Genomic DNA, 62216 nt, shown 5'->3' with positions numbered 1-62216 from the left:
GTGTGTGTGGTGCTGTTTGCAGGAACTTGATGAGGCTTTGCTTAAGTGGAAATCCACTGATGTTCAAGCCCCAGGGAAGTGGGTGGGGGGATAGGACCTCTGGGGCCCTCTTCCTGATGGAGCCCTACCTGACTCCTCTCACTGCTAAAGCAAGAATCTGTTTAAACAAACATAGTGCAACAACAAAAGGAAAAAAAAAAGTGGAGAAGTTATTTCCTTTATCAGTTAATTTTTTAGATTTCATGTGTTAATTTTTGTTGGTGTCACATAGCTTACAGATGTGGACAGTTTTATTGGTGCCTTCACAGCTCATTGAAACAATACTTCATTTCATCAGAATCATCAAATGATTCTGTTAAAAGCAACCGCCCAGTGTACTTGCATGGCTTTAGTATGTGAAAGAGTGAACCAATAAAAATGTGAAAAGAATAGATTTGTTGATTTTACAGAGATATGCTAAAATACTTTGAACTAATTTGTTGGTCGTAAAGAGACCATCAGTCCTTGCATTATAAGCATATTTCAAAGATAGTGTTTAAGCTTAACTAGTATCACAAGTCCCTTCAGGGTTTTCATTCCGTTCCGCCAGTTTAAAGGAAAAAACATGCAACTGTAGTTTGATATCACTGTGTGTACCACAGTGAACATATACCAGAGGAAATGAATGGCCCTTCATGATCCCAGATCTTAATCCTACTGAACATCTATGAAAAGATCTGAACTGCAGGGTGGAGACAGCACCCCACCTGTTGGCAAATACAGACACCTTATTGTGAAGTTCAGTGATCGCTTGATGGCACTGATTGCTGCAAAAGATCCACAAAATAATTACAGGTACCATTTTTGTCAGTACTCTTGCATTTTGCAGCATTTTGGATTAATTGAAGGCTTTTCGGGGAGTTTTTAGGACTTCTGATAATAATGAATTACAGTAGTCCAGCCTGGAAGTAATAAATGCATGAACTAGTTTTTCAGCATCACTCCGAGACAGGATATTTCTAATTTTAGCGATGCTGCTCAAATGGAAGAAAGCAGTCCTACATATTTGTTTAATATGTGCATTGAAGGACATATCCTGGTCAAAAATCACTCCAAGGTTCCTCACAGGGTTACTGGAGGCCAAGGTAATGCCATCCAGAGTAAGAATCTGGTTAGATACCATATTTCTAAGATTTTCAGGGCCGAGTACAATAACCTCAGTTTTATCTGAATTAAGAAGCAGAAAGTTAGCGGCCATCCAGGTCTTTATGTCTTTAAGACATTCCTGCAGTTTAACTAATTGCTGTGTTATCTGGCTTCATAGATAGATAGAGCTGCGTGTCATCAGCATAGCAGTGAAAATGTATGCTATGTCTTCTGATGATACTGCCTAAGGGAAGCACATATAGTGTAAACAGAAATGGCCCTAGCACTGAACCCTGTGGAACTCCATAATTAACCTCAGTGTATGAAGAAGACTCTCCATTTACATGAACAAATTGTCTATTAGATAGATATGATACACACCACTGCAGTGCAGTACCTGTAATACCAACAGCATGCTCTAATCACTCCAACAGAATATTATGGCCAACAGTATCGAACGCTGCACTGAGGTCTAGCAGGACAAGCACAGGTGAGAGTGCTTTGATCCACCTATTTAACTGTGAAATTTGCCTCTACATTGTATCTTATTGCCCCCTCCTCATGCAACTCTAAAGTGCTCACCTGATTTTGTCTGAAGAGCCGTTTTGGTCAAAGTCCCTTGTCATGGGCTAGACACAGAAGAATACAGATGAGGTGAAGATAGAGTCCAGCTCTCTTCCAGACAACTTTAATTACAATTTGTTGAAATGTTAGAGAACAAATGCAGCCCCAGGCAGCACTTGCTGCTTATCATGTACAACTAAAGGAGAATAAATGCTCTTTATCTGCAGAGGGTCTTTTGATCTAAAGAACAAGGCTGCCATTAGTATTTTTTGTTGCTGTCTCAATAGCTAAAAATCTGTCTTTTAGGACCTTTAGGACCGTACTGCATCTGTGGCTCCCTGCTATGTGTCTAATTTTCCTCTATTCTGTAGGCATTTCTGTAGGGTTCATCAAGTTTAAGACATTAATACCACATATCATACAGTCTAATATTGCATCATTCTTAGCAGAACTGTGAAAGTATGGTGGAAGATCACAGGATTATATGAGCTAGAGTTAGACATTTTGCCATTTATATATTGTAACCCAGTGTTAAAAACGGGATTAAAAGCATAAATATTGATACTCTTTTGATTAAAAAACTCATTTCACAATGGGAATAAATATTGATTAAAGCAATTAAATATAATAAATACTGATTTTAAAAAAAAAAGCATGTAAACATTAGTTTAATTAATGTGTGGGTAAATGGTGTGGAGGCAGGACTTTGTCATTTAGAGTGTTTTTGGTAGATCCACTGGGCAACCAATCATTGACTGGTCTGACCCAACCCCAATCTGTGTGCGCTGCTCGGACATCTGTGTGTGCCTTCGTGTACCAGTTAGCTACGCCAGAGATACAGACGCAAAGAGAAAGAAGCTAACTGGATAGTAAAAGCCTTTTTGGTGAAAGTATTCGGAGAGTATTAGTGAATTCTGAAGGCCGTGAGCCCACGCGAGCACTGTGAAGCCCCGTATAGCATTTGCTGCTTCACATGGTCAGGTTTTTTCCTTTGCTTATTTCGATTGGATTGGTTTTGAGGACCGGAGAAGAATTGAGGATCCCTTTTCCAGTACTGGATGGCGAGCCCCAGCCCAAAGAGCCGGATGAACTGTAACCCGACTGGTTACAAACACACAGAGTGACTATTGACCATTGACTTATTTCATCTATATGCTGATGATTGCCAGCTCTATTTTCCTTTCAGTCATTCTGGTAGCTCCCCAATTAGACTCCTGCTTGATTGCCTTAGTGATGTTAAGTCATGAATGGCTCAAAACTTTTTAAATTTTAATGAACGTAAAACGGAAGCAATTGTGTTTGGCCCGAATCGTTCCTCTGATATCCCTGATGTTGACCTTGCTGTTCTGACCCCTCACCTGAAGAGCTCGATTACCAATCTTGGGTTAAAAATCGACTCTGCACTTACCTTTGATGGCCACGTGAATGGGGTGGTGAAATTGTCATTCTATCACCTCAGGCGTCTGTCGAAGGTTACACCTTTTCTTTCAAGGCGTGACTTGGAGACTGTTATCCACGCTTTTATAACCTCACGCTTGGATTATTGTAACTCCCTTTTAATAGGGGTTGGACTGGGCACTCTGACACGCCTGCAACTAGTACAGAATGCTGCTGCACGGTTTTTATCTGGTAAAAGGAAATCTGAGCACATTACTCCGGTCCTGGCCTCCCTGCACTGGCTTCCAATTGAATTTAGGATCCATTTTAAAGTTCTTTTATTGGTTTTTAAATCTTTAAATGGTCTGGCACCTGCATATATGTCTGATTTGCTGAAGCCCTATGTCCCCACTCGTTCGCTCCGGTCAGCTGAGCAGCTGTTGCTCTCAGTCCCCAAATCATGACTGAAACTGAGAGGAGACAGAGCGTTCTCTATTGTGGCTCCTAAGCTTTGGAATAATCTTCCTCTTCACATTAGGCAATCGACATCAGTGATGGTGTTTAAATCCAGATTGAAAACGCATTTTTATGTCACGGTCTGAAGAGGCAGACCGTGCGGTGGTGTGTGTGGTGGACCCAGGTGCGAACACAAGTGAGCAGACCGGAGCAAACTTAAACTGAAAGCGAGCCTTTATTGTGGCTGATGACAGGTCTCACAACAAAACAGAAACAGCGTGACTAAACTGAACCTAAACGAAACTGGGAAACAGATACTGATAAACTAAGGAGACTCAGAAAACCATGGCGATGATTGTACAGACTGGCTGCGAGAACATGGAGGGTGGGAACACAGACGACGCGACACCGAGCACAGCAAGACTGAGGACTAAATACACACATGAGGAGATCAGGGGAAGTGGAGACACATGAGAACACAGCTGACTAGAATGGAACATAATGACAATACAGGGGAGAGTAACACTAACTACAATGAACAAAGAACACCAGACTCTTCCAAAATAAAACAGGAAACACGCAGACAGACATGAAAATGAAACATGGCATGAACTTAACCTAACTGCATAGACATGAAACATGACACGTAGACACAGAACCAGGGAGACTGAGTAGAGGGGAAGATGGCAGAAATAACTACAAGAACTTGACAACATAAGAGACACAAACATAACACACATGAAGGGCAAGAGAGACTAAACACAAGGGTAATATAATTACAAATGAGCTGGAATAACTTAATGAACCTAAACAAACATCCAAATAAACTAAAACTCAAAACACTGGGTCGCATGACCCAGGACCATGACACCACCCCCCCTCCAAGGGCTGGCTCCAGACAGCCCCAAACCAAAAAACGGACCACCGAGCCCGGGCGGGGGACCAGGACGGAGGGCCCAGAACATGAAACAAAACAGCTGACAGGAAAACACTGGAGCACATGACAAAAGTCAAAACATAAGTCAGGGGGCCGGCCTGGAGGGCCGCAACACAACAGCCCACAGTTCATGAGTTCGGGAGGCCGGCCACGTGGAAGGAAGCGGCGTTGCGGTTCAGGAGGCCGGCCAGCTGACGGCTTGGCAGGCGCCGGCCGTGGACGTGGCTTGGTAGGACCAGACGGGGCCGGTCGTGGACGTGGCTTGGCGGGCCCCGACGAGGCAGGGGGCCAGACGGGCTGCTTGGACTCTCCAGCAGACGAGGCAGGTCCAGGCGAGGGTGAGGCAGGCGAGGGCGCAGGGGCCGCAGATGGTGGCGCTGCAGGCGACGGCGTGGGAGCCGCAGATGGTGGCGCTGCAGGCAACGAAGGCCGGACGGGCCCTCGGACCCTCCTGCGGACGTGGCAGGTGGCTGGACGGGCCCCTCCAGCTGACATGCTGAGTGGCTTGGCAGAAGCAGAGGCGGGACCAGACGAAGGCGAAGCTGGACCAGGCGACTGCGTAGACTCTGCAGGCGATGGAGCCGCAGGTGGTGGCCGGACGGGCTCCTCGGGCCCCCAGCTGACGTGGCAGGAGGCCGGACGGGCTCCTCGGGCCCCCAGCAGACGAGGCATGAAGCAGCGGGGATGCTGCGGGGTGCCGGGCTGGCACACCCGGGCATCCAGTAGCAGATGCAGGATGGGCTGCTAACTGGACAGGGAGCTGAGCTGCTAACTGGACAGGGAGCTGAGCTGCTAACTGGGGTAAAGGCTGAGGAAAAACAGGCTGTTGAGGCATAATCCCACACGGAGAGAGAGCAGGTGAAAAACAGTCTATAGAGCTTACTATTTTAGCACAGGAGTCCATGAAGTGAGCAGTGTTAATGACCACCAGTTCTGTGCTAGCCAGCTTTAGGTTCTCAGGGTCTGCATCAGTTTTAACTGGCTTAAAGGCAAATGGCCCAGTCTCTAGTCACAGGAGGAGTCGACCTAAGCTTGTTGGACCTGATCAATGGCAGTGTAAGGCTCAGAGGGGCTGGATTAGCTATACGAAACACAAGAATTGCCACCTCACCCACAAAAACAAGGCTTAGACCATTAGGGTGAGGCTCCTGGACAAACATTAAATACTCGGGTATGGACCTAACTAATGGCATGTTAGTAGCATGACTGTGATATGTTGGACAGACACATTTGCTGGAACCCGCACCCGTAGTGATCTGTGGCTTCAGAGTGATAGCTATATTGAGTTGAGAGACAGACACAGGTAAAACAGCACTTGAACCCTTAACTGCAGCAGGTGACACATCAGGCTGTGAATGAGTGGTAACACCGTTGTTCGAGGTCAAAACCTTATCTAGTGATGAGTTCACGGAAACAGGAGAAAACGGTGTCACATTAACCCTGATGTCAGCCTCCATCTCCTGATTGGAGGCAATAGTGCTGGGGCAAAACAGTTCAAAATCGCCCTGTTTGTTACCTTCAGGAAGACAGAATTCATGTTGTGGCATTACACAGTCCAGGTTACCATGATCTGCATTTATGTTTTCATCTTGGCGGATTAACGTGAGTTCATGATCAGGATTTTCAGTCTTCAGTTCATCGAATATAGGAACAGCAGGCAAAGCATGGTCACACATCTCACACTCAGTTCCTTCATATTTTATGTCATGACCTGCCTCCTCTGAAATAGCCTTACTTACTATGAAAGCACAGGGGCCTTCTTCGAGTAGCTCATTGGTGAGCAGAGTAGACTCAGGAAGGGAGGCGTTAGCCACGGATAACTCAGTCTGTGATGGAACCCCAGGCACACTACATGACACAGAAGAAAACACTTCTACCCCACTCACCACACAATTAACATTAAGGTCTGTGGAAGTCTTTTTCTAACTAAGTGTAGTGTCAGAGGTCCCTACAAGGTTACTAGGTTTGTCCATGATTATTTTTGAAACAAAATCTCTTGGCTGTGGCTCGGTTAGCGGTGCATTACTCAGCCTAAAGTTAGCACTGGCTGATTCTGAAACAGTCCATTTTCGCTACCAGAAACACACGAAACAGGGGACTCCCCGGTCGGCTTAGGGGCTGGACAGTCAAACTCCTGTTCGAGTGGAGGAGACAAGAACACAGGCTGAAACTCTCCAGTGCTGGGATTCACAGTCTGTGTAGGTCTTACTCCTTGTTCATAGAAGCCAGACGAACTGACCATACCATTCTCAGTACTAGAGTCAGCCATCTTCACGCTATGAGTCTCTTTTAACCTTGACTCTTGAATCTGAAGTTTTGAATCTAGTTCATCTTCTAAAGTTTCAACGGGGGCTGATGATAAGAGACTGCATTCACTCACCTCCGGTCGTTGCGCAGCGCGACGGCGACGCGCACGTCGTCTCTTCTTGATTGTCGTTTCCGACAAACCAGACAGCGGCGCCTCATGCGCGCCAGGTGGTGTCGCAGAGGCTGGGGAACTGGGTGATGACGGAGCAGTAGGTGAGAGTTCCTGGAAGCTCAGGGGACCCCGAGAGCCAGGCGAGTTCCGCGGAAAATCTCTTCATAGTTAGGAGCGAGCCACGGCTCCCACCGGTGCTCTTCCTCTAGTTGCGCGCATGCGGTGCGCTGCCGCTCCTCGAGGTCGAAATCCATGCCCTCCACAGCATCCTCGTGTTGCTCAGTGGAGGGCAAGACAGGCCGTAGCAATGCGCGACGGCGGCGTAAACGCCGCTTCCTCTTTGAAGCGGCCGTGGACAAAACTTGGTTCTCCGGTCCGAGGCGGGACGGCAGGCAAGAGCTCCTCCTCGGAGATGAGCCAGGGCTTCCAACGGAGCTCCTCCTAGCGATACGCCCGTAACACCTGCTGCCGCTCTTCCTCACCGAAGTCAATAGCCTCTGGCATCTCCGTGCGCCGCGTAGTGCAGTCAGGCGGTGGCGAAGAAGCGGAAGCCGACGAAGCGTGAACCGACGGTGTGTCGGCGGCGAGCCTCACTGTTCCGACTCTGCTTCTGGCTCGTGAGGCGGCGGGGTAACAATGCCACAGCATGGCTCTGGCGACGATTCACGCACACCGGGCAGCTGCTGCTGCGGGCGGAGTCGGAGAGTGGAGACGAGAAAGTCACTGATGAGGGGGTGCAGCGTCTCCCATAACCAGGGGAACACGGACACGCACACCCCTGCTTGGCGGGCTAACTCTTCCTGTTCCTCCTCTCTGGATCATTTGTGTCAGTGTGTCAGGATGGTTTATATTTGAGCTTTTACTTCACACAGAACAATTTTTCTTCATTTTTTAAGGATTACAAAAGTCTGTGAATCCCCAAATTGTTCAGTTTGTCTTTTTGCTCCCCATCAGGTCACTTTCACCATGTGACAAACACAACACCCCACTGTACACACTCGGGCCACCAGCAACTTTCTACATCCTCAATAAAAAGCTGACAGGTTGCAATGATGTTCTGAATAACTTATTAAGAAAACAACTAAATACACAGAAAATATTATGAAAACTGGTTTATTTTATATCTCCTAGTTTGAAATGAAGCAATAAAAACATGTATAAAACATCACAAACTGCAATATTGTACAAATGCTTATGTCCTGCTGATGCAATGGAGACATCTTCCAGTGACAGTCTTCATCCGTGTGTGTGTGAGGAGGTTCCTAAACCCACCGACACAGAAGTGCATGTTCACAACTCCCTCTGTGGAGGTGGGGTCAGGTCCCTCCTCACCCAGGTTGAGGAGGGTGGTGCTGTGGCCAATCAGGTATGAAGTGCTGAGAGTGGATCTTTGGTCCTCTGTGCAGCTCTGTCCACTCTCAGCTGCCCTGCAAAGCAATAACACAAGAAAGACATCATTTTAACACAAAACAGCATTTTCATTGTTGGTAGCTGCAGCATGTTGTTAAAATGCAATTTTAAACTCAACATATACACATGAAAAATATAAATAAACCTAAACCTACAGTGCTGCTGACAGAGGACGATGATTTATACCAACTATCGGAAAAATTTAGTCTTCAAGACAGTTTGTTGTCAATGTGAGGTGATAACTTACATAGTTGGAGCACAGCACCACTCTCCAGTTTTTCACTTGGTCATCCATCCTTCTCATTGGGTTGGTCGGGGTCAGGCTGTCTTCTGGCTGGGGTGTTAGCTCCATCTTGGACGTTGAGTGTCTGAAGTGCTGAATGCTGGAAGAGGACAAGTGTAAAGCACCTGAATTTAAAGACAAAAAGAAAAGTATGAATTCACAGATCACTGATTTGTTAAATTTACTTTTCTTCTTTTATGTGTTTTTACCTCACCTCTGATCCCTTAGCCACAGGCTATACCTAATGTAAAAGCAATAGACTACAGTCAGTTCACTATATCATTTTTAAACCTTTTCTACTTATTTGTGCTGACATTAAGTACAGACTTACCTTTGTCCTGCATGGTGAATTGGGGCTTGGGAAAAACATATATTAGTCATTTAAAAAGTTACCTGTGATATTAAGAAAAATGGAAGCAATAACAACTAAAAAACTACCTTTCAGTCACACGGGCAATGTCACATATAAAGAAAAAAACAATACATTTCACATGCGTTAGGTAATGTTCATTGCGAGTCAGATGTTCTTATATCTGTGTTACAAACATCACAAGACACGAAGGCTTAACTTAAACATTACAAAGTTAATTAAAAAGTAAAAGATATTTACAAACACTGCAAAACACAAAGGCCAACTTAAGTATTACAAAGTTTAAAAACACGTTCTAACACAATCTAATCAGAGTCACTGTCATCAAGTGAAAGGTTAAAAGGCCTCTCCCAGAAACGTCTGACTCCAAAAGAACCTGAGGATGTTGAAGGGGCATCGAACGTGTCACTTACCTTGGACCTCTTTGCACTTACCTCTTCAGTGCAGATGTCTTCTCTGCTTCTCTTTGCTGAGGAGGTGAGAGCTGAGGTTGAAGGAGAAGGAGAAGCTGTGGGATCAGCAGAGGAAGCAGCTGAGGGAGAAGATAAGAGAGCAGGTGAAGAAGAAGCAGCTGAGGGAGGAGGTGATGGAGCAGGAGAGGAAGCAGCTGAGGGAGTAGATAAGAGAGCAGGTGAAGAAGAAGCAGCTGAGGGAGGAGGTGATGGAGCAGGAGAGGAAGCAGCTGAGGGAGAAGATAAGAGAGCAGGTGAAGAAGAAGCAGCTGAGGGAGGAGGTGATGGAGCAGGAGAGGAAGCAGCTGAGGGAGTAGATAAGAGAGCAGGGGAAGAAGGAGCAGCTGAAGGAGGAGCAGCTGAAGGAGGAGCAGCTGAAGGAGGAGCAGCTGACCGTTGTCCAACTCGGACAACAACTCGGACAACAGATCGAGGGAAGAGCGGGTTGTTGGCGTGGCCGGAAGACGGCATAGCGAAAGGGGCATCACCTGAAGCAAAAGGATTAAGCCAATCCTGCCAATCGGGAGGGAGCTCCCGGATGAGAGAGGAATCATCTCTCTCATCCATGCTGTCATCACTCACCTCTTCATCGCCTACAGGTAGGTAGGGGGGTACTCACCTTCCTCTTCACTGTCATCAGGATCCTGTGCTTCATCAGAAGAGGGGGAGGGTGAGGGAGGTATATACTCACCGTACTCACCTTCACTGACACGCTGGGTATCAGCGTCCTGAGCTTCACCAGAAGACGTGGCGGTCTGGAGACTGTCATCCAGGATCCTGATGTCTTCAGGAAGGCCTTCTTCTGTGGGATGTTCAACCACGTAGTCAAGATGACAGTTTTTAAAATAACATTAGGAATGTAATAAACACCCAGTGCTAAAGCAACAGACCTACATCTGTTAGTTTGAGCAGATGATGAGAGAAAAGCATTTTAGGCTACATTTATGTCAGACTGAATGACACTTACTTCTTCATGCAAGAAAAACCCCCCAACTAAGTCAACAAAGTTCAAATGTTTAACTGAAGCATCCATTTTTAATAGAAGACCACCAAACCTCCACCAAGGCAGCTCACTCTGTGTACTTATAATTTAAGGTAACACTATTGTATTTTGTGTACATTCAATTTGTTTTATTGTTCTTTGTAAGCCTTTATGCAAACACTATGTTGGAATAGGTAATGGATAATAGGTATTGATTTGTAAATAGCCGGACATGAGTAACTTATTATATAAATATACTACAGTAAATTTATAACTAACAATGCAGCTCATTCTCTTATTTTATTTACAATTCCTTCATTAACGATGTCACACATTTTGAAACAAGATCAGAGGTTAAATATGTGGATGCAAACCATAATGTAACATTTAGACTACATGTACCAATTTCATGTCCTAAATATAAAAAAATATATATATATATATTTTAAATAAAAACACAACCTCCTTGGCAAGAGTAAAAATTGCACACACAAAGCTCTGCAGGTATGTCTGAAAATGATGGTCAAGTAAAAAACAAACAAACAAACAAACAAACAAACAGAAACTCTTAACTCAGAATCCACATTGTTAGAAATGTGCACAAGGACTGTATCTGCCATAAGGACAGATACATCTAATCTGTGGTAAACATGCTATCCCTGTGTAAATATCCCTGTGTACAATATATCTCTCTGCTATCTAATAAGATTAAAAGCATTACCGTAACAGAAAATAGGTCTTAATACCATTATTACTACTGTTTTCATATTCTTTTGATATTATTTTATTTGTATTATTTTTTTATCTTTGCGTTTTGCAGCAGAGAAAAAATGATAGTTTATGTCAATAAAGCCTTTGATCCGGAGAAGAAAGGATGTTAGGAGGGGACCGGTCACCGGGATCTGTGTGTTTACACCTGCGCGTTCTGACGCCATGACACCCTGAAGATGCCGTTACCACAGGCATTTTACAAATTTTAGTCCATTAAGCTATTTTTAACCATTTCATTTTAAAGAAAAGTGTCAAATTTGAAGCCTTCAAGTCAAAGTAACACCTTCATACAAATTCATACACCAGCCGTTAATAATTTCTACACCTCTCCCGGAAAATTTAAAGCATACAAACAATTTACGGGGAAAAATCTTGGAATACACATATTTGATCACGTTAAAACTTGATATTCAGACTGGAACTTGTTAAATTATTACAGTCATTTAGTGACTCTTAAAATAAGTGAAGAAATTTTAAAACGTACCTGCAGCGAAGTCCAGGGGACTGTCGAGGAGTCGGGGTCCACGGCGAGCCATCTTCAAACTTGAAAAACAAAAACAAGTACAAACGATCCAAAGATGAAGTACTTGTTGTCGCTTTCAAGTAAAATCCGCTTTCAGTAAAATGTTTTCCAAAACTTAGCTTTCCACAGGCTGAGGTTGGAGCAGGTCCAAACAAGTCCACGAGCAAGTGTAAAGGGGCGAATGGAACCTTGTGCAGCGTTTATATACCCTCGGCAGGCTATGGTTACGGTTGCCAACACGCGTGTGCACGTGCACGTGATAGAACTATATGAATGGAGCTCACCGCAATGTAATTTACAGTTAATTTATGGTCATTTACAGTCATAGCTGGACTGGCCATTGGGCATACAGGGCATTTGCCTGGTGGGCCGATGGTGATTTTTCGTTTTTGTGGGCCATGGTTTTTTTTTTCGTTGTTGTTGTTGTTGTTTTTGTAACGGTATATAAAAAAAAAAGAAAGGTGGTGGATTGGCCAGATGCTGGCAGATGTGTAAACATAACTCTGATGTTTGGTGGTGGCTATGGCGGAGCTTCCACAGAGGCCAGCCGGTGGATGAGGGAAAGGGAGGAAGGAGTAGGAGAGACCGGTGGTGGCCGCCGGGCCGGCCGCGTTTCTTATTGGGCTGAAAAGGAACGCGATCTGTCCCGTACTTCAGCTAGAATGAAAAAAAGACCCAAAGCTGGAGTTATTCTGTGTCTTTACGCTGTCAGCTGCCTCTTCTCCTCTCATTCTCTCCCCCTCCCTCTCCTGTTGCTACTTCAATCATGAAACTGATCAATGATCAGCTGATCGGCTTTTCACTCTTGTTTGTTTATCGCCCACTTTGCGCCAGAAAGGGGAAACCAGCGGTGGTCGTGCTAAACAACATCAGCACGTTTAAGCTTGATCAGCTGTTGCTAGAATTTATGTAATATTACTTTCTAGTATCAGCTGATGTTTGCTGGAGCCACAGCTGTAAAAGCTGCTGGTCATGATATGTGGTGAGAGGGAAACATGAAGATGAAACCAGGAGATGTCCTTACTGAATCATCAGAGCTGAACAGGTGATGGAGAAACAGGTTTACCTTTTAGGTGACATGGAGGAGTTGAAGGGAAGTTATGAACTGTTTCTGAGAGACAAATAACACCAGGATCCTTTTTTTACTTAGCTGAAAACTGGTAACTGTGCAGGGGCGGGTCTAGCAAAGTTTTGCCAGGGGGGCAGGTAGGGCATTAACAGGGAAAGGGGGGCACAAAGAAATACTTTTCTTTCTTATTCTTATTTAAAATGTCTCGCTTTTAACAAATAATTATCTGCATCTTACAAATGTTTTCATCTGATGTAAAATGTATAGAAATCTATTATTGTACCAGTACTGTGTGTAAAATGCCATCAAAAAGTCAATTAAGTTTTATTCTTTCTCACCTGTCTTTCTGTCTCCTTTCACTTTTTAAAGGTTGCCATGTTAGAAAAAATATTTTGCCCTGCTATGCTGTTTATTGATTTGGTAAATAAATAGTTTATGAAAATATCACTAAATCTGTCATTTATTATTTTTAATATTCAGTAATGATCATGTCTCACCTCTAGTCTTCTCTGTCTTAATTTCAGGTTTCCACCATCTGTTGTAGATGGATACATCTTCCTACTCAGAAGGCAGAATTTCCGAGTTTCGAGTACAATCGAAAGCACCACGACTGCAGTTTCCGTGTTGGACGTAAAAAGCGCACGTGACGCTGTGACGTAGGCTAGAGGCATGGTGGCAGTCGACGACGGTCCAGGCATGGGATTTCTCTTGTGGAAATATGCACATTATTTTTTCCTTTCTGTTGGTAGGCGGCACAGTGCACTTGTGGCAGGATAGTGCTAACATGTAAGCAAGCTAGAAGACTGGTATCCTTGCTGGGTATCCAGTTAGGGAAGCAACACATTAATAAGAGAATTCTGAGTAAAACCAAAGTTACTTTCCCTAGTCACTAGTTACTTTGAAAGTAACAAGTAACTTGAAGTAACTGAGTTACTTTTGATAGAAGTAACTAGTAATGTAAGTAAGTTACTCAACACTGTCTAGAACTGAAGAAGTTTCTCAGGTGAGACATGAAATGTCTTCAAGAAACTTAAAGAAGTCCAGTTGCTTTTCTTTCCAAGCTCCTTGGACTTCTAAAGACTTCAACTTTATTTATTTACTCCAGCCAGCCTGTTGAAAGCCCCCATTTTCTTTCCTAACGTCCTGTGGGTTTAGAAATATTTCCTGTGTGCAACATTTAGAATTTGGACAATTATATTTGTGCCTAATAACAAACGCAGACTCTGCCTTTCAGCTAATGTGCAGTACAGCTGATTCTTTTGAGGGTTTTTATTTATTTATTTATTAGTTTAATGTTTTGTATTGGAGTCCCCTTCAGTCACAATCTTGCTGTGAAACATTAGTGCATTGATGAAAATGCATTTTAAAATAAAATACATAATACATGACATTGTGTTACATTTGCCTTTGTTAAATACATGGTATTCTGCCATCTTCAGTGTGTTTTAAGGTATATATTTTATGTATATACAGTACATGCAGTATGAGAGGTCACAGAGGTTTAGTACCAGGCGTCACATAAAAAGTATCAAAAAAGTATCAAATATGTTATGATCCATGTTTATCATGTGTGATATTAGTTTACATTTGTGGCTCTTCTCATGTGTGGGTGTGTGAGGATCTCTCACCTCTCTCTAAGGTGTGGTTGTGTGTTTGATGCTGAAACAAATGAAGACTGCTGATTGGCTGAAGTAGGGTTCACATTAAATAAACTGCTGCTCATGTGTGTTTGTAGGTTCTCAGTCATCCAGGTCATGGTTGTCTAAAGAGCCTGGAAAGAAAGCGACTTCACTTCTTTTAGTTTCTTGATAATGTTTAACTTCTGATCCAAGAAGCTTCTTCACTTCATGAGCTTCCTTTGCTCATGTTCCACCTCTGCACAGTTTCATTTGATGACAATGCAGTGCAGTTCTCCCAAACATAAAACAGAGGGCGCTATGCACATTGACTGAAGTCAAGAAAAATACAAGTGGAGGAGAAAACAAACAGCAGCATCAAGAGAGAAAACTGAAGTGTTCAAAACGAGTTAATTTAGCCTCTTATTGTAATAATAAACAACATTTAAACATCATGTTGATGCTTCATGTTAAAAGTCTTTGAGCTAGGTGTGCTTTTACTGCTCAGTAAGAAAATATTAATGCAATTTCAAAGAAATTGTTTTATTTAGGATTTAATATCTATTTTGAAATGTCTCTGCACTACTTCAAAAGAAATTTGAAAGCACTGCCTCATAGTGAAAATGAATCATAATGAAATCCTCAAATCTATCTCAAGTAGTGAATGCCTGCTCTTTCTCATATTAATTTTCTTTTAATGTTCTCAGGGCTAAAAATAATAACAGCTCCACAAGTGATAAAAAGCAATTTATTTAAAAAAACACAATATGTTACAAAGCTTTGATGAGGTGTAAAACACTCTGTTTATTGTTCAGCAGTTATGACAGGATTAAACATTTGTTAAAACAATGTTTACACAGAGAAGCATTACAATGAAATAGTTTTGTGTAACAGCGACATCTGGTGGAGCAATAGTGTTTATGAGGATTGTCAATATGAAATGTTTACTTTTCATTTTGATCTTAGAAGTATAAAAATGAAGGACTGAAAATAAGATGGAAAGGAAATTACACGTATTAAGAGATATAAATATGTGATCATGTACTATACATTTTATTTCATTTGTATTTTTATGTGATTGGAGGAAGTAGGACCAAGTGAAAAATATGTGACTGAAAGTGGGGAAGCAGATATTAGTACAAGGTTTTTATTTCATGTTTTTGTAGTTTTGTTTTGTTTTGTCTTAGTTTGTGTGTTTGTTTTTCCTCTTGCAGAAAACACTGTTTTTAGTTTGTGTGATGAATGCTCGGTAGTCGACTTGTGTGATCTGAAGACATTGTGAAAATAAGACAAAGATCAAACTTTTCTTGCTTTTAAAGACGGATCAGAAGTTTTGTGAAGTGACTTTGAAACCTGGATTCAGTGTTTACAGTTGGGGGAAAAAAACTATGGAACATTTTTTTAAAAAGTGTGTCTTAGAAACTGTGAAAAATGTATTTTGATGGTTACCGTACTTATTTTAATACAATCTTATAAAACTGTCATTTTTCCTCTTCTCTTGTCGATTTCAGTGATATCTGTATGAGAAGAGCAGTGATATTTTGTCACTGGTGACGATACTCTTAAAAACAAACCCAAATATGATAAATTAATGGAAAAAAAAAAAAAAATACCTGACTCATAGTGAGGGGACTCACTGTGTTTACGGTATAAAGAGAAGAGTCAGTGCAAGTCAAAAAACGGATCAATCAACTAATCATTTTTTAAACTTTTGATTAGCTTAATTTACAAAAGCAAAAACATGTTTTTGTCGTGTGTTTTTTGGACAAAGCTCAGTATGTAAAGTGACTGACAACCAAAGCTGTCAGATAAATGTACTGAAGGTAAATGTACAATGTCTCTGAGAAGCAGTGGAGAAGAAGCAGAAAAAGTCGTGAAAAGAATCACGTCAAGTATAAATTCACCATAATTGTACTTAAATACCAAACTACAGTAACTGTGGTGAATCATCATCTAAAACAACATTTTCACCCCCAACAATCAGCTCAGATTTATGAAGTTTATCATGTTCAGGCCCTGCAGCTGATTGGTGGCATGTCTGATCAGAAAGCCTTTCTGCATCTTCACAGTGTGAGTCTGAGTTTCTGAACAACAGGATGAGCTGCTACACACCTGACACCACATTCAAACACACACAAGCTGCAAATCTAACATAATACTTTAGACAAAAGAAAAAAGCTTCACAATTTGCAGTTAACATGAAGATATTCTAGAGTAGAAACAACACGCAGCACACAAGTTTCATGTAGAGATGATTGTTTATTCTGAATGTTATTTTCATTTAGTTATTTTCAATTACTTCTTGGATTAATTTTCTGGTTTATCCAGTTGATGTAAGGACAGACATTCACAGTAACAGCTGGTCCTCTACAGGCACAAAAGGAAAAGAACAAAAGTCATTCACCTTTCAAACCTTTCAAAAACTAAAATTTTGAGAAGAATGATGTTTTGTCTTTTTTCTGGATGTTTCCACATGATTTTTAAACAGGGAACCTGGCATAGAGTATATCTACTATCAAATGAAAAAATACACTTTGTTTTTCATACGGTACAAAAAATATAAAACAGACAAAAAGCTAAATCAGATGTGAAATAATCAAACAAAAAAATGGTCTTACGTGTGTGGCCGGTGGCATTTACCTTATAACGTTAGTCCTGCAGCCTGAACGACGTCTCCTCTAGAAACAGAGAAAACCCCCCAAAATAATCATAAATTAATTTCACATTCATTCATGGATTGCAAACACAAAATAAACTAATATCATAACAATCATAGTCATGTACTCTGCAGGCTGGGTATTTCCAGTTCAGCTTAATTCAGCTCTGATGGCTCAGATATCACATTTTATTAGATCAGATAAATTAGATTAGAACTTTAATCTCTCGGGGGGGTTCCTTCGGGAAATTCAGTTTCCAGTAGCAGAACACTGACAGAAGTTGCATATTGCAGAGTTAGAATATAAAATAAAGGGGAATGACAGAATATAAATATAAGCATAAATATAGCATATATACACACACACACACACACACACACACACATATATATAAATACAGAATATATAGATGGGAATAAAAAGGACTAGCAACGAATATACTCATTGGTGGGATGGTAGATAGCCAGAAGTCTATTACATCACTGTTTGCCACACGTTTCATTGTCATCAACTCCTGAAATCAAAACATGGAGTCTTAACTCTTGATCCAGGCTCAGTTATGTTATTGTTGATATCAGTCAAGAAAACATGCAGGTGTAATGTCAGTAATGGGTTTGAAGCTTCACAAGTATGATGTCATCTTGTTGATGGACCACAGGCGCTGCTTCATTTTCCTCTACACTGCCCTGACCTGGATGTTAACCATCTTCTCCTGCTGCATTAACTTGTTTTACAGTTTTAAACCTTTTTAAGTCCCATTTCTTATTAAATTTGCTTAATAAATGTGGGTAATGGACTCCATGAACTCCCTTCATGATGACCTTATGTACACCCTCAGTACTTATTCATTAAAGTACATTTTTGTTATGTATATTTGTTAAAGTACATCTCTATAAAGACACATAAGTTCAATAACTGCATGATGTTTGTTAAGTAAAAATCGCGTTAAATTATCCTGATCACAATACTGACCAAAGTAATCACAGGTATGATTTTCACTATAATCACGCAGGAATCTTGTTGGCATATTTGATTCACAGGAAAAAGTCTAAAACGTTTTCTGCTGTGGTGGATTGACTTATTTACCCGTTACTCTCATAATACTCTGTGTGGCAGGCACAGCCAATAACTAGGACTACACTCAAAAGCAGCTTTGTTGCTGGAACAAAATATAGAGAGCTTAAACTAAGCAGACACTTGGAGATACTAGCTTGGCTCATACACAGGCCTACTCCAAACACACAGGACACCGCTAGAGGAAGATGATGGCAAGTAAAAGGAAGAAACAAAGGGCTTAAATACACACAAGGTAAGTGGGAGATGTGTAACACGTAACAAAAGCAGACATTAAAGCAGTCGTGCCAGAATGTTGTGCTGAAAAGAAAGATTCTTTAAAATACAAGGGGGAGCAAGTAAGTCAGATACCCAGGGCACCGAGATGAAGCAGGTCTGATCAGAAACAGTTTATTACTAGGCCAGGGATCACAGATAAAAACACCCTTAAAAACATACATGGGAAAAATGTTATTGACAGCTAAAACTAGTAAAAATACAATTTTCTACATTTACTAAAATTCCCTGATGTCATGTCCCACAACCATGGATGCATTATGGGTCCACCAGCAGGCCAGAAAAATCCTTTGTATGAGTTGGTTCCATGCCAGCCCTGTCTTAGGCCGACGGGGAGGAGCCTCCTATTCCCCTCTTGTCCTCTCACTGGGCCGCCCACATCCCAGCCCGGCTTCCATTTCACACCGGAATCCTCCACGCAATGCCACCATTTTATTTATTTATTAACCTTTATTTAACCAGGAAGATCCCATTGAGATTAAAAACCTCTTTTTCAAGGGAGACCTGGCCAAGATAGGCAGCAGCAGGTGTCTCACAGTTACAGAGATTACTCAAACAACAACAACAACACGCATGCAACAATAAGTGAAAGAAAACAAATAAAATGAAATTCAATTAAAAAGACAAAAAACAAAAAAAGGCAGTTAAAATGACAATCAATCTAATTAAAACAGTTGCATATTATGGACTTGGCCTCAAGGATTCGTAGTTTAGATCTAAAAGCACTTAATGAAATGAATTCAGTCATTTTCCAGTCCTTCTGCAGTTTGTTCCAAGCTGAGGGTGCTAAATTGACTAAAGTTCTTTTACCAAGTTCAGTTCGGGCAAGTGGAACAGAAAGCAACAAGTAACCATGCAGACGAAGAGAATACCGACCAGCATGTTTCATTGCAAGCACGGAACATATATAAGAAGGCAGCAACCCAAGTATTGCATCATCATCATTATTATAATAATAATAATAATAATAATAATAATAATAATAATAATAATAATAATAATAATAATAATAATAATAATAATAATAATAATAATAATAATAATAATAATAATAATAATAATAATTATTATTATTATTATTATTATTATTATTGCCTTATATAAAAACCATGGATCCCCTCATGTCAGCATATACACAAATAGGGGCCAGAAAACACGTCCCGGAAGAGACCCTGGCTCATAGCCATGGCAACCCTTTCCCAGCTCAGCTGCACCCAGCATACGACAGTGGGAAAAGCGTTACTCACATATGCCGGCAGAGGTACGCCTCTGCCCGGCGGTCGATAACAGGCAGCGTCTCCCACTGTCGCCCTTCACACTGTCCAACTGGCTGTCGTGTCCCGCTGGCCATCTAGCATTCCTCTTCCACTCTGGGCCTTCCTCCTTCAGTGCTCAGCTAGCCTGCTTTTAAAAGGTCTTTACACAGCTGATAGGCCACCTCTGGACACACCCATGCCTCAGCAGGTGATACCTATCAGCTAATTTATCCCATGTGTAGCCAGTTCACAGTGGATTAAAACCATGTCATGTAAAACGCTAAAAACCATGCAATAAAAACGACACTCATAAATAAACACTAAAAAACAAAATAAAACAATATACAAGATAAATACAAATTTCCGCTGTATGACAGATGAAACACATCAGGGACCAAAGGTGAACTAAATCAGGCAAACAACAGGAGAAACAAAACTGAACACAACACACACTGGACAAGAGACTATCAAAATAAGACAGGAAACAGAGACAGAAGTCCAAACTCCAGACTACTTCAAGCGTACTTCAAGCGTGCATACCCTGAATTGGGACACAGCCAGTGACTGTAATTAGTGAACATGAGCATAAGAAATTCTGTCTTTACTATTAAATTCTTATAAAACACATTTTTAAGTGAAACTGTCATTTACTCACCATCCAGTTTCATTTTTCCAGCAGTGAGCTGCAGTCAGAATCCACTGTTCATGGATCAGTGAGTGTCAATAGAAAATTGTACTTAGTAGTCAGTATAAGCTTTTAATGATATAAGTCTAGATATGATAGAATACTGCATGTTGACCTTTTGATGACTTAGACTGTTGTTCACTACAAGACTTGTTCTGTTTTATAAATTTCTTCCCACAGCGATAATAACAGCTGGACACTTTTATCTTTGCTCCTTAACAAGAAGAGGGGCCGCGTCCTTCAGAATCACACACACACACACACACACACACACACACCTGCATACGCACATACATACGCACTAACATTCCTTTGTCTATGAACATTATTGTATTACTTTTGTATATAAATAGAGACCAGGGCAGTGGCAGAGCGCGAGTCGCTGAGCCCTCACTCTCGTGCGAGTGCTCTGTCACTGCCCTTGCTTGCAAGTAAAACTATGTGTTTCTCCTCTCTGATTTCTCAGCTGAAGAAGTGTCTTAGAATAAATCTCTTGACAGTGAGCCACCACAGAAAGTTGCATCTGTTCCATTTGTTGCCATCAGTTTCACATGATACAGACGCTCAGTGTCTGGACACTTTTGACCTCCATAGATCCTTTTGTGCAAATCTACTCCTGTGCTCACTATGATGCCTGAAAAAGAAAGTAGGTTACTCACAACTGGTTCTTTCTACCGTCTGAAGTTAAAGATATTCTTTCCAGTTATGGTTGTAAGTAAACAGCAGAAATGTGTCTGCAAAGATTTGATGAAAAGAAAAAAAGACAAAGAAAAACATAAACAGTATCTGATGGTTTAGTGAAACTTAACCAAGTCAAGTTAAATGATCCTTTATTAAGACAGATTTGTCAATGCAGGAACTCCAGCAACACTTGAGGGAAGATGAACAACTTTAATAATTGACCAACGCGTTTCGGCTTGTGGCCTTCATCAGGGTCATAGTAAAACATTGTAGAAAATTGCTTAAATACAAGACAGGAAACAGAAAAAAATTCAAATGAACCAGTCAAAACTTCATAGATAGGTCAGCTGACATATAATAGGTAGGTATTGGTTAATTGGTTAAGTCACGCCCAAGTAAATACTGGACTAGATCATTAATGATGAGGACGGGGGGAGGAGACATAATCCCCACCTGTCTGAAAATAACACATGCATGAAATACATAAGAAGGATACTATAAATATACAAAAAAACAAAACAAAAAAACAAACAAATTAAAAAACAAGATTACATCATCACATGGGAACACATATGTTAAAAGGTCCTTATTTATGTCTCTAAAATGTAAAATCTCTAAAGTTTAGACTTAAAATGTAGACTTAAGATGAGATGTCTAGAATGCTACTCCTTCTTTGGCTGAAAAAATAAATAAAATAAAATTAAAATTAATTAAATAACCATTACTCCTGTGAGAATAATTTAACTGATAAAATTAGGATAAAAACATAAAAAGGTTCAGTTCAGCACCTTGGAAGTAGGTGAAGTTGTGCCAGAAATTTTTGCTGCGATTTAAGACAGATTTGTCACAACCTGAGAAATAGTTCAAATAAAGTGAAAACAAACACAGGGAATAAGTGCAATAGTTCACTCACCAACCCACGGAAGGAGGAGGAGAAGAATAAGCTTCAGCTGAGCCATTGCTGTCATTCAGCTTGCAGTGAATGCTGTGCTGGGACCCTTTTTAAGTCTTAAGCCAAGTGCAAATATTTCCTGATGTTGTTAAGTGTTGTTAAAAAACTACATTTACAAAATGGTGGGTTCAGGTAACAGCCATGTCGGCTGATCCACAACATGTTGTTCACTCAGTACCAAATCTCAAAATGAAGTTGTTTGTTCTGTAATTTTTTTATTTTATTTTTTTGCCTGTCCCGTCCGGCACTGTAGCAATCAGAATTATTGTCTGAAGGCCAAGAAAAATGGCCAACAGATTTATTTTCCATGTGGATTATTATGGCTTTGCCATACTGGTCCACTTGATTGTCACAGTTTGTTTGATCTTTATTAGTTGTTTTTGTATTTTGATTTTATTTATTTATAGATATTACAATTGGAACAGACAGCACTGGTTGATAGGAAAGAGAAAAATGAAGACAAGAGAAGTTGGGAAGAAGCTCAAGAAAAGGAGAGTGGAAAAAACAGAGAGGAAGAGAGACAGAGAGAAAGAAAACAAGCAAGAAGGGAACAACATAGTAGGGAAACCAAAGCAACAACCAACATAAGCATAAGTAACATTAAATAATAAATACTGAATGTTCCTGAGCAGCAGACAAGACCATCAGTGCACGATATGTTTAGAAGCAGCAGCCAACCAAGACAGTGCTTGTCTGTGAGTATCTGACAGATACTCACAGATATTATAAAGTCTTTCATCCAAACCCTGACAAAGATGAGCTGAAAGTGGCCAACACAGAGCAAACCTGAAGATGAGGTTGGATTTTGCATGTCTGCCACTGCAGCAAAGATTGCAGACCACCCTCCATCCTCCCCATCAGCACACTGCAATAAACGAATGAGGAAGCTGGCTGAGAACGTCTACTCCTGACGTGCACTTGACATCCACAGGACGACTAGAAAGAGACCGTTTTAATCTAGAGAATGTTTTAATCTAGATCACGTGGCTGTGTTTTGTAGCACTCTGTCCTCTGTCTGATTGAGCCACAGATATAATGTCTCAAGGCATTACTCATCTTAATGTGGAGATGAATTTGAATATGCACTTTCTGCTGTGCATTAAATCATTTCACTGTGTGTCAAACCATTTCAACATATCAGTCATTAAATTAAAGGGGAAATGAGACGCTTTAATTGTCAAATCTGGATTAAATAGTTATTGTTTACATGTGAAGAGATCCTTTTTCAAAGGCTATTTCACTGGATCATCTCTTCTAAACAATCTAACAGGTTAAATTAGGATAAAATTATTGTCAGCAGTGACTGAGTCTGCCATCCCACCTACCAGACAAGAAGGTTTATATGAATGTCCATGAAATCAGTCTCACTGTGATTAGCACTGGATTAAGTTACTGCTACTAAACACTGAGCATGCGTGCCAACAAAAAACAGACATTTATAGCAGTTATTCCTCTTCACACAGTTAGCTGGTAGATGGCAGGCATCTGACTGTGGGGTAAACTGCTGTATATGTGTCACGGTACTGGATCTGCGACCCAGTGTTTTGTATATTTTAGTTTTATGTTGTTGATAACTATATTTTTCTCCATGTTTCTGTTTTATTTTGAAAGAGTTTGATGTGTTCTTGTTCGTTGGTGTTAGTTTGACTTTCCCTGTGATGTCATGTTTCATTTCAGTCAGCTGTTTTCCTCATGTGTATTCACTTCCCCTGAACACGTCCAGTGTGTTCATAGTTGATTATAGTTTTTCACAATCTGTCTTAGTTGTAACTAGTTTTTCATAGTTTCATGTTACTGCTACCATCAGTCAAAATAAAGGCTTTTCTTTTACCTGCATCTCCTCTCTCTGCATCTGCTTCTGGGTCCTGTTCACAACCCATCGGCGCACCCTGCCGCAGGGCTGGACTGGGACAAAAAATCGGCCCGGGCATTTTGACTAGAGACTGGCCCACTAGGATAGAGATTGAAAATGTGACGTCATTCAGGGGTAAAACCGCAAAGGATTATGGGAACTTGAGGCAAGAGGTATTAGCGAACGCAGGCTTTCATCTCCTCTCTCTGCATCTGCTTCTGGGTCCTGTTCACAACCCATCGGCGCACCCTGCCGTGACACATAAACCTGTGGCCATGCAATAAAAACATTCCTTACCCATATCAGTAAAGGGGCTCTGTAGCTTCATGATTAGTTTGCGTTTGTTCCGGTTTTTCTTCCTTCACTTTGATTTGTTTTGTGGTCATATAATGTGTGTAGCAGGGCGTGGTTTGTGGCGCGGTTGCAGGGGAGGCTGACACAGCAGAGCTCCATCAGTTCATCACCCCTCCCCTGCATTAGACGTGCCGGGACCTGAGGTTGTGTTGTTGTATGTGTGTGTAGCTGGCAGCTGCGGCCGAGGGTTGGAAGAGACAAAAACCCAATAAAAAGTGTAGTAAAGTGCGATCTGTGTGGTCGGGTCCGTCATTCATTGTCACTATGTGCAATGTACACTTTCCATTGTGAGATTATTATATCATCTTATGCCACGTTATACCCCTAATTAAAGATTGTGAAATCATTATGTAGTTTTAGGTTGCATTATTCTCCTGACTTAGAAGAAGGGGATAACTATTAAATTTATTAGACTGATTTGTACTACATTACACTGCTGACTTATTGTGAATGAATGATATTGTTTTATGATGCATGATACTGCTGCGTTATAAGAAATACTGTTTTCAGAGAATCATGGACTTATTTGTCTGATTTGAAAAGAACAGAACAGACTGCACAGGAAGCTAAGGTCAGAACTTAGGCTCACTGAGAGAGAGAAAGAATGTGGATGTTTAGGTTTTGTGACTTTGGAGGGGGGCTGAAGCTATAAGAATGTGAGAAATGCTCAGACACATCGAGATCAGGCGGACACCCTCCTGCGCTCATCTCCCCTCCGGATGGTTAATGCTCAAAAGTGTTTGTATGGAATAATAAGAAGTGTATGAATTAAAGTGACTGTTGATTGAGCATTTATACGTCCTTTATATGTCCTTCCTTCAGCCCAAAGGTGAAAGAATTGGGAGAATTTTAACACCATTAATCTCACAGTGGAAAATTCCTGGACATCGAAGCCAAATATTTATCACATGAAGAATCAGACTCCTTTTAAACATTGTATTTGTACTAAATGTGTATGTAAATATGGTGTCTGTATATTTATGGCCTATATTTGTGACTGTGTTTTGTTTGTAGTTTATTCCTGTATGAATATTAAAAAGTATTAAAAGTATTAAAAATGTATTTACATTGCTTTACAGAAAAAGGGAAAAATCGTAGGACTGTGGGGGAAAGAGTGATTACCTCAGTTAAACAACTCGTGTTAATTATATTAGGTTCGGCTTTAAGGAACTCTGCATGTCTCCAAATAGCTTTGAATGTCTTTCAAATGAAAATAATACAAATAGAAAAAGAAAAAAGTGGACAAATACAGACAGAGTAAAGAGATAAATATTCAGTAAGCTATAAAGATTCAAAGGTCTCAGTTTTTCTCAAATGTGTGTGAGGACTGCTTGTTTGTATTCTTGGCAGCACTTAGTAAATCCAACAGCTCAGCTATTTGTTGTTTGTTGTGTTTAAAAGTTGCAGGAAGAACGAACTTCTTAAACAGTAAATGAAACAAAGCACAAATTCAAAGTTTTTTTTTTTTTGTTTTTTTTTTATTTTATTATTTTTTTTATTTGTGGTTGGTGCTGTTTTTTTTAATTCAAAATGTCCTGTTGTAATTGGACATTTTGAGTTAAGAAACAGCACCAAATCCCAACAACACTTCCCTCATGGTGCTTTATATTGTAAGGTTGTTCTACAATAATGCACAAAGACTCCAACCCCCTAGAGCAAGCAAGTTGGGAGAAGAAGAGTAGTTATTTTTAACCACTCTGGTTTTAAAATTAAATTTAGAAAGCCCAATTGAAATGAATATTTGAAGCCAGTTTAAGAGTTTTCTTGCATAATCACATGCACGTGTCAGTTAGATTTTAGCGTGCACATGAGAAAGCCCTAACGATGACATTTTGGCTCCTCAGTTTTGCATGTTTTTTGAAGCTGCTGACGATTGCTTCATCCATCTCTGGGTTTCTTGACCACATTAAGAGTATTGGAGAGTCCCACCTGTCATGGAGTTCATTGTATACTGTCAGGGCGAGTAGTTCAATGTTCTCCAAGGACATTTTGTACTTTTTTGACAAAATTTTGTTCCAGATCTTCTGGAAAAGCCTCTCTACAATAAACTCTGATGCTACTGGATTCATTGTCATCGTCTCATTTCCTTCACTCATGGCGTGCATTACCAGATCTTTGGTCACATTCTTTACAACTTCCTGGTATTCTTCCCTGTCTTTAGAGACACTCAGCACTCTTGCTGGTAATGCCAACAGGTGTTTGATGAAGATTGAGACGGTAATATTGTCAAGCTGTTCCCTCAGATTAAAAATCAAAAGGTTTTCTTTGCACTTGTGTGTTTTGCAAAGATCCTTGAGGATGGCCTTGCCCACATTAAAAATGCTGTCGTGGGATAAATTCACGTGTTTCTCCTCAACTTCAGGCCAGATTTTCTCAATCAGACGATGGCTGATGCAGTCAGGAGTGAGGCGCTCTGTGAAGATCTTGTATTTGGAGGAGACTTTTTCTTTGGCCAGTAAAACCACCAACTGAATAACCCAGTTGAGGCGCACCTTTTTCTGCAGCTTCAGTGTCTTTTCCAGTGCTGATATTTCAGCCTGGTTGGTCTCATCTTTGAATACAAACTGCACTTCTTCTAACACTTCTTTGTCCTGTTCAGTTTGTTTCTTTGCGTCCTCTACCATTGTCTTCTCAACTTTGTCGACACACAACTTTGAGGAGGAATCTGGGGTTGCCGTGTCTTTTGTCTCTGTCTTAGCCTCGGCTAATTCTTCTGTCTGCTCGTCCACTTTTTCCTGCATTTCTTTTGTGTCCTTCATCACTTTCTGCTCTTCCAGGACTTTATTTTCTTCCTCCTCGACCTGCAGGTCGCCCAGTGTACTCTTTGGCAGAGTGCACACTAATTCTGGTTTTGGTTTTTGATCGCTCACTTTTGACAGTTAAGCTACGGTGTTACAATGAATCAGACATTCAGATATGACTGAGGGTAGCAGAACAAAATCTAATCCAGTGAATCGCTCGTGACTATAAGTAAGAAACGTGCTGGTCCAGTGCGGGGTTCACCTGCTATTTATGGACTTGAGTTGACTGTGACGTCACGGCCGGGTTCTCTTGCCTTTCATTGTTGAAACCGGCCCCGCCCACAACAACGTTCCCTATTGGCTGACTGAAAATACGTAACGCCCACAAAGAACGGCCTTTCAGAGTTTCTGACGTCATGGCCCGATTCTCCCCTTTAATGTTTGAAATAGGCCCGAAAACCATTTTCACCGCTTACGCAAAAGCTCTTCTCTGTGGTAGAAAACCTTTATTTTCCACGCTCTCTTCACTTCCATCCGCCTCTGTCACGTCTTTTTGCCCACTCCGAGATTTTTGCCTGTGGTCCTGTGGCTTACTCATAATATTTTAAACAAATAGTAAAGCCGACCTTTTATCATTTAGGATTTAAACACAATTACTATTATTATTTTTTAATGTTCACAAACAAAGTTTACTTCTATTCTGGCTTTCCACAAACTTCTGAGGGAAACATTTTACTGGTAAACAGCTAAATCCTCCACTATGTTCATCAGCTTGTGTCAGTCAGCAGTTTGTTGATGATGCTATTTAGAGCCTGTTCATTAACAGTGATGAGAGCTATGAGGAAGAATCAAAACACTATTTCTTTACTGTTTCGATTCTTCCTCAAAGCGCTCACGAGGACACAAAACCAAACCAGTGACATGAATCATGCTCAAAATGTCAAACTCTGAGAAACAGAACAAAGAACGTCTTTATTTCTCTCAGACTCACAGTGAACTATAGCAGGGAGTTTTTCTGATGTCACCACTGGGGAGCGCTGTGGTCCAGCTGGTCCCAGCTCCATGGTTTCGCACCAGTACTGGGCTCCATCATGTTCTCTACTGGGAGTGATGTTCAGAGTAAAGGTCTCATTCACTGGTTTCTTCTCTTCACTGTTGGACTGTAGGTGACCCAGTGCTGTGTTTCCTCTGTAGAAGGTCACAGTGAGGCTCTGAACAGGAGCTACGTTCTGTACGCTACACTGCAGGGTGTACTGCTGATTCTCAAACATCATCCCAGTGTGGTTTACAAAGCTGATGGAGACACTTTCTGGAGGCTCTGAGGAGACAGGGAAAGAAAGAGTAACACAGATAGATGTCAGTCAGTAACTGCTGAGAGTACGAATCCATCTAACTGTGTATTTACACAAAGAGGTCAAATTTTGTCTGATTGTAAACAGCCTTGAAAGTTAAATGTTGCTACCAGGGGCGTCATAGTGGAGGCAAAAGTGATGCTCAGATAAAGACACCCAAGGAGCCAAAGGAAGGAGGCAGCCGCAGGTCTCTCTCTTAAGGATGTAACACAAGATGAGCTCATGCAGTGGCAATTAAACGTTATTAAAACAGCAAATCGCTTTTATCGGTGTGGTTGGTTTTAAGGTGGATTTAAAAAATTGCATTCGTTTCTAAACAGAGGAGAGTTCAGCTTTTTTCATTATATATATAACACACAAAAAACGAAGACGTCATTTTTTCATTGTAGAAAATCAGCGCAGTTAGAAGTAAACTGTGTGTCGGAAACATTAATAGATCAGTTCGCCCGCTTGTTTGAAATATTATGAGTAAGCCACAGGACCACAGGCAATAATCTCAGAGTGGGCAAAAAGACGTGACAGAGGCGGATGGAAGTGAAGAGAGCGGAAAATAAAGGTTTTCTACCACAGAGAAGAGCTTTTGCGTAAGCGGTGAAAATGGTTTTCGGGCCTATTTCAAACATTAAAGGGGAGAATCGGGCCATGACGTCAGAAACTCTGAAAGGCCGTTCTTTGTGGGCGTTACGTATTTTCAGTCAGCCAATAGGGAACGTTGTTGTGGGCGGGGCCGGTTTCAACAATGAAAGGCAAGAGAACCCGGCCGTGACGTCACAGTCAACTCAAGTCCATAAATAGCAGGTGAACCCCGCACTGGACCAGCACGTTTCTTACTTATAGTCACGAGCGATTCACTGGATTAGATTTTGTTCTGCTACCCTCAGTCATATCTGAATGTCTGATTCATTGTAACACCGTAGCTTAACTGTCAAAAGTGAGCGATCAAAAACCAAAACCAGAATTAGTGTGCACTCTGCCAAAGAGTACACTGGGCGACCTGCAGGTCGAGGAGGAAGAAAATAAAGTCCTGGAAGAGCAGAAAGTGATGAAGGACACAAAAGAAATGCAGGAAAAAGTGGACAAGCAGACAGAAGAATTAGCCGAGGCTAAGACAGAGACAAAAGACACGGCAACCCCAGATTCCTCCTCAAAGTTGTGTGTCGACAAAGTTGAGAAGACAATGGTAGAGGACGCAAAGAAACAAACTGAACAGGACAAAGAAGTGTTAGAAGAAGTGCAGTTTGTATTCAAAGATGAGACCAACCAGGCTGAAATATCAGCACTGGAAAAGACACTGAAGCTGCAGAAAAAGGTGCGCGTCAGCTGGGTTATTCAGTTGGTGGTTTTACTGGCCAAAGAAAAAGTCTCCTCCAAATACAAGATCTTCACAGAGCGCCTCACTCCTGACTGCATCAGCCATCGTCTGATTGAGAAAATCTGGCCTGAAGTTGAGGAGAAACACTTGAATTTATCCCACGACAGCATTTTTAATGTGGGCAAGGCCATCCTCAAGGATCTTTGCAAAACACACAAGTGCAAAGAAAACCTTTTGATTTTTAATCTGAGGGAACAGCTTGACAATATTACCGTCTCAATCTTCATCAAACACCTGTTGGCATTACCAGCAAGAGTGCTGAGTGTCTCTAAAGACAGGCAAGAATACCAGGAAGTTGTAAAGAATGTGACCAAAGATCTGGTAATGCACGCCATGAGCGAAGGAAATGAGACGATGACAATGAATCCAGTAGCATCAGAGTTTATTGTAGAGAGGCTTTTCCAGAAGATCTGGAACAAAATTTTGTCAAAAAAGTACAAAATGTCCTTGGAGAACATTGAACTACTCGCCCTGACAGTATACAATGAACTCCATGACAGGTGGGACTCTCCAATACTCTTAATGTGGTCAAGAAACCCAGAGATGGATGAAGCAATCGTCAGCAGCTTCAAAAAACATGCAAAACTGAGGAGCCAAAATGTCATCGTTAGGGCTTTCTCATGTGCACGCTAAAATCTAACTGACACGTGCATGTGATTATGCAAGAAAACTCTTAAACTGGCTTCAAATATTCATTTCAATTGGGCTTTCTAAATTTAATTTTAAAACCAGAGTGGTTAAAAATAACTACTCTTCTTCTCCCAACTTGCTTGCTCTAGGGGGTTGGAGTCTTTGTGCGTTATTGTAGAACAACCTTACAATATAAAGCACCATGAGGGAAGTGTTGTTGGGATTTGGTGCTGTTTCTTAACTCAAAATGTCCAATTACAACAGGACATTTTGAATTAAAAAAAACAGCACCAAACCACAAATAAAAAAAATAATAAAATAAAAAAAACCAAAAAAAAAACCTTTGAATTTGTGCTTTGTTTCATTTACTGTTTAAGAAGTTCGTTCTTCCTGCAACTTTTAAACACAACAAACAACAAATAGCTGAGCTGTTGGATTTACTAAGTGCAGCCAAGAATACAAACAAGCAGTCCTCACACACATTTGAGAAAAACTGAGACCTTTGAATCTTTATAGCTTACTGAATATTTATCTCTTTACTCTGTCTGTATTTGTCCACTTTTTTCTTTTGCTATTTGTATTATTTTCATTTGAAAGACATTCAAAGCTATTTGGAGACATGCAGAGTTCCTTAAAGCCGAACCAAATATAATTAACACGAGTTGTTTAACTGAGGTAATCACTCTTTCCCCCACAGTCCTACGATTTTTCCCTTTTTCTGTAAAGCAATGTAAATACATTTTTAATACTTTTAATACTTTTTAATATTCATACAGGAATAAACTACAAACAAAACACAGTCACAAATATAGGCCATAAATATACAGACACCATATTTACATACACATTTAGTACAAATACAATGTTTAAAAGGAGTCTGATTCTTCATGTGATAAATATTTGGCTTCGATGTCCAGGAATTTTCCACTGTGAGATTAATGGTGTTAAAATTCTCCCAATTCTTTCACCTTTGGGCTGAAGGAAGGACATATAAAGGACGTATAAATGCTCAATCAACAATCACTTTAATTCATACACTTCTTATTATTCCATACAAACACTTTTGAGCATTAACCATCCGGAGGGGAGATGAGCGCAGGAGGGTGTCCGCCTGATCTCCATGTGTCTGAGCATTTCTCACATTCTTATAGCTTCAGCCCCCCTCCAAAGTCATAAAACCTAAACATCCACATTCTTTCTCTCTCTCAGTGAGCCTAAGTTCTGACCTTAGCTTCCTGTGCAGTATGTTCTGTTCTTTTCAAATCAGACAAATAAGGCCATGATTCTCTGAAAACAGTATTTCTTATAACGCAGCAGTATCATGCATCATAAAACAATATCATTCATTCACAATAAGTCAGCAGTGTAATGTAGTACAAATCAGTCTAATAAATTTAATAGTTATCCCCTTCTTCTAAGTCAGGAGAATAATGCAACCTAAAACTACATAATGATTTCACAATCTTTAATTAGGGGTATAACGTGGCATAAGATGATATAATAATCTCACAATGGAAAGTGTACATTGCACATAGTGACAATGAACAGGGCTCGCAAAATTTCAAAATCCCTGGTAGCCCTTCGGGCAGGGACTCTTCAGTTTGTGGTAGCCCAAAATAAATTTAAGTAGCCCGAATAAAAAAGAAAGCAATTTTTTGATGTTTTGTTTCCTGTTTTGTTTCCTTTACAATATTATACATTAAAGTATAATATTGTAAAGGAAACAAAACATTAATCAAAAAATTGTCGAAACACAAATTACAACATTGTATAAAAATTACAATCATCAACTCAAATACTTGGTTCTAATTGAACAGAAATTTCTATGAACTTGTAAGAACTTGTAACAGCAGTCTGGCGAGGCGGGAGCGGCTAGCAGGTCCAGCGGGCATGTGGTGTGGAGGTTAGCCGAATAACCCGAAGCCAGTCGGTTAAATCCAATAACAGACCTTTATTTGGTGTGGCAACATTACACCTCATAAGCCAGGTCTCCACGGCTCTACTCTGTCCGTACATACATGGTAGTCGCCGTCGCCAGTTGGTCACAACAGTAAGGTTTCTCAGAGAGAAAAGAACATGAGCAGCATAGAATGGCTGCCGCTAACAACACACACCCACTAGGAGACTCCCACAGCTACTACAATAGTAGGGCAACCCCCCCTAGTGGTGCTATAACCCAAAAGGGTTGTTACATCACCCCCCCGGCAATTAGAAGGCTGTCCTCAGCCGGACCCAGGCAACCCTCCTCCCGCTACCCCCTTTCACTATACATAGCTACTTAAGGTAGTAAGCAGGCTGTGGAGGAATTGTTATACAGCATCGGTACAGTCAATACAATCAACAAACAAAATTAGTGCTTGAAGCAAACAATACAGAATATGCAGTATTACTGCCAATCCATCTTCCAGAGATGGTCATAGACAAGGGAAACCGTCAAACATACAACATAACCAGTCACTCAAATCAGCACAACAGAAAACCAAACAAAGGCTCTCACGGGCCACGATGACGAGGGCTCAGTGGAACAGAACAAGTAATCACCCCTTAGGAACAGAATAATTACAGCACGTACATGTACGAGACCAACCCTCAGTCAACATTGAGTCTGTCCGTATGATAACGGTTAGTCCACCTGGTAGCCGTCCAACCATCAGTGATTCTGGGGCACCGGCGGGGTCTCAAACGATAGTGTTCCCCTCGGCCGGTGGCGACTCAGAGGCGCTCACAGCGGGGTGCCCGCCTGCTCTGATATCTCCTGAACTCGGGAATGAGGGCTGTTCCCACATTTCAGTGTCATTCAGGCTCTCCTGGGCCGAAATCCGGTGCCCTGAAGGAGATGCGGAGTCCCAGGAGTAAAACGGCTGAATGTTCACGACGTGGAAGACTCCTGCGTCTTCACCAGTGTCAATCTTGGCTAATCTGTAGTTGACCTCCCCTAGCGTCTGAGTAACTTGGAGGGGGCCTGTAAACAAGGGTGCCAACTTGGCCGTGAAACAAGATTGAGCGTCCGAGCGATGATGAGCTTTGACTTTCACCAAGTCTCCGACTGCATAGGTCATCGGCCGGCGTCTCAGGTCGTAGTAGCGTTTCTGCCTAGCGTGGCTGCGAGCCAGTGTCTCCCTGGCACGATCGTGGGCCTCCTGAAGCGACGCTTTAAGGGTCTCCGGGTAGGGCATGGATGACTCCTCGTTCTCTCCAGACGGCTTAGTAAGCAAGTCAAGGGGTGTCTCCAGCTCCCTACCATACAACATCATAGCAGGGCTGAGTCCTGTACTCTCATGGGGAGCTGAGCGCAGCGCGAAACAGATTTGGGACATGAACTTATCCCACGACGCGTGCTTATCGCCCACGTATGCGCGGATGGCCGTTTTGAGAGTTCTGTTCACTCTTTCGGTCGCATTAGTTTGCGGATGATACGCCGTCGTGAGGCGGTGGGTGGACCCAAGAGTGGAGAGAACAGACTCAAACAGCTCACTGACAAAAGGTGAGCCCCTGTCCGAAATAAGGTACCTAGGGGCCCCATGCCTAGCAAACACTTCGCTAATGAACTTACTGGCTGCCACTTGAGCCGTCGCATCCCGAACCGCACACACTTCGATCCACTTGGAGAAGTAGTCCACGAAGACCAGTATGTACGAGTTCCCCGAAGCGGTGCGAGGTAGCGGTCCGACAAAATCGACCCCTGCGTATTCCCAGGGTCGCTGGGGCGAAATGGGGACCATGAAGCCCGCCGGCTTTCTTTGACTGGGTTTCGTGAGTTGACAAACTGGGCACGACGAGACGTAGCGTTTAACGTCAGATGCCATCTTGGGCCAATAAAACCTAGACTGCATTCTCGCTAGTGTCTTAGCAATCCCCAGGTGACCTGCTGTAGGGTGGTCATGATAATAACCGCACAAGGTGCCCCGGAGAGCCATAGGAGCATACAGCTTCAGCTCCCCCTGTGGCCGAAGATTGCGCTTAAGTTTCGGGCCTCGGTAATAGAGTAGGCCATCATTGACCACCAAGGATGGTGGAGGACTGACGTCCGAACCCAGATCGGGGGAACACTCCAGGTCTCGGAGCTTCGGACCTGCACCTGGGTCATCCAACTGCAGCTGCCTTAGTTGTGTTCGATCCTCTAACAAAAGGGGAGGCTGGGCACGAAGATCCATGCCCCAGATGACAGCATGCTCCGGCAAGATTTCAATAGGAGGACCCTCTGGTGCAGGTAGTGGGTTGCGAGACAGAGCGTCTGGCACCCTGTTGTGCACCCCGGCCTTATGTACGATGGTAAAGTCAAAGTCCTGCAAGCGCAGGGACCACCGCGCCAACCGGCCAGTGGGGTTTGGGCGTGACATCAGCCACTTAAGGCTGTTGTGGTCAGTCAAGACCGTCACGTGAAGCCCTTCCACATAGGGACGAAAGTGTTCTAAAGCCCAAATCACAGCCAGACACTCTTTTTCTGGCGTAGAGTATGGCTTCTCTGCCCTGTGAAGAGCTCGACTCGCATAAGCGACCGCTACTTCCCTACCCTCTGCATCCTTCTGCATTAAGGCCGCCCCCAAGCCCAGGTCACATGCATCCGTATGGATGGAGAAAGGCCGGGAAAAGTCGGGGAGTGACAGGACAGGCGCTGTCGCAATGCTCTGTTTCAGGAAGTCCATGGACTCCTGACACCTGTCATCCCACTGAAAGGCAACATCCTGCCTTGTCAGGGCGTGCAGAGGTTCTGCATGGCGAGCATATTCCTTTACGAATCTGCGGTAGTAACCCGTCAGACCGAGGAACTGCCGCACCTGTTTCATTGAGGACGGAGTTCTGAACTGCATCACAGCCTTGATTTTGTCGTCGTCCGGTTTAATGCCATCCGGGGTAACCCGGTAGCCCAGGAAGGTGAGCTCCTTTAGGCAGAACTGGCATTTCTTAAGCTTCAACGAGAGACCCGCAGACCTAAGTCTCTCAAGGACCTCCCGCAGGTCCACCAAATGCTGTTCGAAGGTAGGGGACACAACCACGATGTCGTCCAGATATACAGCACATGTCTTGTAAACAAGGCCGCTGAGGACGTTGTGCATCAGCCTCTGAAAGGTGGCTGGTGCGTTGCAGAGTCCGAAAGGGAGCACGCGAAACTGAAACAGCCCACAATGGGAAACAAAGGCTGTTTTAGGGCGTGAGTCCCCAGAGACCGGCACCTGCCAGTAACCCCTCGCCAGGTCCAATGTTGAAATGAATCGACCTCTCGCTAGGAAGTCAAGAGACTCATCGACCCGCGGTAAGGGGTATGAGTCCTTCCGAGTCACCTGGTTCAGCCCCCTAAAGTCCACACAGAACCGGGGGTCAGCGCCCAACCTGTTAACGATCACGACAGGTGCGGCCCAGGGGCTCATGGACGGTTCGATTATGCCATCTTCCAGCATTTTTTGGACCTGCTCCTCAATGAGTTGTTTCTTTGCAGGGGAGGTGCGGTACGGGGGGAGGTTAATAGGCCTCGCATCTCCCGTGTCGATCACATGTTCAGTTAAAGGTGTGCGACCCAAATGACCATCAAACATACTGCTAAATTGTTCAAGGAGGACAACTAATAGTTCTCTCTGACTATCTGTTAGGTTTGCCTCCAGAGCTTTGGTCTCCAGCGAGGGCTCTACCATGTCAAGCGTCATAATGACATTATCATCGCTCAACAGATCAACTGAGCAACCCTCCTCCACATCCGCGCCTGGGCATGGGATGTCGTCCATAACTACGGTTCTCGAGGGGATGTGGATTGTCAAAGAGGCCCTGCTCATAAAGTCCATCCCCAAGACAAAGGGGGACGACAAGTTGCGGATGACAGCAAACCGGTGATAAAACCTTTTGTTCAAGAACCCTATGGGCAGCCATGTAACACCCTCCGGAAGACAGCGAGCACCGTCTACTAGGCTCACCGGTGGACCCATCCACTGCTGGGTCCCGCTTGGAGACAAGTTGTTCTCCAAAATGAGTTCAGCCCGCACAGCAGACAGGGATGCCCCCGTATCTAGCGTAGCATTCACTGCCACTGAGTTGAAGTTAATTTTGGCTTTCAGTGGAGTATTCCAGTGCGCTCCAGACTCTACATCTTCCATGTGCCCCACGACGCCTTGCACAATGTGGTGGGCATCATGCGGGCGAGGCATACTTTGTGAATGGGGGGAGGGCTGCCTCATTGAAATGTCCTCCCCCCCGGGGGTTTCCCGACTGCTGACTGGCCGCACGAGCTGCTGGCAGCGAATCAAGCCCCTCTGTATCGGCCGGTTCCAGGCCCGGCGGTGGGCCTGGGAGAGGTCGGTGGGAGGTTGCCCTGGGTCTGATAGGACCTCGGTCTTTTGGGGCGACCCAGGTGCAACTTGGGCACGTGCGTGTGGTAAACCCCGGGCGGGAGCACTTAAAACAATGTGGTTCTCTCGCGCTTGCAACACTAGGGGATGAAGTAGGGGTTGAGCGGCCAACTGGCCCTAAGGCTGTGTGGAGCTCGTGCGCGCGAAGCAGTAGGTCCATAACCGACGGGACCGGCGTACCGTACAACGCAACCCGATACTTCTCCAATGAATGTTTACATATGAGCTCGATCTGTTCATGCTCCGGCGGCGGGCACCTTAGCTTATTAAACTCACCGAGCATGTGAGCTACAAACGTCGGGAGGGGCTCCTCCGGTGATTGGACGCGATCGAGGATGCCCCGCCAAACGTGCTCTTGGTTATCAGCTGACACAAACACTGATTCAAAAAGTTGGTAAAAATGTGCCCATGTAGTAATGTGAGAGCTGAGGGCCCTAAACCATTTACTGGGCTCTCCCTTGAGGAAGTGAGGGAGCTCCCTCAGAACCTGCGAGTCGGTCAGGCGCAGTGACGATCTGTAGCTGTCCACTGATTGGAGCCACTCCTCCGGTGACACTCCACCGTCACCAGCGAACACTGGGGGCTCCAGCTTGGCCTGGTGCAGCGCTGCAGCGATCATCCTCGATGTATTGCAGAGTTCTGCCGACTGACGCTGGAGAAGCACAGGGGGCTCCGTGTTAATCCCTTTCTGCGTGAACGGTGTGGAGAAAGCCACTGGGTTGGGGGTTCTCTGAGGAGATACTTGCTCCCCCAGTTCCCCTCTCGCGCCACCATCCAAGTGCTTCAGAAGGTTCTTTTGTAGCTCCAGCGAATCGTGCAAGCAGACTCGCAGTTTCTCCACCTCTTCTTGCAAGCTTTCCACCTTAAGGTTGAGGTCATGAGGGGTAGAGCGAGGGATGATGTACTTTGTCAGGCTGGGAGCTTCAGCATCCGAGTCGTAGCCGTCTCCCTCGCTCCCTGTGTCTGGGTGGGACGCCATTTCAAAAGTATGGCCGAAACAACTCTCTCCCACAAAAGTTACGGCGAAGTGAAAAGAGCGTTCACACACAGTACCCTAAGTGCCAATATCAGTCAGTTAGAGAGCGTCCGTGCTCACTCTGATGCTTCAATGCTTCACACAAAACAACACGTCCCTCTGAACGAACACTGAGTCAAAGTCACTGTAGCGTTAGCCTTAGCTTTAGCACCGCCGATGTCGTAACGGTCCAACAGCACTAAGTTAGCGGTCCGACGGACCGTACAGTTACTCACGGAGCACTCTCCCTCGGCAGGCGAGCGTGTCAAGCGATGGGTCGGCGCTCTTCCGTGCCTGCAAATACCGTTGAAATCGCGGGGAGTCGGCTCCTTCACTGGGTCCTATCGGCCCGGCCAATACAGCCAGACGAAGAGAAAAAAAAACACGCCACCTCAGCCGAAGTGTCGATCGCTGAAAAACACGGGAAAAATATCCGAGCCCACCGTCTGTCGGTCCGGACGACGATGAAGATCCAGAGAACAATGTTCGGGCGCCACTTTGTAACAGCAGTCTGGCGAGGCGGGAGCGGCTAGCAGGTCCAGCGGGCATGTGGTGTGGAGGTTAGCCGAATAACCCGAAGCCAGTCGGTTAAATCCAATAACAGACCTTTATTTGGTGTGGCAACATTACACCTCATAAGCCAGGTCTCCACGGCTCTACTCTGTCCGTACATACATGGTAGTCGCCGTCGCCAGTTGGTCACAACAGTAAGGTTTCTCAGAGAGAAAAGAACATGAGCAGCATAGAATGGCTGCCGCTAACAACACACACCCACTAGGAGACTCCCACAGCTACTACAATAGTAGGGCAACCCCCCCTAGTGGTGCTATAACCCAAAAGGGTTGTTACAAACTGTGTACAACATGAATCAGTCTGTGTCAGATCCTGAATTTTAAATTTCCACTGAAGTCACAGATAAGAGATAAGTGGAACCAAGATCGAGGTTGATTGAAGTTTGCAAAGACTGCTAAATTTTGCCAATGGTAGTTCACTCGTTGCACGTTGTTCTAAACAGATTTTTCAGGTTTATTTTTAATATGTTCTTTGCAATTGGTGTTTGTTCTGGGAAAGATATTGCAGACTGAGCAATAATGCATTTCTTGCATTTCTCATGGGTTCTAATGGGGGTCTTTCTTAAAATTACTGGTCCCAGTAACAAAGGTGCTTATCGACTCAGAAATCGAGGGAAAACCAACAACACACCCGGCAGAACATTATGTTATTTACAGGGGTGCACATAAGTGGTCCGCAGGTGCGCTTTGCTGTCAAAATAAAAGACGCGCACCAGATAAGAAGTTGCAACGCGCGTTTGCGTACATATAAAAGGCACTGTTTTTGTCCGCTAGAGTGGGATTTTCACGGCACATTCTGCACCACATCTCTGTGCGTTCATCATTTGTTTGAAGCCAGCTCACCTCCTGCAACCATTTATGTGCACCCCTGGTTATTTAGCTTGTCATATTGCAGCCACAGAAATTCTTTTGTCCATGAAACCATAAAGCTGCACTTTCTTTTTGCCTCATAGTCTGATTTGTCATAAAGCTTTTCTTTGGCTGCACCTTCTTCACCCTGACCCGTCTTATTTGGCTCAGCAGAACTAAAATATATATCCTGCTGCTTTTACACACGCACTCACATAACGGTCAGCGATTCTCTGCGCGATCAACCTCTCACATGTTTAAGCTTGCTGTGGGAGATTTCACTTGTCAGGTTTGAATAGTAAGCTAATGAGTGATAAGACGATGTCAGACGAATTGGTGCGCAATTAATCGTCACTCACCAATCAGTACTCCCGCTCTCTATACACAGCGCGATCGCAAAGTGAAAGCAAAAAACAAGCGCAAATTCAAACGCGATTTCAATATGTCACATATTGACAGTGGCTCACCGATGCCAATGACATAATTACTCAGCTACATTTCCGAAAGAATGCAAAAGCATTGACATATATTTTTCCTTCCTATGAGAGCCCGACGGGCAGGGCTGAGATAGATTTTGGTAGCACGACTGGAAAAATCGCTAGCCCGACCCCGGGATGTCGGGCTAGCGATTTTGCAAGCCCTGATGAATGACGGACCCGACCACACAGATCGCACTTTACTACACTTTTTATTGGGTTTTTGTCTCTTCCAACCCTCGGCCGCAGCTGCCAGCTACGCACACATACAACAACACAACCTCAGGTCCCGGCACGTCTAATGCAGGGGAGGGGTGATGAACTGATGGAGCTCTGCTGTGTCAGCCTCCCCTGCAACCGCGCCACAAACCACGCCCTGCTACACACATTATATGACCACAAAACAAATCAAAGTGAAGGAAGAAAAACCGGAACAAACGCAAACTAATCATGAAGCTACAGAGCCCCTTTACTGATATGGGTAAGGAATGTTTTTATTGCATGGCCACAGGTTTATGTGTCACGGCAGGGCATAGCTGGACTGGCCATCGGGCATACCGGGCATTTGCCCGGTGGGCCGCTGGCGATTTTTTGTTTTTATGGGCCGATGGATTTTTTTTTATTATTATTATTTTTTTTTTAGGAAGGGTATATATAATGAAAGGTTTTGGATTGGCCAATTGGTCATGATCGACTCTGGGCTGGACCAATTACAGCCGAGGAGGCCGGATGCACCCTCCCCCTTGTTTAGCAATCTTATAGACGAACTAAAGAAAATGGAGAACAAAAAAAAGGAAAGGAGGTGTTTATGAAAAATCACTAAATCTGTCATTTATTTATTTTAATATTAATTAATGATCATGTCTCACCTCTAGTGTTCTTGGTCTTAATTTACGGTTTTTCCTATAGCGATTGACAGATCACGTGACTTTCGCGCTTTGCATGCCGGGAACTCGAGGCAAAACACTCCAAGTACCGCATCAAATGCAAGCATTTGCAGCACCGCAAAAAGTTCATTCTCCGGTTCCAATACCTTCTTGGTTTTTCTTTGCCGCACAAAAAAGTAATGTACAAAACTAAGGAGAACAATGCCGGTCCGTACAAAGACAGACTCGACGAAAAGGCAAAGAAAAGATACGAGGAAAAAATCAAAGGAGTGACAGGGTCAGACCCTTATGAGCACACAGAGTGGACAAAAGACGTTAGCGTGCTGCCCAACTTTCACCACGCTCAGATTTATAATTATACGGTTCTTGGAGTGAGTGCATACACTCATGAAGTTTTTAGTAACTTCAGGTCACTGCAACAAGCCCGGGTACACTTTACCGACGGATGGGTACAGGACCTTGAAATGCACCGTGTAGAACGAAAGACCATCGTACAAACAAAGGTAAGTTTACCAGTCTCATAAATCTGGTAACCGTTTATTAATAGGACCTTTGAGCTCAACGGTAATTAATTAGTAGTGGAAATAATTTCTGGTACGCATTACAGAAATGTAGCAGTGACAATAATATTGTATGCTGTAATCGCACTGGACAATTAGTGATACAAAACAACTGTTTTATCCTGTGAATAAAAGTATATGTTTTTGTCAGTGTACCGTGGTAATAACAGAAGCGAAATGCAATATTGTGTCAGGACAATTCACTATTTATGCACAATAAATAAAGGAGCATAGCACGACAATTTCTGTTCAGCGCCAGACTTGCTTGTAACCTATATCACCAATTATGTTAAGAAAAATGACGTATTAACTACTACAAAACACTGACCTTTGTGGGAATGCTTGGAGCAGACTAACATGTGAGCTGGAGTGTTCTGAGACGTTTACTTACTTCGGAAACATGGCTTAAAAAATTTCTCTTCAATGACATAATCCGACAAAAAACCCAAAAACGATCTCTTTACCCGTGGGCTTCCCGTGGCTGTCATGCGACCGGCTATTGCAGTTAATAATACAACAGCTTCTTGCCATTTTTTGTGTTTCTTTTTATCGCTGTGTAACTGAGTTCAATTGAAAGCCTGCATTCGCTAATACCTCTTGCCTCAAGTTCCCATAATCCTTTGCGGTTTTACCCCTGAATGACGTCACATTTTCGATTTCTATCCTAGTGGGCCAGTCTCTAGTCAAAATGCCCGGGCCGATTTTTTGTCCCAGTCCAGCCCTGCGGCAGGGTGCGCCGATGGGTTGTGAACAGGACCCAGAAGCAGATGCAGAGAGAGGAGATGCAGGTAAAAGAAAAGCCTTTATTTTGACTGATGGTAGCAGTAACATGAAACTATGAAAAACTAGTTACAACTAAGACAGATTGTGAAAAACTATAATCAACTATGAACACACTGGACGTGTTCAGGGGACGTGAATACACATGAGGAAAACAGCTGACTGAAATGAAACATGACATCACAGGGAAAGTCAAACTAACACCAACGAACAAGAACACATCAAACTCTTTCAAAATAAAACAGAAACATGGAGAAAAATATAGTTATCAACAACATAAAACTAAAATATACAAAACACTGGGTCGCAGATCCAGTACCGTGACACATATACAGCAGTTTACCCCACAGTCAGATGCCTGCCATCTACCAGCTAACTGTGTGAAGAGGAATAACTGCTATAAATGTCTGTTTTTTGTTGGCACGCATGCTCAGTGTTTAGTAGCAGTAACTTAATCCAGTGCTAATCACAGTGAGACTGATTTCATGGACATTCATATAAACCTTCTTGTCTGGTAGGTGGGATGGCAGACTCAGTCACTGCTGACAATAATTTTATCCTAATTTAACCTGTTAGATTGTTTAGAAGAGATGATCCAGTGAAATAGCCTTTGAAAAAGGATCTCTTCACATGTAAACAATAACTATTTAATCCAGATTTGACAATTAAAGCGTCTCATTTCCCCTTTAATTTAATGACTGATATGTTGAAATGGTTTGACACACAGTGAAATGATTTAATGCACAGCAGAAAGTGCATATTCAAATTCATCTCCACATTAAGATGAGTAATGCCTTGAGACATTATATCTGTGGCTCAATCAGACAAAGGACAGAGTGCTACAAAACACAGCCACGTGATCTAGATTAAAACATTCTCTAGATTAAAACGGTCTCTTTCTAGTCGTCCTGTGGATGTCAAGTGCACGTCAGGAGTAGACGTTCTCAGCCAGCTTCCTCATTCTTTTATTGCAGTGTGCTGATGGGGAGGATGGAGGGTGGTCTGCAATCTTTGCTGCAGTGGCAGACATGCAAAATCCAACCTCATCTTCAGGTTTGCTCTGTGTTGGCCACTTTCAGCTCATCTTTGTCAGGGTTTGGATGAAAGGCTTTACAATATCTCTGAGTATACTCACAGTTGCTAACTTACATTATTTTGTTTAAATCAGGCTCACATTTTTCTTAAGTTCTTGTCAAAAAAAGCTATATTATACTCGCAATGATTCCATTCATAAAAAGAGTAAAAAGGCAAAACAGGCGTGAACGCTTTTTATAGACACTGTATGGTACAGAATATTAGACAAACATAAACAAAACTAAAACTGGGAAGAACGTCATAATGTGCACTGTCTAAAGTACGTCTCTTAAAGCACCAGTATCGTATAATTAATTCCCAAATACCTCACCTCTTGAAATATCTGCAACATATAAAGAGATATCTAATATGCCAGGTTCCTTGTTTAAAAATCATGTGGAAACATCCAGAAAAAAGACAAAACATCATTCTTCTCAAAATTTTAGTTTTTGAAAGGTTTGAAAGGTGAATGACTTTTGTTCTTTTCCTTTTGTGCCTGTAGAGGACCAGCTGTTACTGTGAATGTCTTTCCTTACATGAACTGGATAAACCAGAAAATCAATCCAAGAAGTAATTGAAAATAACTAAATGAAAATAACATTCAGAATAAACAATCATCTCTACATGAAACTTGTGTGCTGTGTGTTGTTTCTACTCTAGAATATCTTCATGTTAACTGCAAATTGTGAAGCTTTGTTCTTTTGTCTAAAGTATTATGTTAGATTTGCAGCTTGTGTGTGTTTGAATGTGGTGTTAGGTGTGTAGCAGCTCATCCTGTTGTTCAGAAACTCAGACTCACACTGTGAAGATGCAGAAAGGCTTTCTGATCAGACATGCCACCAATCAGCTGCAGGGCCTGAACATGATAAACTTCATAAATCTGAGCTGATTGTTGAGGCTCAAAATGTTGTTTTAGATGATTATTCACCACAGTTACTGTAGTTTGGTATTTAAGTACAATTATGGTGAATTTATACTTGACGTGATTCTTTTCATGACTTTTTCTGCTTCTTCTCCACTGCTTCTCAGAGACATTGTACATTTACCTTCAGTACATTTATCTGACAGCTTTGGTTGTCAGTCACTTTACATACTGAGCTTTGTCCAAAAAACACACGACAAAAACATGTTTTTGCTTTTGTAAATTAAGCTAATCAAAAGTTTAAAAAAAGGATTAGTTGATTAATCAGTTTTTTGACTTGCACTGACTCTTCTCTTTATACCGTAAACACAGTGAGTCCCCTCACTATGAGTCAGGTATTTTTTTTCCATTAATTTATCATATTTGGGTTTGTTTTTAAGAGTATCGTCACCAGTGACAAAATATCACTGCTCTTCTCATACAGATATCACTGAAATCGACAAGAGAAGAGGAAAAATGACAGTTTTATAAGATTGTATTAAAATAAATATGGTAACCATCAAAATACATTTTTCACAGTTTCTAAGACACACTTTTTAAAAAAATGTTCCATAGTTTTTTTCCCCCAACTGTAAACACTGAATCCAGGTTTCAAAGTCACTTCACAAAACTTCTGATCCGTCTTTAAAAAGCAAGAAAAGTTTGATCTTTGTCTTATTTTCACAATGTCTTCAGATCACACAAGTCGACTACCGAGCATTCATCACACAAACTAAAAACAGTGTTTTCTGCAAGAGGAAAAACAAACACACAAACTAAGACAAAACAAAACAAAACTACAAAAACATGAAATAAAAACCTTGTACTAATATCTGCTTCCCCACTTTCAGTCACATATTTTTCACTTGGTCCTACTTCCTCCAATCACATAAAAATACAAATGAAATAAAATGTATTTATATCTCTTAATACGTGTAATTTCCTTTCCATCTTATTTTCAGTCCTTCATTTTTATACTTCTAAGATCAAAATGAAAAGTAAACATTTCATATTGACAATCCTCATAAACACTATTGCTCCACCAGATGTCGCTGTTACACAAAACTATTTCATTGTAATGCTTCTCTGTGTAAACATTGTTTTAACAAATGTTTAATCCTGTCATAACTGCTGAACAATAAACAGAGTGTTTTACACCTCATCAAAGCTTTGTAACATATTGTGTTTTTTTAAATAAATTCCTTTTTATCACTTGTGGAGCTGTTATTATTTTTAGCCCTGAGAACATTAAAAGAAAATTAATATGAGAAAGAGCAGGCATTCACTACTTGAGATAGATTTGAGGATTTCATTGTGATTCATTTTCACTTTGAGGCAGTGCTTTCAAATTTCTTTTGAAGTAGTGCAGAGACATTTCAAAATAGATATTAAATCCTAAATAAAACAATTTCTTTTAAATTGCATTAATATTTACTTACTGAGCAGTAAAAGCACACCTAGCTCAAAGACTTTTAACATGAAGCATCAACATGATGTTTAAATGTTGTTTATTATTACAATAAGAGGCTAAATTAACTCGTTTTGAACACTTCAGTTTTCTCTCTTGATGCTGCTGTTTGTTTTCTCCTCCACTTGTATTTTTCTTGACTTCAGTCAATGTGCATAGCGCCCTCTGTTTTATGTTTGGGAGAACTGCACTGCATTGTCATCAAATGAAACTGTGCAGAGGTGGAACATGAGCAAAGGAAGCTCATGAAGTGAAGAAGCTTCTTGGATCAGAAGTTAAACATTATCAAGAAACTAAAAGAAGTGAAGTCGCTTTCTTTCCAGGCTCTTTAGACAACCATGACCTGGATGACTGAGAACCTACAAACACACATGAGCAGCAGTTTATTTAATGTGAACCCTACTTCAGCCAATCAGCAGTCTTCATTTGTTTCAGCATCAAACACACAACCACACCTTAGAGAGAGGTGAGAGATCCTCACACACCCACACATGAGAAGAGCCACAAATGTAAACTAATATCACACATGATAAACATGGATCATAACATATTTGATACTTTTTTGATACTTTTTATGTGACGCCTGGTACTAAACCTCTGTGACCTCTCATACTGCATGTACTGTATATACATAAAATATATACCTTAAAACACACTGAAGATGGCAGAATACCATGTATTTAACAAAGGCAAATGTAACACAATGTCATGTATTGTGTATTTTATTTTAAAATGCATTTTCATCAATGCACTAATGTTTCACAGCAAGATTGTGACTGAAGGGGACTCCAATACAAAACATTAAACTAATAAATAAATAAATAAAAACCCTCAAAAGAATCAGCTGTACTGCACATTAGCTGAAAGGCAGAGTCTGCGTTTGTTATTAGGCACAAATATAATTGTCCAAATTCTAAATGTTGCACACAGGAAATATTCCTAAACCCACAGGACGTTAGGAAAGAAAATGGGGGCTTTCAACAGGCTGGCTGGAGTAAATAAATAAAGTTGAAGTCTTTAGAAGTCCAAGGAGCTTGGAAAGAAAAGCAACTGGACTTCTTTAAGTTTCTTGAAGACATTTCATGTCTCACCTGAGAAACTTCTTCAGTTCTAGACAGTGTTGAGTAACTTACTTACATTACTAGTTACTTCTATCAAAAGTAACTCAGTTACTTCAAGTTACTTGTTACTTTCAAAGTAACTAGTGACTAGGGAAAGTAACTTTGGTTTTACTCAGAATTCTCTTATTAATGTGTTGCTTCCCTAACTGGATACCCAGCAAGGATACCAGTCTTCTAGCTTGCTTACATGTTAGCACTATCCTGCCACAAGTGCACTGTGCCGCCTACCAACAGAAAGGAAAACATAATGTGCATATTTCCACAAGAGAAATCCCATGCCTGGACCGTCGTCGACTGCCACCATGCCTCTAGCCTACGTCACAGCGTCACGTGCGCTTTTTACGTCCAACACAGAAACTGCAGTCGAGGTGCTTTCGATTGTACTCGAAACTCGGAAATTCTGCCTTCCGAGTAGGAAGATGTATCCATATACAACAGATGGTGGAAACCTGAAATTAAGACAGAGAAGACTAGAGGTGAGACATGATCATTACTGAATATTAAAAATAATAAATGACGGATTTAGTGATATTTTCATAAACTATTTATTTACCACATCAATAAACAGCATAGCAGGGCAAAATATTTTTTCTAACATGGCAACCTTTAAAAAGTGAAAGGAGACAGAAAGACAGGTGTGAAAGAATAAAACTTAATTGACTTTTTGATGGCATTTTACACACAGTACTGGTACAATAATAGATTTCTATACATTTTACATCAGATGAAAACGTTTGTAAGATGCAGATAATTATTTGTTAAAAGCGAGACATTTTAAATGAGAATAAGAAAGAAAAGTATTTCCTTGTGCCCCCCTTTCCCTGTTAATGCCCTACTAGCCGATCAGCTGATCATTGATCAGTTTCATGATTGAAGTAGCAACAGGAGAGGGAGGGGGAGAGAATGAGAGGAGAAGAGGCAGCTGACAGCATAAAGACACAGAATAACTCCAGCTTTGGGTCTTTTTTTCATTCTAGCTGAAGTACGGGACAGATCGCGTTCCTTTTCAGCCCAATAAGAAACGCGGCCGGCCCGGCGGCCACCACGGGTCTCTCCTACTCCTTCCTCCCCTTTCCCTCATCCACCGGCTGGCCTCTGTGGAAGCTCCGCCATAGCCACCACCAAACATCAGAGTTATGTTTACACATCTGCCAGCATCTGGCCAATCCACCACCTTTCATTTATTTTATACCGTTACAAAAACAACAACAACAAAAAAAAAAAAAACCCATGGCCCATAAAAACGAAAAATCACCATCGGCCCACCAGGCAAATGCCCCTTATGCCCAATGGCCAGTCCAGCTATGGACTGTAAATGACCATAAATTAACTGTAAATTACATTGCGGTGAGCTCCATTCATATAGTTCTATCACGTGCACGTGCACACGCACGTTGACAACCGTAACCATAGCCTGCCGAGGGTATATAAACACTGCACAAGGTTCCATTCGCCCCTTTACACTTGCTCGTGGACTTGTTTCGACCTGCTCCAACCTCAGCCTGTGGAAAGCTAAGATTTGGAAAACATTTTACTGAAAGCGGATTTTACTTGAAAGCGACAACAAGTGCTTCATCTTTGGATCGTTTGTACTTGTTTTTGTTTTTCAAGTTTGAAGATGGCTCGCCGTGGACCCCGACTCCTCGACAGTCACCTGGACTTCGCTGCAGGTACGTTTTAAAATTTCTTCACTTATTTTAAGAGTCACTAAATGACTGTAATAATTTAACAAGTTCCAGTCTGAATATCAAGTTTTAATGTGATCAAATATGTGTATTCCAAGATTTTTCCCCGTAAATTGTTTGTATGCTTTAAATTTTCCGGGAGAGGTGTAGAAATTATTAACGACTGGTGTATGAATTTGTATGAAGGTGTTACTTTGACTTGAAGGCTTCAAATTTGACACTTTTCTTTAAAATGAAATGGTTAAAAATAGCTTAATGGACTAAAATTTGTAAAATGCCTGTGGTAACGGCATCTTCAGGGTGTCATGGCGTCAGAACGCGCAGGTGTAAACACACAGATCCCGGTGACCGGTCCCCTCCTAACATCCTTTTCTTCTCCGGATCAAAGGCTTTATTGACATAAACTATAATTTTTTTCTCTGCTGCAAAACGCAAAGATAAAAAAAATAATACAAATAAAATAATATCAAAAGAATATGAAAACAGTAGTAATAATGGTATTAAGACCTATTTTCTGTTACGGTAATGCTTTTAATCGTATTAGATAGCAGAGAGATATATTGTACACAGGGATATTTACACAGGGATAGCATGTTTACCACAGATTAGATGTATCTGTCCTTATGGCAGATACAGTCCTTGTGCACATTTCTAACAATGTGGATTCTGAGTTAAGAGTTTCTGTTTGTTTGTTTGTTTGTTTGTTTGTTTTTTACTTGACCATCATTTTCAGACATACCTGCAGAGCTTTGTGTGTGTGCAATTTTTACTCTTGCCAAGGAGGTTGTGTTTTTATTAAAAATATATATATATTTTTTTACATTTAGGACATGAAATTGGTACATGTAGTCTAAATGTTACATTATGGTTTGCATCCACATATTTAACCTCTGATCTTGTTTCAAAATGTGTGACATCGTTAATGAAGGAATTGTAAATAAAATAAGAGAATGAGCTGCATGGTTAGTTATAAATTTACTGTAGTATATTTATATAATAAGTTACTCATGTCCGGCTATTTACAAATCAATACCTATTATCCATTACCTATTCCAACATAGTGTTTGCATAAAGGCTTACAAAGAACAAATAAAACAAATTGAATGTACACAAAATACAATAGTGTTACCTTAAATTATAAAGTACACAGAGTGAGCTGACTTGGTGGAGGTTTGGTGGTCTTCTATTAAAAATGGATGCTTCAGTTAAACATTTGAACTTTGTTGACTTAGTTGGGGTTTTTTCTTGCATGAACAAGTAAGTGTCATTCAGTCTGACATAAATGTAGCCTAAAATGCTTTTCTCTCATCATCTGCTCAAACTAACAGATGTAGGTCTGTTGCTTTAGCACTGGGTGTTTATTACATTCCTAATGTTATTTTAAAAACTGTCATCTTGACTACGTGGTTGAACATCCCACAGAAGAAGGCCTTCCTGAAGACATCAGGATCCTGGATGACAGTCTCCAGACCGCCACCTCTTCTGGTGAAGCTCAGGACGCTGATACCCAGCGTGTCAGTGAAGGTGAGTACGGTGAGTATATACCTCCCTCACCCTCCCCCTCTTCTGATGAAGCACAGGATCCTGATGACAGTGAAGAGGAAGGTGAGTATCCCCCCTACCTACCTGTAGGCGATGAAGAGGTGAGTGATGACAGCATGGATGAGAGAGATGATTCCTCTCTCATCCGGGAGCTCCCTCCCGATTGGCAGGATTGGCTTAATCCTTTTGCTTCAGGTGATGCCCCTTTCGCTATGCCGTCTTCCGGCCACGCCAACAACCCGCTCTTCCCTCGATCTGTTGTCCGAGTTGTTGTCCGAGTTGGACAACGGTCAGCTGCTCCTCCTTCAGCTGCTCCTCCTTCAGCTGCTCCTCCTTCAGCTGCTCCTCCTTCAGCTGCTCCTTCTTCCCCTGCTCTCTTATCTACTCCCTCAGCTGCTTCCTCTCCTGCTCCATCACCTCCTCCCTCAGCTGCTTCTTCTTCACCTGCTCTCTTATCTTCTCCCTCAGCTGCTTCCTCTCCTGCTCCATCACCTCCTCCCTCAGCTGCTTCTTCTTCACCTGCTCTCTTATCTTCTCCCTCAGCTGCTTCCTCTCCTGCTCCATCACCTCCTCCCTCAGCTGCTTCTTCTTCACCTGCTCTCTTATCTTCTCCCTCAGCTGCTTCCTCTGCTGATCCCACAGCTTCTCCTTCTCCTTCAACCTCAGCTCTCACCTCCTCAGCAAAGAGAAGCAGAGAAGACATCTGCACTGAAGAGGTAAGTGCAAAGAGGTCCAAGGTAAGTGACACGTTCGATGCCCCTTCAACATCCTCAGGTTCTTTTGGAGTCAGACGTTTCTGGGAGAGGCCTTTTAACCTTTCACTTGATGACAGTGACTCTGATTAGATTGTGTTAGAACGTGTTTTTAAACTTTGTAATACTTAAGTTGGCCTTTGTGTTTTGCAGTGTTTGTAAATATCTTTTACTTTTTAATTAACTTTGTAATGTTTAAGTTAAGCCTTCGTGTCTTGTGATGTTTGTAACACAGATATAAGAACATCTGACTCGCAATGAACATTACCTAACGCATGTGAAATGTATTGTTTTTTTCTTAATATGTGACATTGCCCGTGTGACTGAAAGGTAGTTTTTTAGTTGTTATTACTTCCATTTTTCTTAATATCACAGGTAACTTTTAAATGACTAATATATGTTTTTCCCAAGCCCCAATTCACCATGCAGGACAAAGGTAAGTCTGTACTTAATGTCAACACAAATAAGTAGAAAAGGTTTAAAAATGATATAGTGAACTGATTGTAGTCTATTGCTTTTACATTAGGTATAGCCTGTGGCTGAGGGATCAGAGGTGAGGTAAAAACACATAAAAGAAGAAAAGTAAATTTAACAAATCAGTGATCTGTGAATTCATACTTTTCTTTTTGTCTTTAAATTCAGGTGCTTTACACTTGTCCTCTTCCAGCATTCAGCACTTCAGACACTCAACGTCCAAGATGGAGCTAACACCCCAGCCAGAAGACAGCCTGACCCCGACCAACCCAATGAGAAGGATGGATGACCAAGTGAAAAACTGGAGAGTGGTGCTGTGCTCCAACTATGTAAGTTATCACCTCACATTGACAACAAACTGTCTTGAAGACTAAATTCTTCCAATAGTTGGTATAAATCATCGTCCTATGTCAGCAGCACTGTAGGTTTAGCTTTATTTATAGTTATTGTGTGTATATGTTGAGTTTAAAATTGCATTTTAACAACATGCTGCAGCTACCAACAATGAAAATGCTGTTTTGTGTTAAAATGATGTCTTTCTTGTGTTATTGCTTTGCAGGGCAGCTGAGAGTGGACAGAGCTGCACAGAGGACCAAAGATCCACTCTCAGCACTTCATACCTGACTGGCCACAGCACCACCCCTCCTCAACCTGGGTGAGGAGGGACCTGACCCCACCTCCACAGAGGGAGTTGTGAACATGCACTTCTGTGTCGGTGGGTTTAGGAACCTCCTCACACACACACGGATGAAGACTGTCACTGGAAGATGTCTCCATTGCATCAGCAGGACATAAGCATTTGTACAATATTGCAGTTTGTGATGTTTTATACATGTTTTTATTGCTTCATTTCAAACTAGGAGATATAAAATAAACCAGTTTTCATAATATTTTCTGTGCATTTAGTTGTTTTCTTAATAAGTTATTCGGAACAAAATTGCAACCTGGCAGCTTTTTATTAAGGATGTAGAAAGTTGCCGGTGGCCCGAGTGTGTACAGTGGGGTGTTGTGTTTGTCACATGGTGAAAGTGACCTCATGGGGAGCAAAAAGACAAAATGAACAATTTGGGGATTCACAGACTTTTGTAATCCTTAAAAAATGAAGAAAAATTGTTCTGTGTGAAGTAAAAGCTCAAATATAAACCATCCTGACACACTGACACAAATGATCTGTTATCTATAAGCAGGACAGTGTTTTCATGAGCCTGGGTGAAGGTAATTTGCATGAGTTTAACCTCCTGGTCAAAAACTTGCATGACTCTGTTAGCACTGTAACTTTCTTCTGTTTATTTATTCATCTGCTTATTGTAGTAGATTAATACGTTCACCAACCAATTCTTACTTGGCTTGAATGTTTGAATGTTTGCAGTTTCAGGTCATCCTACTGATCAGTTTTAAGTACTGTAGAAAGTGAGCACCAGGGTGGACAGATCGATCCGCGCTGCAGTGAACGCCAGGACCGCCACCTACAACGCAGGTCTTGCCACTGGCGATATGAGCGCCTACAAAGCGGCCACATACGGCGTGCGGTGCGCGGTGAGAGATGCCAAACGCCGGTACCGGGAGCGCGTGGAGTCTCGCTTCCACCAGGGCAACACACGGAGTATGTGGCACGGACTACGGACCATTACGGACTACAAAACCAGGGACAGTGCGCCGATCAACGCGACCTCTCCATTCACCAACGAGCTGAACCAGTTCTACGCCCGTTTCGAGGTTAGCCAGGCGGCTAATGCTAACTACCGCCTGACTACCGAGGACAGTGACGTCATCAGCGAGAGACCGGTGATCAGCATCGCGGAGCACGACGTCCGAGCGGCATTGAGGAGAGTGAACACAAGGAAAGCGGCGGGGCCGGACGGCATCACCGGCCGTCTGCTGCGCTGCTGTGCTGACCAGCTAGCAGGTGTGTTCACTTCCATCTTCAACGAGTCCCTGGCGAAGTCTGTGGTCCCCACATGCTTCAAAAGATCCACCGTCATCCCTGTGCCCAAGAACAGCAAACCCTCATCCCTGAACGATTACCGGCCAGTTGCCCTGACCTCGGTAGTAATGAAGGTGTTCGAGAGTCTGCTGAAGAACATCATCTCCTCCTCCATCCCAGACACCACAGATCCGCTCCAGTTCGCCTACCGACCCAACAGATCCACTGAGGACGCCATCGCCCACGTCCTGCACACCACCCTCAGCCATGTGGACAAGAAACAGGGTAACTATGTGAGAATGCTGTTTGTTGATTACACTTCAGCGTTTAACACAATAGTGCCCAGCAGACTGTTCACAAAGCTGAGGGATCTGGGACTCAACAGCCGTCTGTGTGCATGGGTGTTGGACTTCCTCACTGGCAGGACTCAGGTGGTGAGGGTGGGCAGATGCGTCTCTAACAGCATCACCATCAACACAGGAGCACCACAGGGATGTCTCCTCTCGCCACTGCTCTACTCCCTCTACACTTCAGACTGTGTGGCCCCCCACGGCTCCAACACCATTGTGAAGTTTGCTGATGACACAGTGGTGTTGGGCACCATCTCCAACAACGATGAGGCGGCCTACATGGATGAAGTGAAGAATCTGGCATCATGGTGCCAGGACAACCATCTCCAGCTGAACGTTGCCCCTCCCCCACACACACACACCCGCCCTCTCACGTCATCCATAAGTGACTGAGACAGGACTCTCTTCCAGACACTCTAAACCCACCGGCACAATGTACATTTCAAATTCCTTTAATTTTGAATATGTTCATATTGTCTATTCTGTAAAATAGTCAGATTGTCTATTCTTATTTAATTCACGTAATGTACAGAATTCACCTGCTTGCTGCATACATGCTACTACTGCACACTGACCTAATGTATATATCATATATATTATGCCCCCCCCCCCTTTTGCACAATTCGAGGAGCATGTGAGGTTACATTTCACTGTGTTATACCTGTATAACTATGCATGTGACGAATAAAGAACCTTGAACCTTGAACCATTAGTTCCCTTCCCTCGTTTAACAAAGTGTAAGCAGACTGCTTCACCCTGCAATTTACTGCATGTTGTTAGGCTGCATGGTACAACCACAGTCTGCTAACCACCTGTGGTGATCGAAGGTTTTGAGGTCTTGCTCGAGCTACTGATGAAGCTTTATCAATGCTTGTTAAGTTCCCAAACCACATTTTATCCTGATGGTCCAAGGCTTACATCTTTATGCTCACAAACGTACTTCTGTAATTACTCAGTAACCAATTTATTACTTTAAGTTACAGTGTGAGGGGCATTAATGAACATAAATCAGATTTAACTGGATTATGTGTTTAGGTCAAGAGACACAGACCTTCATCTTTAAGAGGCTCTTCTTGAATGTCTAATCACGATGTTTGTGTTTGTCTGCAGCATCACTGCAGCAGAGAGGGTGTAACACAAGGCCACAGTCATGTGGTATTCTTATTCTTATATATAAAAAGGGTTCACAACTGAAAGTAAAACGTTATACAGTTAATGCAAATTCATCTCAGTTGACATAAGCATAAAGACAATGTAAATAAGATAAGAAAATAGTTTAAAAGTTATTATTTTTCATGTTGCATCAATAGTTGTCATTTTATTCACGAGAACTGCGATCTGTACACTACTAATCGGCTAGTAAGCCTTTTCTGGGATCGATTGGTAGGGGGGCTTTCGCACATTCTCCTCATTGCATTAAACTACTCCATGAGATAACAACACAAAATCACTCTTGTGATTCTTTCCTCCCTGTTTTCAGGGGTGTAATAATGGCTGCATTTATTGAGGAACGTAGAGGAACAGTTAATATACGACAGCCCAGTAACATAGGGTCAGTGTAATACAACCAGGCACTTTTACATCAGTAGCTCAATTATGTCCAGCAATATTGTCAGAAACTTTTTAACACAGACTTTGCTCATCTCATATAAATGATCGACATTAAATGCAGTCATGGGGGATCAGTTGGGCTTCAGAGGTGCAAACATCGTATGAAATTGATACATATAAGGTCTAAATGTGTATCTTGAAATTTCAATTCAGTTTTCTCAATAAAGACTTTTAAAGTTAATAATGTCTTATTAAAAAAAATCTCTTGCTTGGTCTAGACAGTGATGTTAGTCATGCAATATTCTTGCATATGATGTAGGCTGACATATTAAACATTTTATGCATAGTATATTGTAGCACTGGTGGTGCAATACTAGTAGTGGGCATGTAAGACCTGTTAGTGCTACTTCTAGCCTTCTTTGCATGTAGTATAGGCAGTATAGTTACCTTTAACTGCAGTACGAGGAGAGAGGGGAAATACGGGCCAGGCCCAAGGGTGTCTGACAACAGAGGACTTGTACACAGTAGAAAACAACATTGCATTTATTAGCAATCATGAAAGTTTAGCAGGTTTTCCACATTTAACAAAAGTAGAGCGCGCTTTTGAAAATAAAAATAAAAGACCCCCAAAAAATAAACCCACTTGTTATATTGTCCTTTGTGTCCTTTTTTTTAAAAGTCAATTTCAGTCTGTCATCATCATCATCATCATCGTTTATTTATATAGCACTTTAAAAACACACAAGGCTGACCAAAGTGCTGAACAATAGAAACATAATAGATACCATAAGAATAATAAATACGATAAAATAATAAACATAGCGAAAACAATAAAATATAAGTAAATGCAAGTCAGTCAACCACTGAGTCAAAAGCCAGTGAATAAAATGTCATGGTCCTGGGTCATGCGACCCAGTGTTTTGAGTTTTAGTTTATTTGGATGTTTGTTTAGGTTCATTAAGTTATTCCAGCTCATTTGTAATTATATTACCCTTGTGTTTAGTCTCTCTTGCCCTTCATGTGTGTTATGTCTGTGTCTCTTATGTTGTCAAGTTCTTGTAGTTATTTCTGCCATCTTCCCCTGTACTCAGTCTCCCTGGTTCTGTGTCTACGTGTCATGTGTCATGTTTCATGTCTATGCAGTTAGGTTAAGTTCATGCCATGTTTCATTTTCATGTCTGTCTGCGTGTTTCCTGTTTTATTTTGGAAGAGTCTGGTGTTCTTTGTTCATTGTAGTTAGTGTTACTCTCCCCTGTATTGTCATTATGTTCCATTCTAGTCAGCTGTGTTCTCATGTGTCTCCACTTCCCCTGATCTCCTCATGTGTGTATTTAGTCCTCAGTCTTGCTGTGCTCGGTGTCGCGTCGTCTGTGTTCCCACCCTCCATGTTCTCGCAGCCAGTCTGTACAATCATCGCCATGGTTTTCTGAGTCTCCTTAGTTTATCAGTATCTGTTTCCCAGTTTCGTTTAGGTTCAGTTTAGTCATGCTGTTTCTGTTTTGTTGTGAGACCTGTCATCAGCCACAATAAAGGCTCGCTTTCAGTTTAAGTTTGCTCCGGTCTGCTCACTTGTGTTCGCACCTGGGTCCACCACACACACCACCGCACGGTCTGCCTCTTCAGACCGTGACAGAACGACGCGACCATGCCAGACCCAGCGACACAACAAACGGAGATCATCCGGACAGTGGAGTCACTATGCGACAAATGGCTGCACTGTTCCAGAGAGGAGGAACAGGAAGAGTTAGCCCGCCAAGCAGGGGTGTGCGTGTCCGTGTTCCCCTGGTTATGGGAGACGCTGCACCCCCTCATCAGTGACTTTCTCGTCTCCACTCTCCGACTCCGCCCGCAGCAGCAGCTGCCCGGTGTGCGTGAATCGTCGCCAGAGCCATGCTGTGGCATTGTTACCCCGCCGCCTCACGAGCCAGAAGCAGTCAGAGTCGGAACAGTGAGGCTCGCCGCCGACACACCGTCGGTTCACGCTTCGTCGGCTTCCGCTACTTCGCCACCGCCTGACGGCACTACGCGGCGCACGGAGATGCCAGAGGCTATTGACTTCGGTGAGGAAGAGCGGCAGCAGGTGTTACGGGCGTATCGCGAGGAGGAGCTCCGTTGGAAGCCCTGGCTTATCTCCGAGGAGGAGCTCTTGCCTGCCGTCCCGCCTCGCCGCCCCGATCGGACTACTCGTCTCCTGCTTCCTATCTGGCACGGATGTGGTCGGAGGACGAGGAGCCGGTCGCCATGGAGAACCAAGTTTTGTCCACGGCCGCTTCAAAGAGGAAGCGGCGTTCACGCCGCCGTCGCGCATTGCTACGGCCTGTCTTGCCCTCCACTGAGCAACACGAGGATGCTGTGGAGGGCATGGATTTCGACCTCGAGGAGCGGCAGCGCACCGCATGCGCGCAACTAGAGGAAGAGCACCGGTGGGAGCCGTGGCTCGCTCCTAACTATGAAGAGATTTTCCGCGGAACTCGCCTGGCTCTCGGGGTCCCCTGAGCTTCCAGGAACTCTCACCTACTGCTCCGTCATCACCCAGTTCCCCAGCCTCTGCGACACCACCTGGCGCGCATGAGGCGCCGCTGTCTGGTTGTCGGAAACGACAATCAAGAAGAGACGACGTGCGCGTCGCCGTCGCGCTGCGCAACGACCGGAGGTGAGTGAATGCAGTCTCTTATCATCAGCCCCCGTTGAAACTTTAGAAGATGAACTAGATTCAAAACTTCAGATTCAAGAGTCAAGGTTAAAAGAGACTCATAGCGTGAAGATGGCTGACTCTAGTACTGAGAATGGTATGGTCAGTTCGTCTGGCTTCTATGAACAAGGAGTAAGACCTACCTACACAGACTGTGAATCCCAGCACTGGAGAGTTTCAGCCTGTGTTCTTGTCTCCTCCACTCGAACAGGAGTTTGACTGTCCAGCCCCTAAGCCGACCGGGGAGTCCCCTGTTTCGTGTGTTTCTGGTAGCGAAAATGGACTGTTTCAGAATCAGCCAGTGCTAACTTTAGGCTGAGTAATGCACCGCTAACCGAGCCACAGCCAAGAGATTTTGTTTCAAAAATAATCATGGACAAACCTAGTAACCTTGTAGGGACCTCTGACACTACACTTAGTTTGAAAAAGACTTCCACAGACCTTAATGTTAATTGTGTGGGGAGTGGGGTAGAAGTGTTTTCTTCTGTGTCATGTAGTGTGCCTGGGGTTCCATCACAGACTGAGTTATCCGTGGCTAACGCCTCCCTTCCTGAGTCTACTCTGCTCACCAATGAGCTACTCGAAGAAGGCCCCTGTGCTTTCATAGTAAGTAAGGCTATTTCAGAGGAGGCAGGTCATGACATAAAATATGAAGGAACTGAGTGTGAGATGTGTGACCATGCTTTGCCTGCTGTTCCTATATTCCAGTGGTTCCCAAAGTGTGGGGCCCGCCCCCTAGGGGGGGGCGCAGAGCTATTGCAGGGGGGGCGCGGCATGAAAAGGGAAAAAAAACAAAAACAAAAACAACGCTTGGACACTGCTAGCACGGGGCGCCCACACAAACGCAAAGCAGGAGATGAAGCATAGCTGAATATGTTTCCAAACCAACTTCATTCTAAGCCAAAGACTAGAAAATATGGTGAAGCATATCTTCCCTTTGGTTTCACCTGCACAAGTGCTGAGGTAGGTCTCCCTGCAGAATTAGTTTTCCCTGCATCGGGAGCAGCGCTGGGCTGTTCAAATCACGGACAAACAGTATCCCACAGTTGTTTATGTTTTTGAACCCATTTTGTAGAGGGTTTTTTTTTTTTTTTTTTTTTTTTTTTTTGAAAAATGTATTGATAGCAATGTTGAATATTATTACACAGGAAAAAAAAACAACTACATGTAAAATAATTACACCGTGATGCCTCTGCCTTTCTAAATGCAGGGACAGTAATGGCCTGTATATGTAAGCGTGTAAAACCTGCAGAGTCAGATTAACAGTATTTTGTCTCTATCTGCCATTCATCTCATGTAAACAATAACGTGGCGCACAGTGTGACGTGAAAAAGCCACATACCTTTGACATTGCGTGACAAACTCTGTATTCCTTGTCCACACGTAAACGCAAAAAAAGGAGTTTTAAAAATTCTCCGTTCTCGGTGATTCGATACGCCGTTTACATGTGCCCGAAACAGCTGCGCGTTCAAAAATACCCGTGTAGGTGCGGACGGAGCGTAAAAGAGTTGGTAGTTTATTTTCTTACTACCTGTAATTTATTGCAGATTATTTGTATTTGCTTAATTGTTTAATAAATGTTTGAGGTGTGAAATAAACCGCAATGGAGCAAAATATGGGTGTGTGTGGTTGAAGGATGTGTTTGTGCGTGCACGCGGGGGAGTGGGGGGGGGGCGCGAACAATTTTCTTGTTAAACAAGAGGGGCCCAGCAAAAAAAAGTTTGGGAACCACTGCTATATTCGATGAACTGAAGACTGAAAATGCTGATCATGAACTCACGTTAATCCGCCAAGACGAAAACATAAATGCAGATCATGGTAACCTGGACTGTGTAATGCCACAACATGAATTCTGTCTTCCTGAAGGTAACAACAGGGCGATTTTGAACTGTTTTGCCCCAGCACTATTGCCTCCAATCAGGAGATGGAGGCTGACATCAGGGTTAATGTGACACCGTTTCTCCTGTTTCCGTGAACTCATCACTAGATAAGGTTTTGACCTCGAACAACGGTGTTACCACTCATTCACAGCCTGATGTGTCACCTGCTGCAGTTAAGGGTTCAAGTGCTGTTTTACCTGTGTCTGTCTCTCAACTCAATATAGCTATCACTCTGAAGCCACAGATCACTACGGGTGCGGGTTCCAGCAAATGTGTCTGTCCAACATATCACAGTCATGCTACTAACATGCCATTAGTTAGGTCCATACCCGAGTATTTAATGTTTGTCCAGGAGCCTCACCCTAATGGTCTAAGCCTTGTTTTTGTGGGTGAGGTGGCAATTCTTGTGTTTCGTATAGCTAATCCAGCCCCTCTGAGCCTTACACTGCCATTGATCAGGTCCAACAAGCTTAGGTCGACTCCTCCTGTGATGGGCCATTTGCCTTTAAGCCAGTTAAAACTGATGCAGACCCTGAGAACCTAAAGCTGGCTAGCACAGAACTGGTGGTCATTAACACTGCTCACTTCATGGACTCCTGTGCTAAGATAGTAAGCTCTATAGACTGTTTTTCACCTGCTCTCTCTCCGTGTGGGATTATGCCTCAACAGCCTGTTTTTCCTCAGCCTTTACCCCAGTTAGCAGCCCAGCTCCCTGTCCGGTTAGCAGCCCAGCTCCCTGTCCGGTTAGCAGCCCATCCTGCATCTGCTACTGGATGCCCGGGTGTGCCAGCCCGGCACCCCGCAGCATCCCCGCTGCTTCATGCCTCGTCTGCTGGGGGCCCCGAGGAGCCCGTCCGGCCTCCTGCCACGTCAGCTGGGGGCCCGAGGAGCCCGTCCGCCACCACCTGCGGCTCCATCGCCTGCAGCGTCTATGCCGTCGCCTGGTCCAGCTTCGCCTTCGCCTGATCCCGCCTCTGCTTCTGCCAAGCCACTCACCACGTCAGCTGGAGGGTCCGAGGGGCCCGTCCGGCCTTCGTTGCCTGCAGCGCCACCATCTGCGGCCCCCACGCCGTCGCCTGCAGCGCCACCATCTGCGGCCCCACGCCCTCGCCTGCCTCGCCCTCGCCTGGACCTGCCTCGTCTGCTGGAGAGTCCAAGCAGCCCGTCCGGCCCCCTGCCTCGTCGGGGCCTGCCAAGCCACGTCCGGGCCCGGGGCCCGCCAAGCCACGTCCACGACCGGCCCCGTCTGGTCCTACCAAGCCACGTTCACGGCCGGCGCCTGCCAAGCCGTCAGCTGGCCGGCCTCCTGAACCGCAACGCCGCTTCCTTCCACGTGGCCGGCCTCCCGAACTCATGAACTGTGGGCTGTTGTGTTCCGGCCCTCCAGGCCGGCCCCCTGACTTATGTTTGGACTTTTGTCATGTGCTCCAGTGTTTTCCTGTCAGCTGTTTTGTTTCAGGTTCTGGGCCCTCCGTCCTGGTCCCCCGCCGCCCGCCGGGCTCGGTGGTCCGTTTTTTTGGTTTGGGGCTGTCTGGAGCCAGCCCTTGGAGGGGGGTGGTGTCATGGTCCTGGGTCATGCGACCAAGTGTTTTGAGTTTTAGTTTATTTGGATGTTTGTTTAGGTTCATTAAGTTATTCCAGCTCATTTGTAATTATATTACCCTTGTGTTTAGTCTCTCTTGCCCTTCATGTGTGTTATGTCTGTGTCTCTTATGTTGTCAAGTTCTTGTAGTTATTTCTGCCATCTTCCCCTGTACTCAGTCTCCCTGGTTCTGTGTCTACGTGTCATGTTTCATGTCTATGCAGTTAGGTTAAGTTCATGCCATGTTTCATTTTCATGTCTGTCTGCGTGTTTCCTGTTTTATTTTGGAAGAGTCTGGTGTTCTTTGTTCATTGTAGTTAGTGTTACTCTCCCCTGTATTGTCATTATGTTCCATTCTAGTCAGCTGTGTTCTCATGTGTCTCCACTTCCCCTGATCTCCTCATGTGTGTATTTAGTCCTCAGTCTTGCTGTGCTCGGTGTCGCGTCGTCTGTGTTCCCACCCTCCATGTTCTCGCAGCCAGTCTGTACAATCATCGCCATGGTTTTCTGAGTCTCCTTAGTTTATCAGTATCTGTTTCCCAGTTTCGTTTAGGTTCAGTTTAGTCACGCTGTTTCTGTTTTGTTGTGAGACCTGTCATCAGCCACAATAAAGGCTCGCTTTCAGTTTAAGTTTGCTCCGGTCTGCTCACTTGTGTTCGCACCTGGGTCCACCACACACACCACCGCACGGTCTGCCTCTTCAGACCGTGACATAAAAATGCGTTTTCAATCTGGATTTAAACACCATCACTGATGTCGATTGCCTAATGTGAAGAGGAAGATTATTCCAAAGCTTAGGAGCCACAATAGAGAACGCTCGGTCTCCTCTCAGTTTCAGTCATGATTTGGGGACTGAGAGCAACAGCTGCTCAGCTGACCGGAGCGAACGAGTGGGTACATAGGGCTTCAGCAAATCAGACATATATGCAGGTGCCAGACCATTTAAAGATTTAAAAACCAATAAAAGAACTTTAAATGAATCCTAAATTCAATTGGAAGCCAGTGCAGGGAGGCCAGGACCGGAGTAATGTGCTCAGATTTCCTTTTACCAGATAAAAACCGTGCCGCAGCATTCTGTACTAGTTGCAGGCGTGTCAGAGTGCCCAGTCCAACCCCTATTAAAAGGGAGTTACAATAATCCAAGCGTGAGGTTATAAAAGCGTGGATAACGGTCTCCAAGTCACGCCTTGAAAGAAAAGGTTAACCTTCGACAGACGCCTGAGGTGATAGAATGACGATTTCACCACCCCATTCACGTGGCCATCAAAGGTAAGTGCAGAGTCGATTTTTAACCCAAGATTGGTAATCGAGCTCTTCAGGTGAGGGGTCAGAACAGCAAGGTCAACATCAGGGATATCAGAGGAACGATTCGGGCCAAACACAATTGCTTCCGTTTTACGTTCATTAAAATTTAAAAAGTTTTGAGCCATTCATGACTTAACATCACTAAGGCAATCAAGCAGGAGTCTAATTGGGGAGCTACCAGAATGACTGAAAGGAAAATAGA

The 62216-nt window shown here is 43.0% G+C and overlaps 1 protein-coding gene and 3 long non-coding RNA genes across 5 annotated transcripts; 1 reads left to right on the top strand and 3 right to left on the bottom strand.

Annotated features, from left to right (window-relative positions):
- Window positions 1-4021: 4021 nt before the first annotated feature.
- LOC112847174 (basic proline-rich protein-like) lies at window positions 4022-6458 on the bottom strand. The gene has a single exon (XM_025908268.1). It carries the CDS (start codon window positions 5129-5131, stop codon window positions 4136-4138), a length of 996 nt encoding a protein of 331 aa, XP_025764053.1. The 5' UTR covers window positions 5132-6458; the 3' UTR covers window positions 4022-4135.
- Window positions 6459-16593: 10135 nt separating this feature from the next.
- LOC112847178 (uncharacterized) lies at window positions 16594-19822 on the bottom strand. The gene is made up of 3 exons (XR_003220568.1): window positions 19609-19822; window positions 16995-17032; window positions 16594-16721 (listed from the first exon to the last, which is right to left on the bottom strand). It is a non-coding gene; the product is annotated as an uncharacterized LOC112847178 (long non-coding RNA).
- An 8227-nt stretch (window positions 19823-28049) lies between these two features.
- LOC109202541 (uncharacterized) lies at window positions 28050-28862 on the bottom strand. 2 transcript variants are annotated; one of them, XR_002062459.2, is made up of 3 exons: window positions 28800-28862; window positions 28345-28429; window positions 28050-28200 (listed from the first exon to the last, which is right to left on the bottom strand). It is a non-coding gene; the product is annotated as an uncharacterized LOC109202541 (long non-coding RNA). The 2 variants fall into 2 exon arrangements; XR_003220565.1 differs by lacking the exon at window positions 28800-28862 and having other exon boundaries at window positions 28345-28499.
- A 21790-nt stretch (window positions 28863-50652) lies between these two features.
- Window positions 50653-51511, top strand: LOC109202542 (uncharacterized). The gene is made up of 3 exons (XR_002062460.2): window positions 50653-50809; window positions 50899-51059; window positions 51290-51511. It is a non-coding gene; the product is annotated as an uncharacterized LOC109202542 (long non-coding RNA).
- The last annotated feature ends 10705 nt before the right edge of the window (window positions 51512-62216 follow it).

The sequence above is a fragment of the Oreochromis niloticus genome, linkage group LG6 (genome assembly GCF_001858045.2).
Source record: "Oreochromis niloticus isolate F11D_XX linkage group LG6, O_niloticus_UMD_NMBU, whole genome shotgun sequence".
Lineage (NCBI taxonomy): Eukaryota > Metazoa > Chordata > Actinopteri > Cichliformes > Cichlidae > Oreochromis > Oreochromis niloticus.
This window is presented reverse-complemented; position numbering and strand designations above follow the sequence as displayed.

What these genes read in the sequence shown, in the direction of transcription:
- LOC112847174 (XM_025908268.1), bottom strand. Translation starts at nt 5,131, where the DNA reads ATGCCTCGTCTGCTGGGGGCCCGAGGAGCCCGTCCGGCCTCCTGCCAC.